This window comes from Fundulus heteroclitus, unplaced genomic scaffold (genome assembly GCF_011125445.2).
Source record: "Fundulus heteroclitus isolate FHET01 unplaced genomic scaffold, MU-UCD_Fhet_4.1 scaffold_161, whole genome shotgun sequence".
Taxonomy (NCBI): domain Eukaryota; kingdom Metazoa; phylum Chordata; class Actinopteri; order Cyprinodontiformes; family Fundulidae; genus Fundulus; species Fundulus heteroclitus.
Genome location: NW_023396573.1, coordinates 369,641 through 420,860, shown reverse-complemented (window position 1 = coordinate 420,860; position 51,220 = coordinate 369,641). Strand labels below are relative to the sequence as shown.

General features: G+C 40.1%; 2 protein-coding genes across 2 annotated transcripts; both read left to right on the top strand.

Annotated features, from left to right (window-relative positions):
* Nucleotides 1-25,918: 25,918 nt before the first annotated feature.
* LOC118558812 lies at nt 25,919-31,781 on the top strand. The gene is made up of 2 exons (XM_036129370.1): nt 25,919-26,409; nt 26,620-31,781. Exons 1-2 carry the CDS (start codon nt 25,963-25,965, stop codon nt 28,756-28,758), a joined length of 2,586 nt encoding a protein of 861 aa, XP_035985263.1. The 5' UTR covers nt 25,919-25,962; the 3' UTR covers nt 28,759-31,781.
* Nucleotides 28,765-35,950, top strand: LOC118558813 (ATP-dependent DNA helicase PIF1-like). The gene is made up of 4 exons (XM_036129371.1): nt 28,765-34,411; nt 34,515-34,575; nt 34,664-34,771; nt 34,861-35,950. The coding sequence occupies exon 1, from the start codon at nt 31,426-31,428 to the stop codon at nt 33,358-33,360; it is 1,935 nt and encodes a 644-aa protein (XP_035985264.1). The 5' UTR covers nt 28,765-31,425; the 3' UTR covers nt 33,361-34,411; nt 34,515-34,575; nt 34,664-34,771; nt 34,861-35,950.
* Nucleotides 35,951-51,220: the final 15,270 nt, after the last annotated feature.

The window sequence follows — 51,220 nt, the reverse complement described above, 5'->3', positions numbered from 1 at the left end:
AAAACAACAGCCAGCTGGAGCAGCATTCTGTCTTCAGCCGCTGGATGGCCATCCTCCTCTGGGTCCACCTCCTCATCCTCCACGTCCAGCTGGTCCCCCTGCCTCTATACTAATATTGTGGAGGATGCAGCAGAGGGCGATTTTTTGGGGCAAACGTCAGGCAGACCTCCAACGCCCTGAAGAAGATGAAACGCCACCGTGTCTTCAGACCACCAAGACACGCTCAATGATGTTAATCAGCCTTGGCGTGGTGTCTGTTGTAGCGTGCCTCCACTTGACCTGTACCAAATATAAAATTAACTTGTAATTTAGGTATATGCTGATCTGTCTTAATCTTCTATCCAATTGATATAATCTATGTATTAATTGTGTGTCATTGCTAGCTCTATTTAAGGACAAGAAGGTATAGATCTTACTGGCAAGCTGTTTCCCTATAGGATGCACACAGGCAAGCCAGTAGAGGGTCACCAGCTCCTCTATCTCCTGTGGCCATCCATGGACCTTCTGGATGGGCAGCAGCTGAAGGAGGAGGACGATGGTGGCCCTGTTCAGCCTGAAGGCTGGTTTCAGGTCCCCTTCATTAAAAATATTTGGAGGATCGGCACAGAGGTGTTTATCCTCACATATTTTGTTTCTGTTTCTTCCTGTAAATAAAAAATGCCAAATGTTAATTGTTTTTTGTCACGTTTTCTATGCATAAAACTATACCGTTTAACATGCAGATTATTATAGTTCTCAAGAAAGAAAAGATAAAATGTATAGTGTTGTAAAACTAGTCAAGTATAGTAATGTAACAAATGGCTTCCCGTCTCTGGTATTTTACCATTTCACTGGAAAAAATGGGCTGAACTAACGCACATAATTTATAGATAATCACTGTAAAGGTTGACAGACATAAAAAATGTTTTTTTTTTCCTTCCTTAATGATCAATGGCTGTGAAGGTCAGGAGGTGCAATAAAGTAGCTAACCCTACGTTTATTAAACATTTAAAACTGGGTCTTCATTTTTATTAATATAGGAAAAATAGTCACAATTTCAACCTGATCACGTTTTTAATATCATCATCAATGGGGATTTTTTTAAAGATAAAAGTAGGAAATAGGCTGTCAATCCTAAAATGCCTACCAGTTGGCAATAGATGGTGAGCAAAGCCTGCCTTCTGAGCCTCCTCTGCTGCATCAATCTTCCCTTGCTCGGATTTTCCTCCTCAACTGCATCACCTCCTCTTCAGCCTGCTGGTAAAGCTGACCAACGAGCCGAAGCAACAGCAATATTGCTCGTATCGCTCATATTGTGCTTCTACAAAGTGCTGATTTTAAAGATGTTTCAATCGCCTCTATAACTAGAACAATTACAAACTCCCCACAAAGAAATTCCCGCTATTGCTGGTTTTATACCCACAGTTCTGTAATTATTTTTAGATATTTTTATACTTTTTAGAAATTAATTTAAATAAAAACGTTTTCAATAAGATATGATGTGTAGTGTATAAATAGTTTTGAACGTTAAAGGAATGCTCAAGCGCTGTGGGTGTGATGACGTCACGAGTATACTTCTGTTCCAATGCACAATACGTGCTGCGTGCTCGCGTTCTCCGTCAAGTCCGATCTTCCTGTGTTCTTACCGAGAACAGACTTGACGAGAACGCGAGTCCGTACTCGCGTTCTCGTGAATTGAGAAACGGCCATTGATAATGAAAAACCGACATTTTAGTATTTAAAAAAAAAACAAACACTTAGACCACAGAAAATCTACTTCCACTATTTGTAATGGCGAGGGGAACAGGCAACAAAGACCAACGACAGGACCAACAGCACGGACCAACAGCTGAGAGCAATGACATTAAACCAATGTACGAAAGTTACAGACGTGCAGACAATTACACGAACCACAACAGGGGGCAACAGCATCATAAAACAACTGACACATGTAAGCTAGTTTACTGCACATGAACTGGTAAGATCACAGTGAGTAAACACCACAATAGCAGATACACATGCACATATATGCAACATCTACATGTGCAACATAGACATAGCGAACATAGACATATACAACATAGACATGCAACATCTACATGTGCAAACATAGACATGTACAACATAGACATATACCACATAGACATGTGCAACATATACATATGCAACCATCTACATACACAACAAATACATGTTGCAACTTATACATGTGCAGACATAACATGCAACAACATCTAGACATATTACAATCTGCTTATTTTTGATACAAACGGAACCCCATAAGCTCAACCATATTCTGTTATTCACAAATTAAGAGATAATTTGGACATTAGATGTATTCAGTAAAAACGGATATAAGAACTCTGTAATTGTGTGTTTAAATTGATTGTTTTCTCTTTATTGAATTGTACGTTTTGACTGATTGTTTTTCTTTCTTAAAAGGTTTAAACATTCACGTATTAAATGAGTGAAATAATGATTATTTTAATGCAGTAGACAAGCTGAGGAGAAAATAGATTTGAACATGGTCAGTTGAGAGGATATGATGCAATATAGGAGTTGTCCAGAGAGAGCAGCTGCTGTCTACAGGAAATCTGCTGAGAAGAAAAAGGAAGTGACCCGTCTGTGGCTCAGAAGAATAGAAACAGGACAGTTTGGTTCAGCTGTCCTGGAGTAAAGGTGATAAGGTAATAAGGGACTTTGTGTGTTGTTCAGTAAAGTTGAACAACACAAGTTTTTGCAACCTCCCAACGGCTCTCTCAACACATAAAAGAAGGGAGTTTGGGTGCTCAGTACTCAGATCTCAACTCAGAAGACAAGCAGCGTAGAGCAGAAGAAAGAAGACCAAGACGGAAAGAAGATCATCGAGCCAAAGGAAAAACACGGCGCCCCTATCTCTGAGAACTGCAGAGACTGAGTCAGATTATCTATTTTTCGTGTTTTTCCACAATTCTGGGACAGCGATATGCAAATCCTGTCAAGAAGAACCACTGTGGTTTTAACCTGGATGATGAGAAGAACCTAGATGTTCCAGCGATGTGAGTTACACCCATGAGATGTCAGTTCTGAAGCTGAACCAACTTGTCGAGCAGAAGAGACGGACCTCAGACACGGACATCAAAGCAGGGACGTGAGTCTTTGTGAACGGGACATTAATGGGACATCGGGGTTGCCATCGAGAGAAGGGAAGTTTTTCGGCTGTACACTTTGGGATTCCATTTGTGGTTCAGGTCAGTCTGCTACTCTAAATTTAAAAGCCTCTCCAAACACATTAGTAAGCAGCCTTAGATAAGAGTTAGGGAGTTGATTAAATTTTAATTTGCAATATGTTAAATTGCTTAATGCTGTTGCTAATCCCCTGCTAAAGCATACTAATTAAAGAAGCATATACAATTTTATTAGAAGTTGTGGACATTCAATTATTGAGTCAACAGTTATTGGGTTCTTCAATGGTTGTAAAACAGACATGGTGCATGGTTTTAAAATTATTTAGGAGGTCTTAAAAGGTTGCCTGTAGCCCAAACTTTTAAACAACACCCTTAGGGACTTTTGAGTTTGTAAAGAATTTACCGATGTTGGTTAAATTTTAATTTGTGATTTGTTAAGTTGATTAATAATGCTGTTACTAAATCCCTGCTAAAGTATACTAATTAAAGAAGCATATAATATTTTATTAGAAGTTGTGGACATTCAATTATTGAGTCAACAGTTATTGAGTTCTTTAATGGTTGTAAAGAAGACATGGTGCATTTTTCTAAGATTACTTAGGAGGTCTTAAAAGGTTGCCTGTAGCAAAAAACACCCTTAGGGACTTTTGAGTCACTAAAAAACAAACCAATCGATTTACATTAACAGGTGCCGTTGTGTAAAAGTAAGCCACAGTTAACTAGGGCAGTGGTCGGGAAATAGGTGGCCTCAGGTGCCTAACCTGTCCACTGAAAAAGGGTGTGGTTAGAGGTGGTTAGTAGATCAGTCGTGTCCTACTTAAAAGGTCTCACAGGAACTCTAAACAAGGTAATACTTGTTAGATACAGAGGTATTTAGAGCCCTAGCTAGTCTGAGCTTTAATCCCAGGATAGAGGAGGAGATTTAGTTCAAAGCCGATAACGTCAACACTCAAGGGTAAGAAAGCCATCAGGGAGGTGGCAGAGAGTGGGTCCAGTGATAGAGTGCAGCCGGTGATGGTGTTGAGCGGGCTGGCAGAGCAAGTAGCGGTGTGGCAGGGGGACGGGCCGGTGGAAGGTAGAGAGATCCCACAGAGCGGCTTGGAGACAGAATGGCCTGGCTGGCGGCTGAAGGTCCCAAGGGTTTCTCAGTGGGACTTGGAGCTGGGCTCAGAGAACAAGAGGCACTGTGGAGTGGGATCTGGAGCGTGAGGTAACCACATTAGGTTAACACTCTGGCGTCATTCAGTTGGCAGCCTTCTGCTTAAATGCTCCACCACCGCACCGTGGAATGGGAAACAGCAGTGCGCCATGCCCCCTGTCAACTGAGGCCAACTGTGAAAAGGGGAGAGGAAAAAAAGGCCGCTGCAGCCTGCCAGGTGCTGCTTGCTGGACCCTGACACTAAGTAAAAATTAAAATCAAAAACTGCAAAATTTAATAAATAAAATAAATGTATACACATGAAAATCTATTTATTTAGAAGAAGTCTTCTTCTACGCTTCATTGTAAGATGAAATATAGCGAAAGTTATCATCTTCTACGCATTGTGCTGTATATGTTCATCTAGCTTGTGCCCTCTACTTCATTCATTCTCACAAATATGCTGAATTAATAACAACTTTATGAAGCGCTATGTTTTTTTTTCTCTGTGCCTCTCTATCAAAGTGTCATGTCTCTCTCTCTCTCTCTCTCTCTGTCTGTCTCTCTCTCTCTCTCTCTCTCTCTCTCTCTCTCTCTCTCTCTCTCTCTCTCTCTCTCTCTCTCTCTCTCTCTCGCTCGTCATCGGACACAAATCAAATTAAACTTCTTTGTGTTTCTATTCTGCAGCGTAAATTGTGAGTCAGGCTCAGATTTAGAAGCTGGTACATGAAATAAATAAAGTGAGAACACACACAGGTAGATCATCAGAGTTTAGTCCGTGAATCCAACTGCTTCAGAGATGTTTCAGGTTTTGGACATGTGACCGATCTGCCTCTCTTTCTTTCTCTGTGTGACGGAGGAGCCGTCACGAGCCGGGACGTAGTTATAAGTCCGCGTCAGCATGCGAGCACACCTGCACACACATATACACAGGCACTTACACCATCTCTAACTTACCTTTTGTTGCAGCTAAACTAATGCGGTTCATCGTGGGTGCACACACGGTGTTCCTGTTTCAGTTAGCATTCATCCTAACCTATTATTTTCGGTTTCAAGCATTCTCCCCGTTCTGTTTTTAAGCAGGCTTATTGCTGGACTGTGGTGTGCTGGGAAGGAGTCACATGATGACGTGATGTCATGAGAAGTACTGAGTGTTTTGTTAAATTGAGTACTGTATTTTTGATTGTAGGTTTATTTATTTCCTCATTATTATTTTGTATACTTTAATTTATTTTAGTTAGAAGTAATTGCTTAGTGTTTTTGGTTTGTTTGTTTGTTTTTTGTTTGCTTGTTTGTACTTCCTGTGGGCGGAGCCTGTGGCTTTAAAAGCAGAGCTCTGCTCCACAGGGAAGCAGTCTGTGGTTAGACTCCAGAGAAGTCACACTGAGGGTGACTGACTGTAACATGGAAGATACTGTTTTGTCTATTTTTAACCTGCCTGGATGTCCTTGTATATATTCTGCACCTGCCATCTTTGGCTCCCCTGAAAGAAAAACTGAATAAATTCCACTAAAGTGATCTCCGGCCTTGGCCAGTCATTTATGATTGGGAGTGCGTCAACACACAGAAGGGTGTGCACAGCTAAAAAAGTTTGGGAATCCCCTGGTCTAGACCTCTGTAATTGGATCTTAGTGACTTGGCAGACTTGGTCAGGAGGAGACTTGGTCAGGAGGACAGAGAAAGATTTCTTCTTTTGGCAACCCCAGCAAACCCCCAAGAAAAACAAAAAAAAACTGTGTTGTGCAATTATGCACTGTTTAAAGTTATTTAATGTTTCATAAATAACTCTCTGTCTGTTAAGTATTGTCTGATGATCAGCTCTTAAGCTGATATCAAGACAATGGTTGAAAGAGATGAATTAGAGCACTAGCGATCTTTTAACAGCAAACTCTGCACACACATAGAATAAAGGAGTGACAACTTATTTTCAAGTTCAAGAATTTAATAACAGAAACAAAATGGACATCCAGAGAACATCACTATGTAATGCTGTTTATCTGAATTAACACAATATTTCAGTCAGTAAATCCTCTCTACTTGGCTAGTGAAACTTAACTAAACTACTAAGCAAAATGAAGATAAAAAGAAGCTAAGCTAAGGAACTATTTACATGCAAAAACAAACAAAAGACAAAACAAAAGTGGTTGATCATAATCAGAATAATTTAGTGAATCCTTGTTCACTGCAGATCTGATTCCAAAAAGCATGGAATGGAGTTAAAAAAAACATTTGGCATAAATTTCAATCCATTCACAATGCAAATCCTGAGTTGAACAAAACATTATTTGATGACATAATACTTGTTTAAGTTAAAAGAACCAAAGTTCAACTTAAAGAATGTAAATTGAGATTAAATTAGCTTAACTAATTCAGAACAACATTTGACATATGTTTCAACCCATTCACAATGCAAATCCTGAGTTACACAAAACATTAGTTGAGGAAATAATATTTTGAGGAATGATTTGCTCAGTAAAATGATTACCTTAGGATCGCTTGCCTTTGTTTGTGTGATTCTACCTCCGGGTGCTAGGGGTTGCTGTAGCGATCGGTCGCTAAATCGGGTAAAGTCTAAAGTTATCAAAATTGCCTTTAAACCGACATTAATGTTCAATATTAATGTGGGGATAAGGCTCACAGCTCTATTGATCGACGGCGGAGCAGAACAGTCAAGCTTTATTCTTGGAACGGGCCTTTGTAGAAAAACCGGAACTGGATATTAACAGAAGCTAATAACATTTTGGCTAGCGGGTTTTCGCCATTAACTTTAAATACTTTAGCTATAATTTTAGCCATAATGAGTGGGCTGGATAATGTCCCATCAATGTATGAAACCCTTGTGGAGATAATCTTTGTTATAACCATAAAAACACACTCAACAATGACACGGTACCGAATGCTGGCAATGAGCTACCTCCGTTAGCCCCTTTGTTCAAAGACACCGTGTGCAAACGGTTTACAAACATTTCCCAAATTAACCATTTAAACTTTCCCTTTTGGTTTCTGTGCCCAAACCTGTCAGCGCCTCATGTGAGTTCTGTTCACTTTAGCCATCCAAGGAAGGAGCACTGAAAAGCAGGAAAGTTGTTGGCTGTCCTTGGCGGGCTAGCGCTTAGCTCTGCAGCAACATGTGGTCAGGATCGGAGGCCTGGTCTCTGCTACGTTCTCTGACCTGGATGCAGTCCTGTTTAAAGGCAGTGGAATCGATTTACACAGTTTGTTATATTCTCTTAGAGAACAATTAAGATCTTTTTTTTTTTAAGTCGGAATAATTTAGAAAATCGCTGTTATCATCCATTAAATCAGTAACATAAATAATGTCTTTGTTGAAACATTCCTTTTTGAATATAGATTTACGATTAAGTGTTATTACTCTATTGTTCCATAGGGTTGAATTATGGGGAGTAAAGCTGTGGGTGAATATCATTTTCCAATAATGCAAAATCTGCTTGTGAAAGTTGGACAGTTTGATTGGAATCCGGTTTACCTCAAAATCACATTTTAGAATAAAGTCTAAACCTCCTAATTTGCTAAACAAAGATCTTGGAATGTGAAACCACATAGAATTCGGATGCAACATATACGATTTTATCCAGTAAATTCTGAAGGTGCCAATCATTGATTCAATATCTGGAGCTTTAATACCACCTTTATCATAGTCTTTCAGTACTGAGACTTTTTGATGTAATGCGTTTTATTCCTCCATAAAAATTGAAAGATTACTGTGTTTGCTTTATTTATGTTTTTAGAGGATATATACAAGTAGTGGCAGGGATAAATCAGTTTGGAAATACCTTCAGTTTTGGATAGAATAGTTCTGCCAAAAATAGTAAGATCTCTGATTAACCAGTGACTAAGGGATTTTTTCATATCCAAAATACGATTAAAAATATTTGTATCTTCTCTTCTAATTAAGTTTTTTGATATTGTCAGCCCTAGGTATTTTACTTCAGTTACAACTTTAATTGAGGCAATGGAGGGGTCAGAACATGTATGAATAGGGAGTAGTTTGCATTTTTTAATATTAAGGGTTAAACCAGACGCTTCAGAGAAGATGGAGATATTATTGAGGGTTTTATCTATCATTGATTTATCTTTTAAAAGGATGCAAGTATCATCCGCAAATTGACTTATTCTAAATTCTCGAAAATTGTGATACCTTGTATATCATTGGAGTTTTTAATTAATAAAGCCAGCAATGGTGTCGCTAATATGAAAAGCTTCGGGGAAATGGGACAACCCTGTCTGATTCCGCATGATATCTAAAAAAACCAGGAGTTATTCCCGGGTTTAGAGAGACCATGCTACTGATGTCAGTGTAGAGCATTTTGACTAAGTCACAAAATTTGCTTCCAAAGCCCAGAAACCGTAAAGTTTCAAGCAAAAAGGGGTGTTAAAGTGTGTCAAAGGTTTTGAAAAAGTCTAAGAGTAATATGTAGCTGTCTGTAGGAATAAAGTCTCTGTAATCTAACAGGTCAATAATTAATCTAGTATGGTTATGTATAACTCTACCTTTCACAAAGGCTGACTGACACTCATCCACTAGATTTGATAATCCCTTATCCAGTCTATCAGAGTAGATGTGAGCTAGCAGTTTATAGTCATTACATAGTAGTGTTATAGGCCTCCAATTGTCTAATAACAATTTATCTTCATTGGGCTTTGGAATTAGGGTAATAATACCTCTTTTCATTGTAGGGGACAAATGGCCAGATGAAATACATTCCAAAAGGGCATTATAGAGCAGTAGTCTGATATCATTCCAAAAATGGATATAGAACTCTACTGTTAGACCATCTAATCCAGGGGATTTTCCTTTTGACATTTTTGCAATTGCTAAATCTAACTCTTCAATTTTGAGGTTGTTATCCATAAATTGCTTAAAATTCCCATCAATTATTTTCCTATATTTCCCAATTTTCTCAAAAAATATTTGACAATGCTCTACTGAAAATTTGGTTGTATACAGTTTTTTATAAAAGTTTCTTATTTCCTCCTTTACTTCGTCCTGGTTATCAATACTTTTATTATCAATAATTAACTTATTCATTTTCTTTTTCGTTTGTCTTTGTTTTTCTAAACTAAAGAAGTAGGAAGTGTTTTTTTCCCCCTTCTTCAAGCCAGCGAGCTTTAGAGCGTATAAATACTCCTTTTGCTTTCTCTAAATATAGATTGTCCAATTGGGTTTGAAGACTATTTAATTCAACTTGTTCATCTAAAGATAAGTCTGTTTTACATAATCTGTTTATATTCTTTATAATGTCCTGTTGTTTTTGCTTTTTTATTTTAGAGATATATTTGCTCCTAAGAATGGCAATATCTTTAATTTTGAATTTAAACCACTCCCATTTATTTAAATGAGACATTTCTAATTGATTAATTCCATGTAGTAAGTTTTTAGTTTCATTACAGAACTCCTCATTGTCTAAGAGGCTATTATTGAACTTCCATAAAGAAGGGGGAATCACCTTCATCCTGTCAAGTTGAAAGAAAATTGAAATGCCACAGTGATCTGTTAAAGGTGATGCCAAAATTTCACATTTATGGACTGCATTTATCAGGTTGGTAGAAATTAACCAAAAGTCTAATCTTAAGCATTGGCCATTATTGGCTGAACTAAACCATGTGTATTGTTTGGTATTGGGGTGTTTCATTCTCCAATAGTCAATCAGATCTGTTTTCATGGTGAATTCACTTATGATTTCATCATAAAAATGACTGACATCTTGGGGGAAAGCGATCCATCCAGAGGTCAGGAACCAAATTAAAATCACCCCCAGAAACAACTTTCACAGTAGTATAGATCATTTTCCATTCTTCTATCATCTTGCTCAAGGAAGCATAAAGTTGTTTGTTTTGTAACCTTCTGTTGTATCCATATACACATATCAAAATATAATTTACATCACTATATTCAATCACCATCATTATCCAGTGACCATTGATGTCACTTATGTGGTTAATCACATTTCCAGAAAACCTGTTGAACATAATCATCACTCCAGCTGAGTGTGAAGTGCCATGGCTGAAAAAAATGCTGTCTCCCCATTGTTGTTTCCAGAATTTTGTGTCTGCCTCCACTGAGTGAGTTTCTTGCAGGAAAATATTACTCTTTTGCTCCTTACAAAAAAGAAAAGTTGCCTTACGTTTCACATTGTTTTTCAGTCCCCTTGTATTTAAAGAAAAAAAAGATAACATTTACAAAGTACCAAAAGTGCGCTGAAAAGGATTTGCGCAGGAATGAGTAGCTTATATCCCAAACAGAACTTAGTAATAACATTTGCAACAACCCTTCGGGTAATCAAACATTTAACTAACAAGGTAAATTCACATTACCTGTTATAGACCAATATAACTAAAGAATGTTGGTCAGTTAGGGTCCACACAATAATTGTCGATCAGAGCATAGCCCTCCTTCAGGAACGCTCTTTTCCCCTTCTTCCTGGCATCCTGGACCAGAGGCCACAGCTTGGAACGCGCATCCCGATCTTCTTTGGAAAAGTCCTCTTTGAAGCGGATATGCATCTCGCTACACACCCGCGCGTCCTTCGACTTTTTCCACACTTCATCTCTGACGGTTCTCATCCCGAACTGGATGATAATCGCCCTCGGCGTGTTGTTGGAAGTAGCCGCGGAGCCACGTTTACCCAGGCGGTGAACCGTGTCCACAGTGTCTCGCAGCCGGTCCATGGAGAGGGGAACAACTCTGGTAAGTATTCCGATGACGACTTCTCTTGTGTTTTCTCCCTCTTTTTCTGGTAATCCTGTCAGCCTCAAATTCCACCTTCTTTTGTACCGAGCCTGGTCCTCGGTTGCTCTTTTTAGCGTGTTGTTTTCTTTTTGAAGCTCGTCGATCTTTTCTTGGAGCTGAAGAATTTCTTGTTTGTTTTCTTTTGTAGCCATGGTGTTAGCTTCAATGCGTTTATCAAAACTCTTTAACAGTTCAGTCTGTTCATCCATTTTCTCGGTCAACGCCTGAACAGCCTGGAAAATAGCGGCACCGATATTTCCATCACCTTGGTCTTTCCCCTTAATTTTTTTAGGTTTAGGGCTCTTTGTTGGCGTGTGGTCCAGCTTAATCTTACTTTTTTTGGAAGAGGCTTCGTCGACATCAATGTCTTCAATGTCGCTCTCATCACAAGCCTCGCGGAGAGCAGTGAAGTTGTAGTTATGGTCTGTCATGTTGGCAACTCAGACCGAAAGACTCAAATAAAAAGTGCTGAAAAAGCAATAATTAGAAACAAGGTTGCAAAGGAAGTGTAAGGTTGAATTCTAATGGAGGTTATGGAAAGTTGCAAAGGAATTTGCTATCTTGGGATAAAACAATACGTTTTAATCAGAGCCTGCAAAAAAGCTGCTTCTCACACCGCCATCTTGGGTCCTCTCTTATATGCTACACGTATTGGCATCTTAAAAATGGTCTTATAAGCTTAAAAGATCATTCTACTATTGTTGATTTTGTGGCCGAATACAAGATATGTTCTCAAAGCGTTAAATAAGCCCTTTGATTTTTCAACATTTTGTCTTTTAAGGATAATTTTATGTTACTTTTCATTAAATTTGTCAATGGCCTATGGAAGTCTGGAGGGATGGCAGTAAAAGCCTAACAGCAGCGCAATCTCTCCTCGGCTGCAGCGCCGGTAAAGAGCTGCGTGAAGCTGACACCCCACCCACAGAAAAAACTCAGTTAAATAGACGGAATGGTTAGTGCTTCGTTTGTGCAGGTTTGTGACGTTAAAATTAGCGTTTGTGCTATTTTGGTTTTGAAGATATTAAAGAATATTTCTTAAGGTCATCCAGAGTTCACCATCTCCCCATTTGGCTTCGAATCCGATCAAACTAGGGCTACTTCTTTTAGTGCTTTGTTTGTGCAGGTTTGTGCCGTTAAAATTATCGTTTGTGCTGCTTTGGTTTCGGAGATATTATGAATTTTAATTTGACGTCATCCCAGCCCGCCGCTTCAAAATAAAGTGCTACGGTAAATCATATGTTATTGCCAACACTGGAAAAAACGTAAGTCTTTTTAATATATTTCTACTGATAAATCAGTAACATTACTATGAAGTTGTGTCATCTACCGAGCCCCCCCCCCCCCTACAGCATTCTTATAAAATAATTTATATATTCCTGCTTATTGGCAAAGATCTCTGGGGAAACATGTTTTTGTTTGTTTTTTTAGTTTCCTGACTGAGGGGAGTGGCTGGAACAGTCTCTGTGCAGGATGGCAGTAATTCTGCTGTGACTTGGGGAGCCGTGGTTTTATGTTTTTTGGATACAATCCGGGTTAGCACCCGAACATCCCTTTCAGAGAGCTTCCTCGTGCGTCCACAGTTAATCATGTTGGATGTGGTTCGTCCTTCTTGGTGGTGTGCTGACATTACCCTGGACCCCGTGGCTCTTGATACATCACAAACACTTGCTGTCTTGGTCACAGATGCAAGGCAAGGCAAGGGAAATTTATTTATATAGCACAATTCAGTACAGAGACAATACAAAGTGCTTTACATGATTAAAATATAGCAAAATAAACACAAGTAGGAATAAAATGTAGCTACAAAATAGAATAAAAGCAAGTAGAGATAGAATGTAGAAACAAAGAAGAACATTAAAAACAGTAAAACAGTTTAACTAGAACAGTCAAAGGCAATTGTAAACAAATGTGTTTTCAATCTTGATTCAAAAGAACTCAGGCTTTCCGCACTTTTACAGTTTTCTGGAAGTTTGTTCCAGATAAGCGGAGCATAGGAACTAAATGCTGCTTCTCCTTGTTTAGTTCTGGTTCTAGGTATGCAGAGTAGGCTGGAGCCAGAAGACCTTAGTGGTCTGGAAGGTTCATACACTGATAACAAGTCTGTAATGTATTTAGGTGCTAAGCCATTTAGGGATTTATAGACTAACAGAAGTATTTTAAAGTCTATTCTCTGAGATACAGGGAGCCAGTGTAAGGACTTTAGAACTGGGTTCATGTTCTCTACTTTCTTAGTCTTAGTGAGGACGCGGGCAGCAGCGTTCTGGATCAGCTGCAGCTGTCTGATCCACTTTTTAGACAAACCTGTGAAAACACCGTTGCAGTAATCAATTCTACTAAATATAAACGCATGGATTAGTTTTTCCAGATCCTGCTGAGACACCAGTCCTTTAATCCTGGAAATATTCTTCAGGTGATAGAAAGCCGACCTTGTCACTGTCTGTAAATGCTTTTGGAGGTTTAGGTCTGAGTCCATCACTACACCAAGGTTTCAGGCCTGATCAGTGGTTTCTAGCTGAAGCGACTGAAGCTGTGTGCTAACTTTTGATCTCTCCTCTATTGGTCCAAATATTATTACTTCAGTTTTGTTTTTATTCAATTGAAGAAAGTTTTGACACATCCAGCAAGATGTGCGCCAACAATTTGTCCTCCTTTGAACTCACCCATGTCACCCATAATGTTGTGTGCATTGCAATATTTTGAGCAAAACTGTGCTCTTACCCTGCTAATTGGACCTTCACACTCTGCTCTTATTGGTTCAATGTGCAATTAATGATGATTGGCCACCAGGCTGGTCCAATTTAGCCATGAAACCTCCCACGTTAAAATGAGAGGTGTTTCAGTTTCATTGTCCAACTCCTGTACATTGTGTATTTCACTTACTGAATTGAGTTACTGAAACAATTGTCCATACTTTTATTTATTAAGATTTAATTCTAGTGTTTATGTAAGGCAGAGGTTACAAATGTAAACGTTACGACCTTTTGTTTGGACCGTTTTTGCCTTTTCTTCTTTCTATTAAAAACGGCTCTACGAAAAGAAGTGGAAACAACGCCCCCAAAATGACGCTTGTGGCCAAAAAGTGTATTATGTCAGTAGTGGTTTAGGACTACCGTAGAAAATGAATGGCAAACTTTGACTGTCGGCTGTCGCCAATTAGCTCATTAGCTGCGTCTCAGATCGAAGTACGCAGTTTGCAGCTCTGCAGACGCAAAGTTTTCCCGATCGGCAGGTTTTGATGAAGACAAATCCTTTTCACTCAGAAGGTTTGATTTAAAATCCCCAAGCGATGAGAGCCTACGACCAAGGAACTCGGAAGCTTTGCCTTTGGTGGTCATGCCCACCACCAGGCGGGCGCCTTCTTCAACTTCTTCAGAAGTTGAACGATTCTAGTTATTAGGCGCCCGCCTATGCATTGAAAATGCATGGCGGAGGCCTTATGTTATGCACCTAATAAGGGTTTCTTTATTATTATTATTATAGTACCGTTAATACAGCCCGAACCGTAGGCTGTACCCCCACAAACTATATATCAAAATGTGCGTCTCGACGCCGCGATCAGGGCTTTTTGTACTTGACGCCGTTTTGACTTACAGTTGGAACAGAATTCGCAAAAAACACTTCTTAACACAATTGACCTCTCAATAATGCTCGGCTGAGCACGACACTGGTGTTTTGGTCGAGTGGGTTAGGTGTCGGGCTGCAAAGCAGAAGATCGTAGGTTCGACTCCAGGCTGTGCCAATTTCAGAGAATTACATTTTCACCCAATATTTCATTTCCCTTTGGCTTTAAAAAACGATTTTTTCATTTAAATCATTAGCCAGATTAATTTATTCAGCATATATCTTAAATATACCAAATACAATATTTCATTTCCCTTTGGCTTTAAAAAACGATTTTTTCATTTAAATCAATAGCCAGATTAATTTATCCAGCATATATCTTAAATATACCAAATACAATATTTCATTTCCCTTTGGCTTTGAAAAACGATTTTTTTCATTTAAATCAATAGCCAGATTAATTTATCCAGCATATATCTTAAATATACCAAATAGTACAATAAAACAATCAAATTCATCACAATCTCTTTAATCTTACATATGAAAAGTTATCCCTCGAGCCCTGACGTCAAAAATACGCCGCACAGTGCTGGGGTATCGTTAGTGTGTTCAGCTTGAATCAGCAGGTTAGGGTAGCAGGTCGACCGCCCCAAGATGGCGGCCGTATTCAAATTCATCACAATCTCTTTAATCTTACATATGAAAAGTTATCCCTCGAGCCCTGACGTCAATAGTCCGTCGATTTAAACAAAAATACGCCGCACAGTGCCGGGGTATGGTTAGTGTGTTCAGCTTGAATCAGCAAGTTGGGGTAGCAGGTGGACCGCCCCAAGATGGCGGCCGTAATTCGAGGGGCGCTGTGTATTATTCAGAGCAGACAAGCAGTACTCTTTCAGTTCCGGGTCAGAGGTGAACTCCTCCATCTTGTGGCTTGCTGTGCTGTGCTGTGCTGTGCTGCCGTTTTTCCTAAATTACTGAAGGATATTGTTGAATGAAGTCCAATTTACCCAGACGAAGGGTGTTCCATTGGGTGTTTTCCTTGCAACTACGTGACGGTGAGTCGTTTATTTAATGTCGGTTTTATATTATGGTAGAAATGCGGTGGCTAGGCTACACGGCACTGAGGGATGGAAGAGCTGCATGAAGCTGACACCCCACCCACAGAAAAAACTCCGTTAAATAGACGGAATGGTTAGTGCTTCGCTTGTGCAGGTTTGTGCCGTTAAAATTAGCGTTTGTACTGTTTTGGTTTTGAAGATATTAAAGAATATTTGTTAAGGTCATCCAGAATTCACCATCTCCCCATTTTGCTTCGAATCCGATCAAACTGGGCTACTTTTTTTAGTGCTTCGTTTGTGCAGGTTTGTGCCGTTAAAATTATCGTTTGTGCTGCTTTGGTTTCGGAGATATTATGAATTTTAATTTCAACCGATGACGTCATCCCAGCCCGCCGCTTCAAAATAAAGTGCTACGGTAAATCATATGTTATTGCCGTCACTGGAAAAAACGTAAGTCTTTTTAATATATTTCTACTGATAAATCAGTAACATTTCTATGAAGTTGTCATCTACCGAGCCTCCCCCCCCCTACAGCATTCTTATAAAATGATTTATATATTCCTGCTTATTGGCAAAGATCTCTTGGGACACATGTTTTTGTTTGTTTTTTTTTAGTTTCCTGACTGAGGGGAGAGGCTGGAACAGTCTCTGTGCAGGATGGCTGGCGTCCTTAATGATGTTCCTCATTTGTGTAAAAAGATGTGGTCAGATTTACCTTTTGGTCTCAACACTTTTCTCAAGAAAGCAGTTATTAATTTTATATTTTTCTTTTATCATGCAAGTTGTTTTAGCTGCTATTGTAAAATGTGTGTTATATTGTTTTGTACTTTATTCCTGAATAGATATTGCGATTTATTTTGTCTCATTTAAAGAACTTTACTTTAGATAGCAATGTCAATTGACATTGCCAAAAAAGGCATTTCATTTATTAGAATGTTCAACTATTTTCATAAAGTCTATTTTTCCTAATCAGAAGGGTTTATTCTTCTTCGAGAGTATAATGTTTATAACATTTTCAAACAATAACTTGGTTATAGTTGATCTTAGTAGTCATAGTTCATTACTCCTCTGAATTAATTAGAATAGCAAACCTTTATTGCTCTACAATAGGGAGATTTGGGGGTGTCTGCACCTAACAAAAGGACAATTAAAGTATACAGGCTTATATAACGCAGAAAACATACCCAAACTAAAATCAATAACAGAAAAACTGCAAAAAATAAATCACACTGGTCAGCCTATAAAGTATAACAACACTGTAAGGAACGATCTCCTAAAACGTTCCTTTGTCCACCTAAGCTAAACCTTTAATTAGGCTGAAGGACCATTCCACTTTTTATTGGCTTTATGCATGAAGTGGGAAATATTGTTCCACTATGAATATATTGACTGTGTTATCAGCTGAAAGTATAAAGCATATAGATTGAATTAGAAATGCCTAAAAATATAGACCAATTTGGTTTGTTGTGTATTGAGCTCAGCACAAAATATCAAAAACTTAACGCTCCCCAAAAACTATTGGGCTGCAAATCTTAATGAAAACTTTATTTTATTTTTGTTATGATATTTTTCTGGGATGAACCCGGACACAGCACGCACACACAGAGTCAGTTCTTATGAGTGAGTTTTATTGAATGGTGTGGAAGATGGATGATGAGACCAGAGTCTTTCAACAGACGGAGGTGTAGGATGTAGAAGCTGGCCAGCAGGAGGAGTGTGGAGAGACTGACCGGGAGGAACTCTGGAGCCGAACACTGGAGAGCAGAACATCAGAGCCGTGCACCGGAGGGCAGAACATCAGAGCCGTGCATTGGAGAGCTGAACATCAGAGCCGTGCACTGGAGAGCAGAACGTCTGAGCCGTGCACTGGAGAGCAGAACGTCTGAGCCGTGCACTGGAGAGCAGAACGTCTGAGCCGTGCAGTGGACAGCTGAACATCGGAGCCGTGTTCTGGAGAGCTGAACAACAGAGCCGTGCAGTGGAGAGCAGAACGTCTGAACCGAGTTCTGGAGAAAAACAAACTGACGGAAAGTCTATGGGCTGACTGTAACAAAAACCAGGTTGAAAGGAGTCTTCAGACTGACGGTAACAAAACGGAGCTGACAAGAATACTGGCAGAGACTGAGCGGGAGTGAACGCTATGGACCGGCGACGGGAACAGAAAGAGGTGAGTCTTATAAAGCGGTGGAAACAGGTGGAAGCAGTTGCGGGTTAATTGCAGCCTGCCAGGTGAAACCGATCAGGCTGCGCAGGAACAAGAGAGAGGGAGAGAGGTTCAGCATGCAGCCAATAAGCTGCATCCTGACAATTTTATTCCAAGGTTGTTGTTGCACAAACAAAGCACTGAAAAAGTAGCCCACTGTGGTTTGCTTTGGATCCAGCTCAGCACCAGCAAAGAAAGAAAAACGTAGCACTTTATTTTGAAGCGGCGGTCTGGGATGACGTCATCGGCTGAAATTAAAATTCATAATATCTCCGAAACCATAGTAGCACAAACGTTAATTTCAACAACACAAAGATGCACAAACACAGCACTAAAGAAGTTGACCACTCTGGTTTGCTTTGGTTCCAGCTCAGCACCAGCAAAGGAATAACAATGTAGCGCTTTATTTTGCAGCGGCGACCTGTGGTGACGTCACCGGCCGGAATTAAAACTTATATTATCTGCGAAACCAAAGCAGCATAAACGCTGATTTTAATGGCACAAACCTGCACAAACGAAGCACTAAAGAAGTTGACCAGGTTGGTTGGATTCAAAGCAAAATGATGGGATGGTGAACTCTAGATTAACTTAACAAATATTCTTTAATATCTTAAAAACCAAAACAGCACAAACGCTAATTTTAACGGCACAAATGTGCACAAACCAAGCACTAAACATTCCATCTATTTAACTGAGTTTTTTCTGTGAGTGGGGTGTCAGCATCTGACACATGGCCTTTGGTGAGCTTTGGTGAAATTAAGTATTGGCACCCTTTTTGAGGAACTTCCCGGTACAGGATTTGGAACAAACTAACAGAGTACAATCACCCGGTGATACTGGACACAACCATGTTAGCGGCTAACGCTTAGCATGTTGCTAACCGGAAGTAGCTCTAGGAAGGTCTCACCAACTTCTGCTTCAGAGTTTGTACTTCCTTTAGTAGTTTGTAATGCCTTTAACATTTTTATTCACATATTTCATTTTTTCATGTTACATTGAAGTATTTAATCATGTTTTAATAACACCAATTTTCCATGCTGCTTGGATGCAGACCTTCTCCTGTCTGCTGGTTTTGACGAAGACAAATCCTTTTCACACTCAGAAGATTTGATTTAAAATCCCCAAGTGATAAAAGCCTACGACCAAGGAACTCGGAAGCTTTGCCTTTGACGGTTACGCGCACCACCAGGCGGGCGCCTTCTTCAACTTCTTCAGAAGTTGAACGTTTCTAGTTATTGTTTATTAATCTTCCTTCACCGTTAATACAGCCCGAACCGTAGGGTCTACCCCCATGACTATATATCGAAACGTTCGTCTCGACGCCGCAATCAGGGCTTTTTGTACTTGACGCCGTTTTGACTTACAGTTGGAACAAAATTCGCAAAAAACACTTTTTAACACAGTTGACCTCTCAATAATGCACGGCTGAGCATGGCACTGGTGTTTTGGTCGAGTGGGTTAGGTGTCGGGCTGCGAAGCAGAAGATCGAAAGTTCAAATCCAAGCTGTGCCAATTTTAGAGAATTACATTTTCACCCAATATTTCATTTCCCTTTGGCTTTAAAAAACGATTTTTCAATTTAAATCAATACAGTTCACCTCATGCCTTTAACTTTTTTATTCACATATTTTATTTTTTCATGCTACATTGAAGTATTTAATCATGTTTTAATAACACCAATTTTCCATGCTGCTTCGATGCAGACCTTTCTCCTGTCGGCTGTTGACAATTAGCTCATTAGCAGGCACAATACGGAGTTTGGAGCGCTGCATCTCACAAGAGTTTGCAGCAGACCTTCTCCTCTCAGCTGTTGGCAATTAGCTCATTAGCAGGCATAATACAGAGTTTGGAGCGCTGCAGCGTCTAACAAGAGTTTGCAGCTTTGCAGACACAAAGTTTTGCCCTTGACTGTCGGCTGTTGGAAATCACCTCATTGGCTGCGTCTCAGACCAAAATACGGAGATTGCACCTTTTCAGACACAAATTTACAGACTACGCCTGTCTGAAAGTATCATGCCTCAACATCAGTTTAGGAGCTCTTAAACACAGTATGTTAATATGATTGTGTGTCTTGTAGGAGGCTGGAATAATAACCCCTGTGCCAGCCAGTTCCAGGCCATCTTTTGCCATTTGATGGTACTGTGTGGTGTGTCTCCCAGCACATTGGTACATATGGCAGCACAGGATGAAACTGGGTCCCTGTCGGCTTTTAAGATGGCGTCTTCTACAGTAGCAGAAGAAACAGAAGAGCTTCCTTCTCCGCTTGCCAGCATTACTGCTGATTTTTATATATATATATATATATATATATATATATATATTAGTGTCTGTGTGTATATATGTATGTGTATATATATGTGTGTGTATGTGTGTTATGAATATAAACATCAATTTGTTAAATCTAAACATTAAACACATAAAACCGTGTGACATGTGAACCTTTAGCAACAGACTTTTTGGGGGACTCTTCAAGAGGTAAAATTAAGAATATGAGAGAAGAATTCCTAGGACAATAACGTAAAAGAAACAAACACAAAACTGGTACTGTTATGAGAAAAACTTCAAATTAAGAGGGAACATTTCCAGAATAGTCACAGTTGGCATAATTAATTTACTCCTGGAGTAATAGGACCAGGTTAGATTGTTTTAATTTTTATTTTTTACGAGAATAAATTCAGGAGAATGAAGTTAAAGGGATACGAAAATAAACTTGTAATATTACAAAAACAAAAATACTTCGAAAAAAAGTATATTTTGACATTAAAGTCCCTCTGATACTGTTTTAGTGACTAAATACTGCAGCTTTGCGAACTTTAAGATGGCGGATGCTCTGACGCATCACAGCATAGGCAGAACACGCCCATGTAGCCCATGACGGGTGACGTCATGCGCCGATCGTTCATTACTTTAACAAAACATTACTCTTCTTTTTTTTCCCTTGGGGGTCTAAACACTTTTTCTTTCAGCTGGGTTTCGTCTAAAGGAAGTGTTTCATAGTTAGTACTTATTTTCAATTAATGACTCGTGAGCACAACTTTACGTCATGGAGGGATGTCTCTCTCGGATCTACGCCATCAGTCAGATTTTACGGTAACACGCGTTTTTTTTGTTGTTGTTGCTTTAGCGCGTGCATATAGTGAATGGCAGGGAAAAAACAGGCAAAAAGTAATCGCGCAAAGCCTGTCTCCCCCCGGTCATCCGCACAAAGCTTGGACGACCGGCGTGTCGATTTTACGGTAACACGCGTTTTTTTTTTGTTGTTGCTTTAGCGCGTGCATATAGTGAATGGCAGGGAAAAAACAGGCAAAAAGTAATTGCGCAAAGCCTGTTTCCCCCCGCCCCGCCGGACCCACAACTTACCGCCTTACCTAAGCAAATTCCCGGGGGAAACACTGATGTGTATTGTGATTTGTCATACACACAGAACAATAAACCGTGCCAGCCGACGTGAGTTTTAAAAACGGCAAGGCAGTGGCTGTGTCTCATTCCGCCTACTTCTACACTTCGAACACTTAGTTTTAAGAAGGTAGTGTAGATAACACAAAAAGTCAGTGCACTGAAAATACCCGGATGACCCCCTAAAAACAGGCACAAAATACAGTGTGTAACGATGGACCCTACGCGCACTAAACGGACGCCATCTTGACTACAAAGTGGAAAGGGAGGGGCTAAGGACGTCGGGAAGATGTTCCCATTTTGAAAATAATGGCGGACAATTCAGCCGAGACAGCCGGAGCTGCGACACCGCAATCATATAAATTTAAGTAATGGCGGTAATATGAGGCATTGTACTCGATAGGTGTTTGTAAAATACACGAACATACCTCATGTTCCGCCAATATTTGGAGGATCCTGCGTTGACGTCGGAGGCGATGTAATTTCAACATGCTGTGAATGTAAACGATTGTTGTTTTTTATTAAAAAAAACGCCGGCATATATTTTTTGGCTAAATCCATGTTAAAGTGATTTAGCATGTGTTCCTGTATCAGTGTGTGTGTCTGTATATATGCATGAATGTGCCTTTTGTCTCATTAAGTTCATATTGTGAGTCGGTTCCACACCTCTTTAAAGACTCCCACGTGGCGCTTTGTAACATTTTGTGGGGGTGGAATTGCTGGAGGACTTTTATACCTACTGGGGCAAATGGTGCTAATACAACTGTGGAAGAGCTCAATAAGGTCCTCTTGTGTACCCTCCACAGATTTCTTGACTGTCATCTTGACAGTTGCCTTTTCTCCTGTTTCATCATTTTCCTTCTCCTTTTACCCACTGGTCTAAAAGAGGTGTTTGATGTGCTTTTGTATGCACTAGTTTCCATAGTTTACAATGTCATTTTTTGCTTTATTTTAGCTTATGCTTTAGAACATTGCCTTTTTATTTTAAGTTACTTTAAACTGCTTCCACAGTTTAAGCCTTTGTTCACTAAGTTAAATGTTTCTTTATTGCATTAGATATGAAAAGCTCCTTTTTAATTTGTTTTTCTTAACCCTTCTTTATTAAATTTGTTTTTACAAATTTCTAAGATATACTGAGGCTAGCACCAGTTCTTAAAAGGATCTTAGTCTTGTTTAAAGGCCGTAGTCCAGTCTGCAACCTTATCCGCATACTTAACATTTCTATTTTGAATTGATTTTTTTTTTTTTTTTTTTAAAGCATCCTTAAACCAAACTCTGCTTTTCTTATTACAGCCTTTCACGTGTGCCAGACTGCGATTTGGACGTTTTCCACTGCTACCTGCTGTGAAACTGACCTGCATCAAGAGCTCATAAATACACATACCTCTTAATTCTAAATTTATTTAGACAAAAACATAATCTACACATTTACACAACACAATTATTTTAACACAAAAACATACACACACACACTGCTAAATTTGATTAACTTACTTCTATCTTTCTATCAAGCAAAATATTTGTACTACATTTGACTTTATTTTTGCTTCTGATTTGAATAACAACTTTTTCCCCCAGTTCTCTTTTGCTGTGATTTGACAGAATGCCACGAAGAGGGCGTCGGTCGGAGGCAGCAAAGATCAGATGGAGAAGGATGGACCCTGAGCCAGATATCGCCAAGGTATATCAATTATACATTGCAGTATTATTAGGCGCCCGCCTATGCATTGAAAATGCATGGCGGAGGCCTTATGTTATGCACCTAATAAGGGTCCATCACCGTTAATACAGGCCGAACCGTAGGGTCTACCCCCACATACTATACATCAAAACGTTCGTCTCGACGCCGTGAAGCGGGCTTTTTGTACTTGACGCCATTTAAAGTTACCGTGGTGACAAAATTAACCAAAAACCACTTCTCAAAACCACTTCCTAGACACAGTTGACCTCGCAAAAATACAGACCTCAGCATGGCACTTTTTTTTGGTACAGTGGTTTAGGTGTTGGACTGGTGCACCAAAGGTCGCAGGTTCGCAACCCGCTGGGGGTACCCAATATTTTTTATTTATTTTTTACAAGTAACAAATAAACAATGTGAACAACTGATATAAATGAATGAATGATGAAAAAATTGCAACAGCAAGAACTACCCCCCGGCCAATACAGCACCACTCACCTGTGGGAAATGGCACTACACACCATTTTTGTCAAATGTTGAGTTCTGGGCCCAGATTTGGTGAGGCTTAGTTGCTAAAGGAGGCCGATCTGACACATGGCCTTTGGTGAGCTTTGGTGACATTAAGTATTGGCACCCTTTTTGAGGAACTTCCCAGTACAGGATTTGGACCAAACTAACAGAGTACAATCACCCGGTGATACTGGACACAACCATGTAAGCAGCTAACGCTTAACATGTTGCTAACCGGAAGTAGCTCTAGGAAGGTCTCACCAACTTCTGCTTCACAGAGTTTGTACTTCCTTTAGTAGTTTGTAATGCCTTTATCATTTTTATTCACATATTTCATTTTTTCATGCTACATTGAAGTATTTAATCATGTTTTAATAACACCAATTTTCCATGCTGCTTGGATGCAGACCTTCTCCTGTCGGCTGGTTTTGACGAAGACAAATCCTTTTCACACTCAGAAGATTTGATTTAAAATCCCCAAGCGATAGAAGCCTACGACCAAGGAACTCGGAAGCTTTGCCTTTGACGGTTACGCGCACCACCAGGCGGGCGCCTTCTTCAACTTCTTCAGAAGTTGAACGTTTCTAGTCTTTTTTTGTTCTCTTACCATTTCAGTAAATGTTGGTAGTTTTGGCCTTAGGCATGATTGAAAATATTTCTCTGTCTATAGCCCACAACACCCCAACCCACCCTGCAGGCCTGGTCCCCCATTCAGTCTCCAGAGAAGAAGGTATAACTATCATTTTAGTTTTCAATGTCTTATTGTTGAATTCATTCTTTACTCATGTTACTCATTTCTGTCTTTAGAAACCCCTACTGATGGCGTTCGGGCCCCCAGACCAGGTATGTCCATGAAAAATGTTTGCTAATTTATTTGCAACAAACAAATCCAGTTTACTTTGTAGTTGATCTAAACATCTATTTAAAAACATTTCTTTCGTAGACATGTCCCATGGTGTGCCAGGAGGAACCTCGTGGGCCATCGACCCCCCTTGGGTCTCGTATGTAGAGAACATTGTAGAATTTCTTTAATTCTCAAAGACCTGAAGGTTTGATCTTACCGTATGTGTCTCCAAACAGGTCAAGGGATGGGGTATCGGCATCGTGTCATGCAGTGGGGCTATTCACGCGTAACCAGGCGTAGGCGTAAGTTCGTGCTCCTAGCCGAGGCTCCAGAGAAAAGGGTATTATATATATGTATATATAATTTTTTTTTATTTTGATTTGAGGTATTGTTCAGGATTTGGGGGGGAAGATGAATGGGACATTGACCGGTGCATTTGTGCTGACTCTGCTGTGAAATGGGTGCTTTATTGGTCCGTTGTGGTGAAAATAGAGTTGAGCCAAAATGCTAAGATCTTTATTTAACTGTTGTCCTATGTTCCTGCCCTCATCTATTGTCATGAGCTTTGGGTTGTGACAGAAACCGCTGGGAACGTCTTGGGATTCCCCTGTAGCACATGACCCAAGTAGCTGGGGACAGGGCCATCTTGGCCTCCCTACTGAAACTGCTTCCCCCATGACCTGACCTCGGATAGCCATATCATAAACTAATCTTAATGTTGAATCAATATCCATTAAACCTTTTTTTTATTTTTTTTTTAGTTTGCTCTATTGGTTGGCGATTCCCATTTGCGAGCTATTGTGGATGGGTTTGTCACCATGCCAGGGAGTACTTTGTCCTTAGGGGTGCTGTCTTCTACTGGAGCCTCTGCAGACGAGTTGCGACGTGAGGTACTGGATACGGTTCTGCCTCGGACCCCAGACGTCATCTTTCTTCTGGCGCCCAGCAACAACTTGAGTTCTAGCACAACCTTCCAGGAGGCGGGACGGGACTTCGACTCTTTGTTACATATCATAAGCAACCTCTGTGCTAATGTAAGTTTATTACCCACTACATTTATTTCTAATCGATTACATCTGAAAATATGACATGTTAATTTTCTTCTTCTGTTTTGTTTGAAATTAAAAGGTGGTTGTTTTGGACTTCCCACCACGGCTCATCGTCGAGGAGAGGGAGCAGGCACTCCTGCGACAGGAGTACAGCCGTGTAGCAGCCAAGAGAAGTAAGTGTTGTAAACAAACTGTGTTTACACTAAAACTTTTGTCATATCCATTATACGTTACGAAGTATAGCATTGTTATCTGGGGGAAAAAAGAATAAACATTTTTTATTTCTTTTTTGGGAGGGACTGGGTACTTAAGTGGTTTTGTAAAACATAACTTTTATACTGAATTTACCCAAAAAACACTCTTTCATTGCCAAGTCTGTATAATCTTTCAACAACACAATGTTAGCCTGGTTGACATTAGGAATAACAATGTTTTTCTTTTTCTGTCTAGGTGTTCGGTACCTACCGGTCACTGAGCAATTCCCTCTCAGCCACCTGGACTTGTGGAGTAGGGATGGTGTAAGTTATATTTTTTATTTTTAAACAACAACATTGGACTTACACTTCCTTTCTGTAATAAAATATTTTCTATAACTGCGTTTCAGGTTCATCTGAGTGACGCACCTGGGATGGAGGTTCTTGCTAAGTTGCTGTGGGCTGCGGTCTCCACACAACTTCAGTTAAGTGCGCCTGTGTCTGAGTCTCTAGCTCTGTCTGCTTTTCCACCTCTATCGGCTTGTCCCCCCGTCTCGTTGCCGGCTTGTCCCCCCGTCTCGTTACCTGCTTGTCCCCCCGTCTCGTTGCCTGCTTGTCCCCCCGTCTCGTTGCCTGCTTGTCCCCCCGTCTCGTTGCCTGCTTGTCCCCCCGTCTCAGTGTCTGATTTTCCACCTCTGTCTGTCTCACCTTCATGCACCGTCCCTGCGTCACCCTCTTCTGTCTCTGTTATGCGCCCTGTGCCTGCTTCTCCCCATGTCTCGTTTAGACATCCCTTCCCCAGGCTTGTTGTGGACGGCAAGGGGCCTGGTCAGAGTGCTTCACACCCCTTCCACGGAACTGTCGTCGGTGGTGGCCAGAAGGTACTCCATACATACTTAATTTCTTTTTTCGTAAAGTCTCTTAAGTTGTGATTTCTTGTGAATTGGCCCTATATAGATGAACTGTATTAAATTACACACATTGCACAATCTTTTTATCTTTAATAGTATTTTTGTATTCTTGGTGTGTAGTCATAACAACGGTGAATAATAACACAAATACTGAATTTGTTAAATTTTCTTTTGTTACAGGCTTCTGTGTTGGAACCCTGTGTCAGAGGTCCACCTGTCCTGTCTGTGAGGGCTACACTTTCCCAAGCCGACAAAAGATATGATAAGTTTTCACGCAATCACCAGTGCACATGCATGGCTCTAACATTTTTAGCTTACCACAATGAGGGGTTAGAGTTTAACACAATGTTACTAGACAGAGTGATCATGAAAGGTGATAAACTTTATGTTGCCACTAAACAACAGCTATTGAGGGATGGAACATTTGAAGATAACCACTTAACGTTTGAAGAGATGCCTAGGAATGTAATGACAGACAGATACCTTTATGAAGTACACACAACAGGTTTAAGGGTTGGTCGTGTCTTTGCTCCTTCTGAAAGCCCTCAAAGGTCTCGGCAAATGGCTTTGTCTCTTGGTGAAGAACTGCGGTGTCTATCAGAAAATGTCACCCATGCATTTCTTCTGGTGACTCCAGAGTGCATTGCAGTTTTCAGGGACAGAGATGGCAGGTTTGGAGTTTTTGATTCCCACTCAAGAAACTCTGCAGGTCTGCCCCAACCCTATGGCACTGCAATAATGATGACTTTCAGCAACCGAACTGCCATGCTGAAACATCTGCAACGGCTGTTTCAAAACCGTGGCCCGAATGCCACCTATGAGTTTGTACCAGTGGGCTTTGTCAGGAATAATAGTAATGATGACCTACCTCAGGCCTTGACATTTCAAAATGTTTCACTTCGCCCCACACATGCAAATCCAACTGTCAGAAAACCAGAGAATGCTTTGAATGAAAACAAAATGCCTCCATGGTTGAAAGAAATGGACAACGTTTTTGAGGAAGTTAGTCCAACAGCCAAAGCAAGTCCACCTGTTGGAAAACCAGACAAAGATTTTGATGAAGAGGAAATGTCTCCATGGTTGAGGGAAATGACAAATGTAGTAGAAGAAATTGCTCCAAAAGTCCCTCAGGTGACAAAAGTTGAAAAAGCCAAGAGAAGAAAAATTAAGTACAGGCTCAAATCACAGCAGAAACAAAACACTACTACAAAAATTAGACAAAGTGCATCTGAAAAACAAAGATACAATAAATCCCCTACATTTAGGAACAAAAAGCTGCAGGCTTTAAAAGAAAAATATTATCTTCAACAGTCCCAGAGAAGGGATCACATGAGAAACAGATACAAGGTAGATGATGCTTTCAAAACAAGACAAAAAAATTACATCAAGTTCAAATATAACTTTTTACTTGACTTCAGAGCCAGGCATAAATCATACATTGCTAAGTATAGAAGAACTCGATACAGAGATGATCCAATCTTCAGAAGCCAGGAAAAAGCATACATAAGAACTCGGTACAGAGATGATCCAGTCTTCAAAAACCAGCAAAAAGCATACATAAGAACTCAGTACAGAGATGATCCAGTCTTCAAAAACCAGCAAAAAGCATACATAAGAACTCGGTACAGAGATTATCCAGTCTTCAAAAACCAGCAAAAAGCATACATAAGAACTCGGTACAGAGATGATCCAGTCTTCAAAAACCAGCAAAAAGCATACATAAGAACTCGGTACAGAGATGATCCAGTCTTCAAAAACCAGCAAAAAGCATACATAAGAACTCAGTACAGAGATGATCCAGTCTTCAAAAACCAGCAAAAAGCATACATAAGGACTCAATTCAGAGATGATCCAGTTTTCAGAAGCCAACAAAAAATGAAAATGCGGGAATCAATGAAGGAAAAGTACCATAAACAGCCTGATTATTGTGTCCAAAAAATTAAAAATAGTGCTTCCAACAACAAAATAAGGATGTCAAACAACATTCTTTCCAGAACCCAGATACTATATCATGCTCTGCGAATCAGAAGAAAGTACAAAAGAAACGTCTTCTACCACAAAACTCCACAGCCCCTGATAACTCAAGAAATAAAAGCTGCAATACAAAAGTTTCACGTTAAAATTTGCCATGGACCCACATATGTCTGCACGGTGTGTCACAGAGCTCTTTTCCCACGTCAAGTAAAGCATTGTAACAGAGGTAAGTATACAAAGAACAGGCAAGTGGTGACTGAGTGCTTAACAGGAACATATGTTCACATCTGTGGATCTGCATGCTCTGCCCCATGTTCTGTACCTAATGAGAGGATGCAGGAATGAATCTGCTTCACATGTGACAACCACCTATTTAGAGGAGGGATGCCACCAATTGCTGCTGCAAATGGCTTGCATCTGTCACCCATTCCCCCAGAGCTTGCTGAGCTGAATGTACTGGAAAGGCAGATTATTGCAAAAATTATCCCATTTGCAAAGATCGTGTCATTGCCAAAAGGACATCAAAAAGCAGTGCATGGAGCAGTTGTATGTGTTCCTTCTGATATGGAAACAACTGTAAACAGTCTCCCACGGCCCAACACAGAAGCCCAGCTCTTACAGGTCAAGCTGAAAAGAAAAATAACATTCAAAGGACATCAGTAACATGAAAAATGTTCTGGCTGGTCTGACAACACTTAAACAGACCCATCCTGATTACAGGGATGTTACAATAAATCAAAGTGCTGCCTGTGATTTTCAACAGAATGAGCCAACCAAGGAGTCAATCCCTGAATCTGACACTGATTCAGGTGCAGCAACAGACCAACAACCTGAGCACATAGGAGAAGAGCATCAAGCGCTTCGGCCTGGTTTAGTCTTGGACACGTGCATGCAGCCCCCGGACTTGGCACAAGAAGTGTTATCTTATGGAGACGGAATTTTCAGTATTGCTCCTGCCCAAGGAAATAAACCTGTTTCCTTCTTCAGTGTTCCCAGGCTTGAATCCATGGCTTACCCAGTCCAATTCCCCACTGGAAGAAATACCTTGGATGAAGTCAGACGAGTCAAGCTGTCTCCAAGTATGTATTTCAATGTACGTCTTTTCTCGATAGACACTAGGTTTGCGGCAGACCAGAGTTATCTTTTCTTTGCTCAGTTTATCACTGAGACCCACATGGCCAACAGCAGCATGTCTATTCAAACACAAAAAGGAAAACTGACGACCAAAGATGGACAGAACATTTCCAATAAAATGCTCCAGGATAAAGAAGAGGTGGAAACACTGATCCACAATAAAGAGGCCACTCGTTTCATGCAACCGTTACGAGGCACTCCGGCTTATTGGGAAAAAGGCCTCCGTGATTTGCACGCCATGGTTCGGCAGCTTGGAAAACCTACCTTCTTTGTGACCTTCTCCGCTGCTGAAATGAGATGGCCACAGTTCATTGAGGCCATCAAAGCTCAGCATGGACAACAGGTAGAGTTTTCAGAACTTGACTGGAATGCAAAGTGCGATATTCTTAGAAGCAATCCAGTCACTGTCATGCGCATGTTTGACAAGAGAGTGGACGCACTCTTTACAGACCTCATTCTTTCCCCGGCGCAGCCCCTTGGACCTGTTGAGGATTACTTTTATCGTGTGGAGTTTCAGGCTAGGGGTTCACCTCATATACATGCGGTGATATGGATTAAGGATGCACCCGAGATGGAAGATCCGCCATGTTGCGATCAGGTCATAAATTTCATCGACCGCTACATATGCTGTCAATTGCCCGATGAAACCGCAGACCCCGAGCTCCATAAAATTGTCAAGTAGGTTCAGATGCACAGCAGAAACCATTCCAAATCGTGCAAGAAACGAAACGTTGAATGCCGATTTGGATTCCCCAAACTACCCATGGAAAAAACCACGATCACTGTTCCTCAGTTCGATGTGGATTTGGAAGATGACGAGAAAAACACAGAGCAAGTGTCAGAAACGAAAGTTCTGAAGAACTCCAAAAAATCCACATCCAGACATATCTCTAAACTACAAACTGAAGCTAAGAAGAAGCTGAAGCCAGTAAGGGATTTACTGATGGACGAAAAAACATCTTTCAAGGATTTGTCGGAGCTACTCCAGGCTTGTAACATGACCAGCCAGGAATACTGATACTATGTTGACTCTTTCACTTCTGGCATGGTGGTAATGATGAAGCTTAACCTTGAGGTCATTTGGGTCAACGCTTACAACCCCATTCTCCTCCGTGCATGGAATGCCAACATGGACATTCAGTATGTGCTTGATGAGTACAGCTGCATCGAGTACATGATGTCCTACATAGCCAAGCCAGAGCATGAAATGTCACAGTTTCTCAAGTCTGTCATTGAGGATCTGAAGAACTCAAATGTCAACCAACGGGATGAGATGAAGAAGATCATGCAGGCTTATTCAAAACAACGAGAGGTCAATGCTCAGGAGTCTGTAGCCCGCACTGCAGTCTACCTCTTAAGAAGTCGTCATGTAGTGTCATTTTCATTCAAACAGCAGAAGACACTGTGAAAATGAGTCTTCCAATGAGCAGACTCAAGAACATGGGCCCAGATGAGAAGGATATCTGGATGAAAGGATTGCCAGACAAATACATCAACAGACCTCAAACTGTGGAATTTGAAGACATGTGTCTAGCTGTATTTGTATCTGAATACAGGGTCCTGTACGGTAGGCAAATTAAAGGACCCAATGCAATCCCTCTCTTAAACGAAGCCGGCTACATCTAGAAGAGAACAGTGGGGAAGCCAGCCGTCATTAGATTCACTCGTTTCTCTGAAAAGAAACAGCCAGAAAAGTTTTACAGGCAGCTCCTGAAGTTGTACTTGCCACACAGGAGCGACGAGGATCTCAACAATCATGAACACCCTTCATATGAATAATTTTACAACAATGGACATCACCGTAGGTGGCGTGTGAAACAATGGGTGGACTTTAATCGCAACAGATATGAAGGACATGGGAAAAAAATTGACAAGATCATGGAAAAAATGGAAAGACAAGGACCAGTCCGGAATGCTTGGAACACTTTTGCGCCTGAGGTTAAAGTGGACCGTTTGGAATGTGTTGCGCAGCGACCAGTGGTGGAAGAAGATGAAGAGCAGGACCCTGTTCCAGATTACCAAATGAATGTATCCCTGCCAGCAGTTGAAGTACCAAGCCTAAGCCCTGACTTTGTGAGACAAATGTTCCGCAGTTTAAATCACACTCAATCATCCATATTCTATGCAATTCGCCATTGGTGCCTGCAGCGTGTCTGGGGTCAGAACCCTGAACCATTCTTTTATTTCTTGACAGGAGGAGCCGGGTGTGGTAAATCGCATGTCATCAAATGTGTTTACCAGGAGGCAACTAAGCTTTTGCATCAGCTTCCTAGACTTCGTGATGTCGGTGACATGTCTCAACCCACTGTGCTCCTGACCGCTTTCACTGGGACTGCGGCATACAACATTTCAGGCAAAACTGTGCATTCCATCTTGAAGCTCCCCAAAAGCTTGAAGCCACCGTACAAGGGACTTGGAAATGCCATGGATGAGGTCAGAGCAGTTCTTTCCAATGTGGAAATCTTGATTATTGATGAAATCTCTATGGTCTCTAAAGAACTATTGGCATATGTTCACTGGAGATTTCAGCAGATCAAAGGAAACACAAGGCCATTTGGTGGGATTTGTGTTCTTGCGGTGGGAGACTTTTACCAACTGCCCCCCTTGGGAGCTTCAAAACCTCTTTGTGTCATGGAGGATGGTGTACTTGATCTCTGGAATGAGAATTTCTGTCTGGTAAGTCTTACAGAGATCATGCGACAGAAGGATGACAAACTCTTTGCTGAGCTGCTTAACCGGCTTTGTGTCAAAAGGAAAGCTGATGATCTCAGCAAAGAGGACAGAACTTTGCTGACGCAGTGTATTGCAGATCCCAAGGATTGTCCATTGGATGTGTTGCTCATTTTTGCAACCAACAAACAGGTGGATGCACACAACGCTGCCGTGGTTGCCTTGTTAGGTACAGCTATTGTTGATGTTCACGCAGAGGAATACAGGAGAGAAACAAAAACAGGAAACATGATTAGTTTGGGCAGATGCATTAGGGGCAACAGTCGAGATTTGTGCGACCACATCCAAGCTGGATTGGGTATTAGAGTCATGATAATGAGAAACCTGGATGTAGAGGATGGCCTGGTGAATGGAACCTTTGGAACGATAGCAGACATTGTTACCCACACCAATGACGAAACGATAACTGTGAATGTAATCGGACTGAGACTAGACAATTCCACGGCTGGACGTACCAAAAGAATGCGTGGTAAACCAGACGACTTGGTTTACACTGAGAGATTCGAGGAACAATGCAGCGTGAGAGGAGTGGTGCGACGACAGTTTCCACTTAAATTGGCCTTTGGGTGTACAGCACACAAAGTACAAGGGATGACCATGCAATCGGCAGTTGTTTCTTTAAAACGTATGTTTGCACCTGGCATGGCGTATGTGGGATTAAGTCGTACAACTTCTTTGGAAGGGTTTAAAATCATCGATTTTGATGAGAAAAAGATCTACGCTGATGAAAGAATCACAGCGGCCATGGATACGATGGGGCGAGCATCGTTCTCGAACACCAGCCCCCTCCTGCATTTCCCATCAAGTCCTCAGTGCACTACGTTGAAAATCATCCACCACAACGTCGAAGGTCTTGTATGTCACTATGACGACATGAAGCACCATCATGAACTGGGATTGGCCGATATTCTCTGTCTTACAGAAAGTCATTTGTTTGGATCTTCTTTTCCAGTTTCTTTGAATATGGAGGGTTATTGTTTGTTTGCGCGCAACAGACACGTCTCTTACTCTAGCAGAGCCGACATTGCTACCAAGGAAGGGGGGGGGAGTAGCAACTTACTGCAGGAGCATTCTCCAACCTGAGGAACGCAGATACTTTCACAATGTTAAAGATCTTGAGTACAATGTCATTAGATTGGACGCTCCGATATCAGTCCTTGTTGCCACGGTTTACAGGCCACCTAGTTATGATCTTGCCAGCTTCTTGAAAAACATTCAGAGCTTCTTGGATGGTCTTGATACTATTGATATTCAGCCGGTTGTTGTATTGGGAGACTTCAATGAAGATCTTCTCTCTCCAGGAAAAACAGCAATCAAGGACTTGTTTGAAAGCAAAGGATTCACTCAGCTTATCTCATCTCCAACAACAAAAAAGCACACCCTGATTGATCACATTTACATATCTCGCCCAGAATATTGTGTCCAGTCAGGTGTATTGCAGACATATTACAGTTACCACAACCCGGTATACTGTATTTTGTCTTCGTCAGCTGCTGCCTCTTCTTCACTTTGACATGTAAAATGCAATTGGACAGGATTGTGTTGCTTTGTTCTTGATTTAATAGTCGCCAATCACATAGCACAGCTGACTGTTACGACCCTCTTAATATTTTCTAACTCTAACCATGAGCCTACACTTTCTGCAGAAGAATGACTCCTTTGAATATGTTTTATGGCACAATTTGTTTCTATTTCTTAGCAGTGCTCCCATTGGACTTTCCTTTGGTGGTTGTTGTTGTTATTGATCATGAGCCACTACTTATACAGAGCTATGCAGACCACCATGTTCCAGAATGGCCATTTTTGGCTACATTTTAAATCTGGGAATGTGTAATTATTTTATTTTTTGTTGCCACCCTGTGCATGCTTCATCCTATTCCCCTGCGTCTGCTTTCCACGCTATACATGCTTCGGCCTCTTGTTGCTGTCTCTGCTACCGCCCTGTGCCTGCTTGGAAATAATGTTGCACAAGTTTACAGCTTTGTATGTCAGGTTTTGGGTGAAATTAACCCCTTTTCCCCCCAAGTTTTTCTCTGTTTTGCAAGTTATGCAAGGTGACACACATAAGTTTGTGCTTGAAGAACATCAAGATTAACCTGGTAGACCTGGAAGGCAACCCACTATTTGCAGCAAGGTATCCAAATTACACATGGCCAAACCTAACAAATATTCTATTAAAAATGTTTTCATCACTCAATCATTCTGCCATTACAACAATCTCATCATTGTGTTTTTAGGTGATATTGGGTACTGAGGTGTGTCAAGAGGTCTGTCTCAATATTCAAAGCTTTTGTGAAGGTATGTACTTAAAATGTATGTAGTTACAATCTGTACAATGCTTATGTTAAATTCTCAAAAGCTTCTTGTATATCATAATTTCTTTTAGAATTTGCACTGGACTAAGTATTACCGTGGACTGAAGGAATGACCAGATAGCCCTGTGACTGGCCGTAGTGTTCAGTTGGGCTTGTCAACCCACGCTGTAGACAAGAAGGTACATTTGTATTCTGTTGAATTCACAAATGTCACTGATAACATAAAAGGCCTTATGTAAGCTTTTGTATTTTGTTATTTCAATTTCAGCAGTTTGGAAGGAAGACGCCACAGAACTATGATTTATTTTTCACTTTACAACAAAGGAGCGGTTGCCCAAGAACCTTGAGCTAACCACTTATGCACAAACACATTGATGTCTGCCACGTGCTCAAAATGTCCTGACAGCTTTTTGCCGTATTGACATACGGACAGTTTTTATTTCATGAATGTTTTTGATTTTTCTCTTTTCCACTGACTTCCATCGTCATGTTGGATTTTATGTATTATACTGTGATATTGATTGTTATGGTTTTATAGTTAAGAATGGAAACTCTTTGCTACAGACACACACCAAGATCTACAGTTCTTGCAATCTTTTTGCTTTGTTATGTAGACAACCAGGATGTGATGGGTATCACAGATCCATAAATTACTCAGGATAATTTTTAGAATCAATACGAGGTGTCTTCCCACTCAGATTGGGCCAGAGCGGGATTCTCCTTGACTTGGCTGCATCAGTTTTTTACCATTTCTTAGACGAGGTGGCGTTTTTCTGGTAGAGGCCCAGCCCACCCTCTGATGCCCCCTACTGATACTCTTGGATTTGTAAGGTTTAAGAGTGGTGCATGTCTGTCCATGGGGATGGACACTGGAGGATCAGGTAGGAGGTTTCTTGGGGTGGAGGTACAGTAGACGAATTTGACCTTGGTTACTGAACAGTCTTAGCTTACCTAGTTTAATGTAAATTTAAAATAATGTGTGCATAGCAACCTAAAACAGGCCTAGCTCAAATAGTTGAACCCTAAATTGTAGATAAAATGCTTGGACTGTGGTCTGTTGACTGTGTGTAACCTTTTATACATATTTGTTTTATTCAGATTGGCCATTTGGTTATAAGAGAACATTCCACAGCTGCCCTCATGCAGGACACAGAAAACAATGACATGTGTCATTGGCATCACCTATAAGATACAGCTGATCTGTTTCTTACAGACAATGCCCATTACACATGATATCATATGTATTTTACTTCACTTTGTTTGATTTCTCTTTATCCTAGAGCATGTTGTAGGTATAATTTTAACAATTATTGCCTGTTTAAAGTTTGTTCTGTTTTTTTCAGTTAATAAATATGTTTATTGTCAGTATACTGATGTCTGTTTATTTGTATACATGACAATGGTAACTAATACAAGGTTTAACATGCAAATTGTATAAACATACAAACATGTTAAAGAAAGTTGAGTAAAAGGAAAATATTTAGTCCTAAACAGTGCCACAGCAACAGCAAGAACTAGATTCTTTGTGTGAATTGCCAAGAAGAATCTATTCAATAAATTGGGGAAAACTTCCCAATGAGAAGACTAAAGACAGAGTTGGTGGATAAAGACCACCTACGTACCAGGTATGGACTTATAATGTGGAGTACTCTGTGTCAGGACCCTCCAAACCAGAGTCAATGTCAGAAGTGCCTTTTTGGAGCTAAACACAAAATAACCAAAGCTGTTGACCTGTGATCGACAGTACTCCATTGCAAAAAGTTATATATTATAATATACATACTAAATTGTAGGAAAACCACAAGGAAAGCAACATTAAAAATCCAAATAAACAACAAATGTAACAAAACAGAAAAAACAGTGCAAGCGTTTAAGTAAACTAGGAGTTTATTTCACAAGTGCACAATGATAGAAAAAGGCTTCTTTAAAAATGTTGCCAACTTTGGAACAGTGCTTGTAATGGGTTTCATTCTAGGGCTCCACACTTCCTAGCAATGCAAGGGAGAACCACCCATGCAGATAAAGACAGCAAACATTAAAAATGGAAACATGACCTTGTTGTTTGCTAAGTATTTGGTTGCTACAACTTCCAGAAGGTGTAGGTTTTGTTTGTGTATGTTCATGTTCACATGTTCATGTTCACATGAACATATTTAAATATTATTTGAGCACACCTTTTTGTCATATGTTACCCATAAACACATTGAATCTGGTACAGAAATGTCCATTGCTGAAATGGCTGCAGACTTTCCGGGCTGGGCTCTGTAGTCACCACAGGTGCTGTCCAGTGCCTAATCCAATGAGACTCTGAGTGCTAATGGAGGTAAGGCCCTGTCTTAAGTTTTGACCCGTGGCAAAAGATTAAATACTAAAATATTGGAAAATGTTGGGGTATTTGTCTTACCTTCCACAGTGTCAGCACACGGATGCAATTGGTTTTAGTGTCTTCCCTGTGTTGTTTTTTAATGTTTCTTTAATGACAACAGTTTACATAGAAGACAGACATTTTGCCTTCCTGCACACAAATCTTTTTTCAAACACTTGTATCAAACCTCTGCTTAAGAAGAACCTCTAAAAGCATTTGATTTAAAATCCCCAAGCAGTAAAAGCCTACAACCAAGGATCATTTTTAAACGACCAAACATATTTGAAATAAGCAGCATTCAATCTGAACAGCTTACATTTTCCTTTCCACCACATGCAGAGACACATTTATAATTCTTACAAGGTCTTAACAGATGTACCTTACACCCTACAAAAGCTCAGCCTAACCAACACTCAGAAGTTTTGCCTTTGACGGTTACACACACCACCAGGCGGGCGCCTTCTTCAACTTCTTCAGAAGTTGAACGTTTCTAGTTATTATTATTAGGCGCCCGCCTATGCATTGAAAATGCATGGCTGAAGCGGGCTTTTTGTACTTGATGCCATTTAAAGTTACCGTGGTGACAAAATTAACCAAAAACCACTTCTCAAAACCACTTCCTAGACACAGTTGACCTCTCAAAAATGCAGAGCTCAGCATGGCACTTTTTTTTGGTACAGTGGTTTAGGTGTTGGGCTGGTGCACCAAAGGTCGCAGGTTCGCAACCCGCTGGGGGTACTGAATATTTTTTTTTCTTTTTTACAAGTAACAAATAAATAATTTGAACAACTGATATAAATGAATGAATGATGAAAAAATTGCAACAGCAAGAATTACCCCCCGGCTAATACAGCACCACTCACCTGTGGGAAATGCCACTACACACCATCTTTGTCAGATGTTGAGTTCTGGGCCCAGATTTGGTGAGGCTTAGTTGCTAAAGGAGGCCGATCTGACACATGGCCTTTGGTGAGCTTTGGTGACATTAAGTATTGGCACCCTTTTTGAGGAATTCCCCAGTACAGGATTTGGACCAAACTAACAGAGTACAATCACCCGGTGATACTGGACACAACCATATTAGCGGCTAACGCTTAGCATGTTGCTAACCGGAAGTAGCTCTAGGAAGGTCTCACCAACTTCTGCTTCACAGAGTTTGTACTTCCTTTAGTAGTTTGTAATGCCTTTAACATTTTTATTCACATAGTTCATTTTTTCATGCTACATTGAAGTATTTAATCATGTTTTAATAACACCAATTTTCCATGCTGCTTGGATGCAGACCTTCTCCTGTCGGCTGGTTTTGGCGAAGACAAATCCTTTTCACACTCAGAAGATTTGATTTAAAATCCCCAAGTGATAAAAGCCTACGACCAAGGAACTTGGAAGCTTTGCCCTTTGGTGAGCTTTAGTGACATTAAGTATTGGCACCCTTTTTGAGGAACTTCCCAGTACAGTATTTGGACCAAACTAACAGACCTTCTCCTGTCGGCTGTTGGCTCATTAGCAGGCTCATTTGTTGTGGTCTCTTGTCATTCACACAGAACAATAAACCGTGCCAGCCGACATGAGTTTTACAAACGGCAAAGCTTTGTCTTTAGCAGAAACGTGCCTCTACTCCGCGCTGCGTTCTCAGACCAGTGTGATGCGTTCGCGAGCATCAGAAAGCTATGGTGCATTCAGGAGCATGGGACATTTCTAATTTACAATAATAATTTTTTTTTACAAGTAACAATTAAATAACTTGAACAACTGGTATAAATGAATGATGATAAATGAATTTATTTAATATGTTTTGGGACAGTTTGTATTCAGACGTTTTAAGAAAACATTAAAGTATTTTATGTATTGTTTATTCATTTATTTTATATTAATACTTAATCTCCTCTTTTTCCTGTCAAATCCTGCCTCAAGCATTTCGCTGGCTCTCCTTATTATTGTAAACTTTGTAATGTAACAAGAGTTCAGGGACATCCTACAATCAGGCTTAGGCTACTGGAGGACATCAGGGCCAGTTTTTCTCACTCTACTGATTTCTACTGTTCTCCAGTTTTGCATTGCATTGCATTGAAATGAAAGTCACATTTCCTGCCACAGTTGTTTGCTGCTTCTCCACCGAAGCCAGGCCTGCAAGCTCTCCACCATCAGCCATCACTTATCAGTTACCCTCCTTCACTGCCTCGAATTTTAGTCATACTCAAAAACTGCTAGTTGAAAGAATAATTAATTTCATTATTATTTTCTGTTTAAATATGCAGTCATATTCACTGAATTAGAACATCTTTTTAGAATGTTTTTTAGTCTGAAAATGGCAAGTACCTTTTGAAATTAACCTTAATGCAGGTACCAAACTTGTCCTTAAACCACAATAATTGTATTTATGTATGTATTTAATTTGTATTTACTACTATAATGTACTATTTTAATCTTAAATCTTATTTTTATTAGTTGGGATGGCTGCCAGCACAACACTGCATTATGTCCTCGTGACAGAAATCATCGCTAGAAAATAAGTCATCTACAGGGGTTGGACAATGAAACTGAAACACCTGGTTTTAGACCACAATCATTTATTATTATGGTATAGAGCAGAGGTGTCAAACTCGGCAGCCAAATGCATTATCATCATTCAACAATGATAACTGAAAAAAAGACGTACTTCGTTCCTGCAGTTCCTATACTGTCCACGAGTGGCGCTGTGTATTATTCAGAGCAGACAACAAGCAGTACTCTTTAAGTTCCGGGTCAGAGGTGAACTCCTCCGTCTTGTTGCTGCTATTGCTTGCAGTGCTGTACTGCTGTTTTTCCTAAATTACTGAAGGATATTGTTGAATCAAGTCCAATTAACCCAGACGAAGGGTTCCATTGGGTGTTTTCCTTGCAACTACGTGACGGTGAGTCGTTTATTTAATGTCAGTTTTATATTATGGTAGAAATGCGGTGGCTAGGCTACGCCACTGAGCTATATGCTACACGTATTGGCATCTTAAAAACGGTCTTAAAAGCTTAAAAGATCATTCTACTATTGTTGATTTTGTGGCCGAATACAAGATATGTTCTCAAAGCGTTAAATAAGCCCTTTGATTTTTCAACATTTTGTCTTTTAAGGACAATTTTAAGTTACTTTTCATTAAATTTGTCAATGGCCTATGGAAGTCTGGAGGGATGGCAGTAACAGCCTAACAGCAGCGCGATCTCTCCTCCGCTGCAGCGCCAATAAAGAGCTGCGTGAAGCTGACACCCCACCCACAGAAAAAACTCAGTTAAATAGACGGAATGGTTAGTGCTTCGTTTGTGCAGGTTTGTGCCGTTAAAATTAGCGTTTGTGCTGTTTTGGTTTTGAAGATATTAAAGAATATTTGTTAAGGTCATCCAGAATTCACCATCTCCCCATTTCGCTTTGAATCCTATCAAACTGGGCTACTCTTTTAGTGCTTCGTTTGTGCAGGTTTGTGCCGTTAAAATTATCGTTTGTGCTGCTTTGGTTTCGGAGATATTATGAATTCTAATTTCAACCGATGACGTCATCCCAGCCCGCCGCTTCAAAATAAAGTGCTACGGTAAATCATATGTTATTGCCAACACTGGAAAAAACGTAAGTCTTTTTAATATATTTCTGCTGATAAATCAGTAACATTACTATGAAGTTGTGTCATCTACCGAGCCCCCCCCCCCCCCCTACAGCATTCTTATAAAATTATTTATATATTCCTGCTTATTGGCAAAGATCTCTTGGGGAAACATGTTTTTGTTTGTTTTTTTAGTTTCCTGACTGAGGGGAGAGGCTGGAACAGTCTCTGTGCAGGATGGCTGGCATCCTTAATGATGTTCCTCATTTTTGTAAGAATTGGTCAGAGCTAACGTTTGGTCTCAACACTTTTCGCAAGAAAGCAGTTTTTAATTTTATATTTTTCTTTTATCATGCAAGTTGTTTTAGCCGCTATTGTAAAATGTGTGTTATATTGTTTTGTACTTTATTCCTGAAAAAATTTTACGATTTATTTTGTCTCATTTAAAGAACTTTACTTTAGATAGCAATGTCAAGTGAGCCACCAAAAAAGGCATTTCATTTATTAGAATGTTCAACTGTTTTCATAAAGTCTATTTTTCCTAATCAGAAGGGTTTATTCTTCTTCGAGAGTATAATGTTTATAACATTTTCAAACAGTGACTTGGTTATAGTTGATCTTAGTAGTCATAGTTCATTACTCCTCTGAATTAATTAGAATAGCAAACCTTTATTGCTCTACAATAGGGAGATTTGGGGGTGTCTGCACCTAACAAAAGGGCAATTAAAGTATACAGGCTTATATAACGCAGAAAACATACCCAAACTAAAATCAATAACAGAAAAACTGCAAAAAATAAATCACACTGGTCAGCCTATAAAGTATAACAACACTGTAAGGAACGATCTCCTAAAACGTTCCTTTGTCCACCTAAGCTAAACCTTTAATGAAGCTGAAGGACCATTCCACTTTTTATTGGCTTTATGCATGAAGTGGGAAATATTGTTCAACTATGAATATATTGACTGTGTTATCAGCTGAAAGTATAAAGCATATAGATTGAATTAGAAATGCCTAAAAATATAGACCAATTTGGTTTGGTGTGTATTGAGCTCAGCACAAAATATTAAAAACTTAACGCTCCCCAAAAACTATTGGGCTGCAAATCTTAATGAAAACTTTATTTTTTTTTATTCCAAGGTTGTTGTTGCACAAACAAAGCACTGAAAAAGTAGCCCACTGTGGTTTGCTTTGGATCCAGCTCAGCACCAGCAAAGAAAGAAAAACGTAGCACTTTATTTTGAAGCGGCGGTCTGGGATGACGTCATCGGCTGAAATTAAAATTCATAATATCTCCGAAACCAAAGTAGCACAAACGTTAATTTTAACGGCACAAACATGCACAAAGCACTAAAGAAGTTGACCACTCTGGTTTGCTTTGGCTCCAGCTCAGCACCAGCAAAGGAATAACAATGTAGCGCTTTATTTTGCAGCGGCGGCCTGTGGTGACGTCACCGGCCGAAATTAAAACTTATATTATCTGCGAAACCAAAGCAGCATAAACGCTAATTTTAACGGCACAAACGAAGCACTAAAGAAGTTGACCAGCTTGGTTGGATTCAAAGCAAAATGGGGGGATGGTGAACTCTAGATGAACAATGGCCTATGGAAGTCTGGAGGGATGGGAGTTCAAGTCTAACAGCAGCACTTAGTGTGTGTTTTTAAGTCCCAAAAACTGTGAATAAATGTTTTTCAACATCTTACAATCACTGACCAGTTCCTATGCATAATGCACTTAAATAAATGTTTAACTGAGTAAAAGTACTGTTGAAATTGCAAATACTTTTCTTAAACTCTGAGGTTATTCATAATGTTGTGTAAAAGGGAAATCTTTTTATTACGCAGTGACGCACCCATCTAGCACACGTATGGGGCCAAGGGAATGCCATGATATGGCAGCCCAAACCATCACTGCTTCGCTCTGGGCATGCAACAGTCTGAGTGGTACGCTTCTTTGGGGCTTCTCCACACCGTAACTCTCCCGGATGTGGGGAAAACAGTAAAGGTGGACTCATCAGAGAACTATACATGTTTCACATTGTCCACAGCCCAAGATTTGCACCATTGAAACCGACGTTTGACATTGGCATGAGTAACCAAAGGTTTGGCTATAGCAGCCCGGCTGTGTATATTGACCCTGTGGAGCTCCCAACGGACAGTTTTGGTGGAAACAGGAGAGTTGAGGTGCACATTTAATTCTGCTGTGACTTGGGGAGCCGTGGTTTTATGTTTTTTGGATGCAATCCGGGTAAGCACCCGAACATCTCTTTCAGACAGCTTCCTCGTGTGTCCACAGTTGATCCTGTTGGATGTGGTTCGTCCTTCTTGGTGGTGTGCTGACATTACCCTGGACCCCGTGGCTCTTGATACATCACAAACACTTGCTGTCTTTGTCATGGTTTAGTTTTGATTCGGCTTTTGTTGCCATTGGTTTTTGGTTTTTCCACCTTGTTTTAGTTTTAGTTAGGGTTTGACTTTATTTATTGTTTTTAGTTTCTCCTTCCCCTCACTTCAGCCTTCCCTTCCACTGCAGTTAGTCACACCTGCCAGCCACTAATTAGCCAGACTCACTTCACCTGCCAGCCTCCCTACTTAAGCCTCACTCTGCTGTCACTCCTTTGCCGGTCCGTCATCATTCTACACCCTCTCCATGCCAGTCCTCGTTTTTTGCTTTGGAAGATTTGATTTGCTTTCTCATTTAAGGTCAGTCCTGCCAGTCTCTCTGAAAGACTTTGTTTATGCTGCTAGTTCCTGGTGAAGCTCTGCCTTTTTGTCCTGGTGTCTCCTGAGAACTGCTGACCTGACTAGTCACTCTGAGAAAGCTCTGCCCAGTGCCAAGCCTCCCAGCTTCGTTTGGACTCTCTCTCTCCAGGCTGTCAGCTCCTGCCTTCATCTGCACCCCTGTACCTGTGTATTCCTGGATTACTGGTTACATCACCCACCATCCCATCAAACCTGTCAATAAAACTCCTCAACTTTAGTCCTGTGTGTGTGGTTCTGGGTTCATCAAAGACAAATTCTGACAGTCTTGGTCACAGATGCAAGGCAAGGGAAAATTATTTATATAGCACAATTCAGTACAGAGACAATGCAAAGTGCTTTACATGATTAAAATATAGCAAAATAAATGCAAGTAGGAATAAAATGTAGATAGAAAATAGAATAAAAGCAAGTAGAGATAGAATGTAGAAACAAAGAAGAACATTAAAAACAGTAAAACAGTTTAACTAGAACAGTCAAAGGCAATTTTAAACAAATGTGTTTGTAATCTTGATTTAAAAGAAATCAGGCTTTCTGCACTTTTACAGTTTTCTGGAAGTTTGTTCCAGATAAACGGAGCATAGGAACTAAATGCTGCTTCTCCTTGTTTAGTTCTGGCTCTAGGTATGCAGAGCAGGTTGGAGCCAGAAGACCTTAGTGGTCTGGAAAGTTGATACACTGATAACAAGTCTGTAATGTATTTAGGTGCTAAGCCATTCAGGGATTTATAAACTAACAGAAGTATTTTAAAGTCTATTCTCTGAGATACAGGGAGCCAGTGTAAGGACTTTAGAACTGGGGTTATGTGCTCTACTTTCTTAGTCTTAGTGAGGACGTGTGCAGCAGCGTTCTGGATCCGCTGCAGCTGTATGGTCCACTTTTTAGGCAGACCTGTGAAAACACCGTTGCAGTAATCTATTCTACTAAATATAAACGCATGGATTAGTTTTTCCAGATCCTTTTGAGACATTAGTCCTTTAATCCTGGAAAAGTTCCTCAGGTGATAGAAAGCCGGCCTTGTAACTGTCTGTAAATGCTTTTGGAGGTTCAGGTCTGAGTCCATCACTACACCAAGGTTTCGGGCCTGATCAGTGGTTTCTAGCTGAAGCGACTGAAGCTGTGTGCTAACTTTTGATCTCTCCTCTATTGGTCCAAATATTATTACTTCAGTTTTGTTTTTATTCAATTGAAGAAAGTTTTGACACATCCAGCAAGATGTGCACCAACAATTTGTCCTCCTTTAATTTGTCCTCCTTTGAACTCACCCATAATGTTGTGTACATTGCAATATTTTGAGCAAAACTGTGCTCTTACCCTGCTAATTGAACCTTCACACTCTGCTCTTATTGGTTCAATGTGCAATTAATGAAAATTGGCCACCAGGCTGGTCCACTTTAGCCATGAAACCTCCCACACTAAAATGAGAGGTGTTTCAGTTTCATTGTCCAACCCCTGCGATTTATGCATTACTGAATTGAGTTACTGAAATAATTGTCTATACTTTTATTTATTAAGATTTAATTCTAGTGTTTATGTAAGGCAGTGGTTACAAATGACACGTTACGACCTTTTTGTTTGGACCATTTTTGCCTTTTCTTCTTTCTATTAAAAATGGCTCTAAGAAAAGAGGTGGAAACAACGCCCCCAAAATGACGCTTGTGGCCAAAAAGTTTATTACGTCAGTAGTGGTTTAGGACTACCGTAGCAAATGAAATACGCAGTTTGCAGCTCTGCAAACGCAAAGTTTTCCCGGTCGGCAGGTTTTGATGAAGACATATCCTTTTCACTCAGAAGGTTTGATTTAAAATCCCCAAGCAATGAGAGCCTACGACCAAGGAACTCGGAAGCTTTGCCTTTAACGGTTATGCCCACCACCAGGCGGGCGCCTTCTTCAACTTCTTCAGAAGTTGAACGATTCTAGTTTCCACTGTTATGCTGATGACACTCAGCTATATTTATCCATAAATCCTGATGAATCCAATCAATTACTTCGACTGCAGTCATGTCTTGATGACATCAAAAGCTGGATGACTTTAAATTTCCTGCATTTAAATTCTGACAAGACCGAAGTTGTAATCTTTGGGCCAGAGTCCTCAAAAAATAAACTTCTTAACCCATCACTTAATCTGGGTGGCAATAACTTGGCCTCTGGTAATAAAGTAAAAAATTTTGGTGTTATTTTTGACCAAGACATGTCATTTAAATGCCATTTTAAACAGGTTTCCAGAGTTTCCTTTTTTCACCTCCGGAATATCGCCAAAGTTAGAAACATTCTGTCCAGGAGTGATGCTGAAAAACTAGTCCATGTATTTGTTACTTCAAGGCTGGACTACTGTAATTCTTTACTATCAGGAAGTCCACAAATCAGTTCAAAGCCTTCAGCTGATCCAAAATGCTGCAGCAAGAGTTCTGATGAAAATCAAGAAGCGGGATCATATTTCTCCAATTTTAGCTTCCCTTCATTGGCTTCCTGTAAAATCAAGAATAGAATTTAAAATTCTTCTTCTAACGTATAAAGCCCTTAATAATCAAGCTCCATCATATATCAGAGCTCTGATTACCCCGTATGTTCCTAACAGAGCACTTCGCTCTCAGACTGCAGGTCTGCTGATGGTTCCTAGAGTCTCTAGAAGTAGAATGGGAGGCAGATCCTTTAGCTATCAGGCTCCTCTCCTGTGGAACCAACTCCCAGTTTTGGTCCGTGAGGCAAACACCCTGTCTACTTTTAAGACTTATCTTAAAACTTTTCTTTTTGACAAAACTTATAACTGGAGTGGCTCATGTTACTCTGAGCTACCTTTAGAGTTTTACTGCTATAGGCTTAGGCTACTGGAGAATATCAGGATCTAATTTTCTCACTCTATAGAGTTCTATTGTTCTTCAATTATGCATTATGTGTTGTCATTTCTGCTTTAACTTTCTGTTCTCTCTCTTTTATCTTCATAGTAGGTACACCTGGTCTGGTGTTCTGTTAACTGTGACATCATCCAGAGAAGACGGCTCACCCGCTACTACCATCTAATGTAGAACAGATTATTGGATCAATGTGTGCTTCTGTGCTTTTTTGTCTCTCTTGTTGTGTCTCTGCTCTGTCTTCTGTAACCCCCAGTCCCATTGGAATCTGTAACTGCAAATATAGTCGTTTTCTCTTTATTTATTTTTAACTGATTAGCTAAGAAGCTTCCTGACTTATTGCCATGTTCAAAATTTTCTAATCAAAGTTTTTGTATTAGAAATTTGTTTTGCTTTTCAATATACTGGTTTAATTCTAGTTTTATTTTACAGATTTTACCCAACTTTCCCTCTTCCAGCGAAGTTTCTAGTAACTTAAGTTTTTCTTCTAATTCCTGAATCTTCTTGTTTTCCAACTTCTTTTTGTGAGATGAGAATGAAATTATTTTGACTCTCATCACTGCTTTCCCTGCTTCCCAAAGTATAGATGCTGAAGTGCCTGGCAGATCATTGTGTTCTAAGTATGAAGCCCACTCTTCTTTGAAAAATGTATTAAATTCTTCATCTTTAAGCAGCGATGTATTAAATCTCCAGCTCTTGTTTAGTGGGGTTATTTTTTTATTTGTTAGGGTTAAAGTAACAGGAGCATGATCACTAATAGCGATAGGATGAATTACAGCATCTGAAACGTCCGACAGCAGCGAACTGCTGATTAAGAAATAGTCCAAACGAGAATACGAGTGGTGAACATTTGAAAAAAAAGTATATTGCTTACTATTAGGATGAAGAGAACGCCATGCATCGCAAAGACCAAAATCACTCATGTATTGTTTGACTATATTTAATGACTGCCAACTACGCTGAGACCCTGTTGTATTCAGCCTGTCTATTTCCTCATTTAGACCAAAGTTGAGGTCACCCCCAATAATTAGAGAACAATCCCCGTGTTTTGAAAGTGCATGGAAGAGTTTGTGGAAGAATGAGGGTTCATCAACATTTGGACCATATACACTAACAATACATAACTTCTGGTTATGAATAGATATTTTAATTATTATGAATCTACCTTCGGGATCAATAATTTTGTCTAATATTTTAAAACTAACGTTTTTGTGGATTAAAATTGCTACTCCTCTCTGTCTAGAGTTATAGCAGGCAGCAAACACATTGGGGAACTCAGGTGAGTTAAGATCACTTACAGTTGTATCTGATTTATGGGTTTCTTGCAATAAGACAACATCTGCCTTTAATCTTGTAAGCTGGTTAGAGATCTTTAGCTGTTTTTCCCTGGTGCCTGCTCCATGCACATTCCATGACACAAACTTTACATTCATCATAGGTGAAAGTGAGAAGTTGAAAAGTGCATGTCCTCAGAAGAATAGTTATACAAAGACCCAGGTAGCATTATCTGACGTGCTTGTGATTTCCTGGTCAGCAGGAAAGGAGCAGATGAATAATATAAAGAAAGACAGAGAATTAAGAAAGTGCAAAGAGTGAGAAAAGATGAAAGAGAAATAACCATCACCCATGCCTCGTGTACCCAACCGTGACAAACAACCATACCGTGCCAACGTGCTCTTGAGCTGTGCGTTTATTTCTTTTATCACCATGTTCCGAACACATTTTTTTTTTTTCAAGCGTGACAAGCTATAAATCCACCCTTTGTGCATCTAATAAAGCCAAGGAGTGATCTTCTGATGCCTGAACAACTGACCATTGATATAAAGTTTGTCAACTACAACGTTAGCTCTGACGCCATCATTAATGTATTTTTTCCTGATTGGAAATAACACTCGCCTACGACCTAGGATTTCCTTAGGAAACTGGTCATTAACACTGAAATCCGTTCCTTTCAATTCGCGGCCATAGCTTTTAACAAACACTTTTAATTTATAATGCTCAAATTTGGCTACAATCGGACGAGGGCGGATGTTATCGGGTTTCTTACCTCCGAGCCGGTGAACGCGATGGAAGGTGATGTTTTTAACCTGATCCGCCGGTATTTTCAGCTTCTGTTGGAGAAACTCACGTATAGCAAACTCAGGGTCCTCTTCTTGGCACTCCGGGATGCCTGCAAAGACGAGGTTGTCTCTCATACTTCGCGACTGTATGTCCAGAATGGATTCTTTCATCTTCTTATTTTCGCCGGTCAGCCGCGTCAACCCCTCGGTTAGCTCCGTGACTTTCCCCCTCAGCGCGTCGTTCTCCGCAGCAACAGAAGCTAGCTGGGCTTGGCTAAATTCGACCGCTTCTCTCAAAGCCTGGAACTCTTTGTGGAGCACCTCTACCAAGGCGAGGCGAGCGTCCAGGCTGGTAATTTTAGTTTTTCACTAAAGTTCAGAGTAGCAGCATTAATAAATTAACATTCAAATAAGACAGGCGGATTATCTTGATCAGAAAATTCCAGACATGCGCTGACCACAACTACTAAAAAATGCAATTACATTTTAACAAAGCTTTTTATTGGTGTAGTGAAACTGTCTATCAATACAAACGTCCAGTCACATACAGTGTTGCATGGTGGAAGTGGGTTTTCTCACTGTGTACATTAAAACTGTTGATAACTGTCTAACCTTTAGAGAGTTAGCGGGGATGAACCATGTGGCTTTATGGCGTGAATTGTGACAGGTACATATAGTTGCACAGCCGGGTAACATGCAGCCCTTCTCTCACAGCAACATGTTCCTGTCATTGTGGCTGCAGAGCGTCAGAGTCAGGAAGCTAGAGTAAGAAACAATTCAGCTAATCGGAACTAAGGTCCGTCTTTCCGAGGCTTTTCTAGGAAACCTGTAGCTTTTCGGTGACAACTGCCAGTGTTACATGGCTGAGATGAGAAGTTGATTCAGAAATGTGGTTAGGAAGCTAGCTCACCCAAGTGGGGAGCACTTTCAGTCGGGGGAGGGGAGAGCTCAGTTCAACATACTCTCCCTGCTTGAAAATGAAAGTAACTTTAGCTGAATGATGTGACTGAACAAGAGATTTTCTACACCATCCAAGTCCAGGCGGTGCAATTTTTGTGCTCTAACTTGTTAAACGTCATTATTGCGGATAGCATTCATCTTAAAAAAGCTGCGTTTCCTTCTCTCTGTGTACAAACACAAAGCAAGGACAGCCATATCCGGTTTGCATGTTTAAACAAAGGTCTTACCTAGTCAATAACACTGCACAGTTAATACACTGTTATCAGAAAATCAATGATGTTCTTCCTTTATGGTGTGTTTTTATGCTATTTATCTTATCTAGAAGGAAATAGCGTACACACCAGACTTAGCTGAAAATATTGTTGGAATTTCTAAATGTAAAGATTCAGTCAACATTATGTAGCCGAGTAGTCAAACGCATAATTTATTACAAATAACTTCAAACATATCAAAACGAAAAAGTGTAGGCTACTGTATATTTACTAGCAGTGGTTGAATATGAAAATAACAAAGCTGCATTAAACTGGCCTTTGTTGAAATATCACCCTTGACGCTGGTGATCCTTTCCAAGTTCATTGATGAGAGAGAACAAAGGCAAACACAGTCAGTGAATACAAATAAACCAAACATTTAATATATGTAACCAAGTACAAAGATATCTTTGGAGATCAACACTTACATCAATACTGTGGAAAGAACCGCCAGTGCGATCTGATCTTTTCACCCTCAAACCTCTGCTTTTATGCCAAAACACCATACGTCAGCTGCAGAAAACTCCCAGATGTACCCTACACTCCCCTTCGCCTGGGCTGTTATCTGGTTCCTGACAAGGGTTTGTTTATGAGCCAAGGCATGTAGAATTTATTACTGCAGCTGCATTTGAGAACAAAGAAATAATTTTAAAAGGAAAACCTTACTCCCTTCCCAAGGATTCTCAAACAGCATATAATTATAGTTCACAAGTTTAGCTACGAAGACTACATACCTAACCTCGATTGCAATCACACACAATTGAATGACATTATTTTACATATGACACAAAGATAACATCTAAATTTAACTGCACTTAGACCCATTTCTTGAAAGCATGCAGATAAGCAAAACCAAACAGAAGAGAAATTAAAATGGGTCATCTTAAGGCAGAATTTTTGCATTAGTCTCAACTTCTAGTGTTTAACAGGGATTGGTGCTTTAATTAGTGTGTAAACATTTTTCTTTTTGTTCTCTCTTTTTTTTTCTTCATAGTAGGTACACCTGGTCTGGCGTTCTGTTAGCTGTAACATCATTCAGGGATGACAGATCACCCGCTATTACCATCTAATGTAGAACAGATTACTGGATTAATGTGTGCTTCTTTTGTCTCTCTTGTGTCGCTGCTCTGTCTTCTGTAACCCCCAGTCGGTCGAGGCAGATGACCGTTCATACTGAGCCTGGTTCTGCTGGAGGTTTTTCCTTCCTGTTAATGGGGAGTTTTTCTTTCCACTGTCGCTTTATGCTTGCTCAGTATGAGGGATTGCTGCAAAGCCATGGATAATGCAGACGACTCTCCCTGTAGCTCTACGCATCTTAAGGAGTGAATGCTGCTTGTCGGGATTTTGATGCAATCAACTGGGTTCCCTTATATAGGAAATTTTTGACCAATCTGTATAATCTGACCCAATCTGTATAATATGATTGAATTTGACTTTGTAAAGTGCCTTGAGATGACATGTGTTGTGCAATTATACACTGTTTAAAGTTATTTAATGTTTCATAAATAACTCTGTTAAGTATTGTCTGGTGATGATCAGCTCTTAAGCTGATATCAAGACAATGGTTGAAAGGAATGAATTCAAGCACTAGCAATCTTTTAACAGCAAACCCTGCACACACATAGAATAAAGGAGTGACAACTTCTTTTCAAATTCAAGAATTTAATAACAGAAATAAAATGAACATCCAGAGAACCTCACTGTGTAATGCGGTTTTTCTGAATTAACCATATATCAGTAAATCCTCTTTACTAGGCTAGTGAAACTTAACTACACTACTGAGCAAAATGAAGATAAAAAGAAGCTAAGG

Bases quoted from the DNA above. Each gene is read 5' to 3' on its own strand.
- LOC118558812 (XM_036129370.1), top strand. From the start codon at position 25,963: ATGGAGGTTCTTGCTAAGTTGCTGTGGGCTGCGGTCTCCACACAACTT. The intron at 26,410-26,619 runs GTACTCCATACA...CTTTTGTTACAG, and splicing joins TCGTCGGTGGTGGCCAGAAG to GCTTCTGTGTTGGAACCCTG.
- LOC118558813 (XM_036129371.1), top strand. From the start codon at position 31,426: ATGGAAAAAATGGAAAGACAAGGACCAGTCCGGAATGCTTGGAACACT.